Raw genomic sequence first — 61,906 nt, 5'->3', positions numbered from 1 at the left:
GAATCTGTCACGCCCATGCAAAGCTCGAGAGATCATTTACTTGTGAACGAGTGAAAGCTGGCAGTTTCTCAGTGTTTGGATGTACAAATGAAAACAGAAGTCTTTCTTCAGTTCCTTCTGATCTGTGATCATTGATTTCTTATGTGAAGCTAATTATTTATTATTCTTGCACACACGGCGGCTTCTCTCTCTCCCGACAGAACGGTGTTTTCGTGTTTTCTATCTTGTGAGTCAGTGTTTTTGTACGTCCTCGTCGCGTCTATCTGTTCTTAAATGTGCATACAGTCATGAGTTTCTGCTTAACATCGGCAGAGCCACATCTTTAGAGATAAACCTCACACACGCCGAAGCTCGGCCTTCAACATCCCCGACCCCCAGTACTGCATCTGGCCCACAGCGGAGGCACCATACGCGGCGCGAGATTAAGCAGACGGGGGTAAGCGTGAGGGTATCTGGCTAGGCTAGCCAGCTTTCCCCGCAATAAACCGGATTACATTCGATTACTGCTGTTGTGTCTTTGTTTGCGCTGTGTAAGTTACTCAATGCGCGTCACTGACGCTTTTCATATAATTGGAACATATCTAGAAATACTGCTTTAATCAACACTTACTAACTCGTTTATCTCGACAGCTGTAATGGTACATTGCATGTGTGACAAAGTTGGTAGAATAAGGATGAAGACGGACTCGGCGTGACTGGGACTCGTGTTTATTCAGAACTCTCAGATACAAACACAATAAACTTGCGCTGACAGACAGCGCTCTCACAACTCAGTAGTTACTATAAATAACTTTGTTAGCAATCGCTCCGTCTCCGTGATGTCCGGTTCGCGAACGAATCATTCTTTTGAATCGGTTCTTTTTAGTGAACCGAACCAGTTCACCAAATCGGACTGAATCGTTCTAAAAGGTTCGCGTCTCGAGTCAGCGCTGATCCATAATTTACTAAAGTTACTAACTTTCTGACATGAGTGACAGCCCCTCCGACTAGAAATAGACGAATAACCTGAAGTATATGCTGTAACTATAACAGTTCACTGAACTGAGACTGACAGAACTGATGTGAAGTGAACTCAGGTCCATCCGTCTCTCTGGCAGCAGCTTGTGCGTCGTAGACCTAATTAAACCACGCCCCCTCCGCTCATTTAAAATGCAAAGATGTAAGCCAATCACAACAGTGGGCGTTTTTACTGAAGTCTCACAGCAGACACGCCTCTTGAAGCAGGGCATTCAGCCACAGGGCAAACAGCAGTATAGAAAAAATGCCTTTTATTTCTAAATTATGACATTTTATGATGTAAAAATCATACTAACAATATAAGTACACCTCAGGAAACACTATAAAATAATAGAAAAATGCCATGCCATGGGACCTTTAAAATAGTCCATATAACTACAGTGGCTCAACCAAAGTGGTTCAGTGAAGTGACAAGAAAAAATTTGTGTGCAAAAAAAAACGACTTTAATTCAACAATGTCTTCTCTTCCCTGTCACTCTCTTACGTTCACATTGTTGGGCTATCCACAGTGCAGAAGATCGGCTCACTATTGTGTGACACTTTTTGTTTGTTTTTTTTGCACACAAAAAGTATTTTCGTCGCTTCATAACATTAAAGTTAAACCACTGTAGTCAAATGGATTATTTTAACAATATCTTTTATACCTTTCTGGGCCTTGAAATGGGTCCGCTGAAGAAAAGTGAAGCCTCCGGAGGTCCGAATATGGGCGCTGAGTCTGAATTTAATTGTGTTTGGTCTGCGTATGATGAGGAATTAAATCACAATTACAATAGTGAAAACATCATGGTGACAAGAACATTTATACCAACCTCCATTTGCAGTGCCTCATTTCCATAATAGTCTAGTAGCCAGCCCATAGAATTAGCATCCGGCAGTTTCTGTATGCTGGGGACCCAGAGGCGAGATATCAAAAGCCCGCCTACACTCTCGCAGATGCAGAACAATTCATTGTGTTGGTGTGAAATAAACAGTTATGGAATTGTAGAAATTAAAGCTAAAGCTCCACTCTCCTCCCGAAAATCCCGAAAAAAGTCAGTTGGTGCCTCAGTGACAGCTTCACTCAGAGAAGCCGTCAATTCGGCTGTCAATCATGACGTCACACCCCCGTTTTTATAGCATCAAATAACTAACAAAAACTAAACTTATTTAAAAAAATGAACACATGAAAAACTGCATAAAATGACAGAAACCAACTTTGGAAAAACATTATATGAAGTGTAATTTGATTGTTTAGTTTGTGTCGCGTCCATTAGAATACATGGAGGGGAGGGAGTTTTGAGCTATACTGGGACCAGCCACATGGGGGCGATCGAGGCTTGTCTTCAGTTTTTAACACGAGTGCTGCAGGCTTGCTTGTTACTGACCAAGCCAGCTGCGCACTGCAATGCAACAGAACTTCACTCGCAATCACAATCAAAGAAGCTTGCATCACTTACCTTCTGCGTCACTGCCCCCACCGTTGTTTTGAACAACGTGCAGCGTAAGCCGAACGAGAGTTGCACCACAGATCAGCAGCAAGAGTCAGATTTCATTAATCGAGAGTGAGGAGCTGAATGACAAGAGGAGGATTTGGTTTCAGCACGAAATGTTAAAGTGCCTATTTTTCATTGTACTGTTTTGTTATTGTGTTCTTCATTAAGAATAACAACAAACCCACCATTCAAGCAATTGCCGCCCCGAATTGGTGCTAATTCTAAAGTGAAAGTAAAATGAGCACTGCCATTCATAATGGCCGTATTAATATGTTATTGCAATACTCAGCGTATCGCAATATTGAAAAAATCGCAATAATATTGTATGGTGGTATCAAATCATTGGGCCTCTGGCAATTCCCACCCTTAGTAAACGCAGAAAAAGCTCTATTTCTGCTGTTACTTTAGCGCCACCTACTGACAGAGTGTATTTACGTTTTCATTAAGCCTTTCTGCGGTTTTTGTTTGTGAAACTCAGACCACATTTTTATGTGCTGTTATAAATTTGAACCCATTATTGGAAAATAAGCGAATGTGCATTCTAAAATCTAAGCAATTTGGATAAGGTATCTAATTATTCATTGAGCTGATAAAATACCTATTATCATTTTGATTTATTAAAGGCTGGAATATTAGCTATATGGGTTTATAATACTTTATTTGAACATGTTATAACATTATGTTGTAAGTCAAATCCGGCCATAGTTTTTAATGCGTTTGTAATATTTCTGTTGTTCGGGGGATCTAATTCAAACAAATGCTGTTCTTTTGACCTTTTTGTTTCCAGAAAAATATTAAGCAGTACAAACTGTTTTCAATATTGATATTATTTGTAAGAAATAGGACATTACAATGATTTCTGAAGGATCATGTGACTGGAGTAGCCTGATGGCTGCTGAAAATTCAGCTTTACCATCAAAGGAATAAATTACATGTTAATATATATATACTTCACTTAACTTAACTTAACATAACTTTAAATTGTAATACTATTCCACATTATTATTATTATTTTTTTTTACTGTATTTTGATCAAATTAATGCAGCCTTCATTTAAACATTTAAAAATCGTATCGACCCCGAACTTTTGAACTATAGTGTATGTAGAGCTAGATTTTAAGCCAGTGAGATTCACAGTGGGCGGGGCTACCCAGCGTAAATAGATATGAAATGGACACCGCTTGATATGACAAAAACTGTAATGAGTTTTTACATGGAAGAGAGAGCTTTTATCACTACATTATATCACGTTGAGCCTGGTTAGGACATTGTGTTATTCTCATGCATATTTCAGTTTGTTTTTAAAAACTGTTGAATTTTTTTCCTGTGGTATCAACAGCATACCATAGATGCTGTTGATAGAGCTTAGAAGAAGAAAAAAATCTGATGCTGTGCTCAAACTCATTCTTACTGTGAACAGTTTTATCATGACTGCATTTATCTTACAGGAAATGACCATAGACAGACGGATGAATGGAGGAAAACCATATATATATGAACCAGGGGGAGGATTCTGTGACCAGCATTACTTAAGTAAATGAATTCCAGGCAGGACACGTTCAGACGGTTGAGTCATGGATCAGAGACAGGTGAAAAGATGTGGCCTAGATTCACACACTCTTACCTTCTGCTACAGTGGATGCTTGTACTTCACTGAGGAGACTGTAAGAATGCCTGATGAGGCAAAAAGATGGAGATTGCAAGTAAAGAGCAGGAGAGGGAATGATGAGGTCAGGTTAATGCAAACTAATGATAAGAGAAGTAAGACACGGATGTAAGGAGAGAGAGAGGAGGAGAACGTCACAGAAATGCATTATTCACCCCACAGAAACACAGCTCGCTTACAGGCCTGTCCACTCATCTTACATACAGTACTACACAGTACACACACACACACCAAAATACAGAGAGAAACATTCAGCTAAAGGTTACTCATTCAAGCTTTAATAGCACACAAACATTAAACTGCTTTGTCTTGCTGATAACAATACATCTTGCAAGAGGGCCAGATTCGTTTTATTTGTTATTTTGTGCCCAAAAATGAGTCTACATTACTCAGCAAAGCTGCCACCTAAATCCAGAAAGTTAAGGGATAGTTCACCCAAAATGAGAATTCTGTCACCATTTGCTCACCTTCATGTTATTCCAAACTTGTATGACTTTCTTTTTTCTGTGGAACATAAAAGGATATATTTTGAGAAATGTCTGTTTTTTGCTGTCAACAAAATGTTACCAACATTCTCCAAAATACCTTTTTTTGTGTTCCACAGAAGAAGAAGAAAAGCCATACAGGTTTGGAACGACATGAGGGTGAGTAAATTATATCAGAAGTTTAATTTTTGGGTGAACTATCCGTTTAAATTTCTGGATTTAGGTGACTGCTTCGCTGAGTATCCCTATGAGTAACTATCCCTGTAATTCCAACAGTTCTATGAAAAATAACTAAAAAAATAATACCTGAAAAATAATAATTATATACATTTTAATACTTTTTTAGCTAAATTAAAGCTACACTGTGTAACTTTTTTAGTTTATTCTTAGCTTAAAACACTTAGTTCTTTCAAAAATATATGTGCTCATTAATGTATATTTACTTCTTTCAAGTAATAAAGTATTCTTGTAAGTTTATAATATGCCATTGAAAATACATACGGGTAAGGGGTTCGAATGCGGGTCGCCATGTTGCCCCTCCATCTTGAAAGTACATTAGCCAAAGAGGGACATACCCGTAAATTCAAGCTTCGCCTTTCGCGTTTTAACACTCGATGGCACCGTGTCGAATGTGGACGAGGTCGAACTGGAAGCCATGTTAATCTTGGACTAAATCGGCCACCGTAGGAGTTAAAACGAAATCGGAATTGAGAGGAACAGAAACTAAAATTCACTGGATGGTCATATACCTTTTCACCGCTAGATGGGGGAAAATATCACACAGTGTAGCTTTAATCATATTTAAATCTAATTTATCAGTTTGAATATTACTTTTGGGAAATATTTTTTTTGAAAAAGTGAAGCAGCTAATAAAGTGAAACAGCAGAGGGTCTTACACGTATCCTTTAGAAACTATGTGAATTACCATCACCAATTCAGTTCTTGTGATAAACTATTATCAACACCTGACAACCAAAGACTGAAAGTCCAGAAGTCTCACATTAGTTTTCTCATGGCCTGGAAGGCCCTGTGACATTTTTGTTTACAATGGGGAAACAACTCAGCCCTCCTAAAAAAGGAATTTTTATGTTCTTGTAATGTGCATTCTTTAGCTGTTTGGTCCAAGACTCTTTAAATGTCACTCTATTGTATTGTTTGGGACCATTTTCAATTTCATGAAATAGCTATTGGTGGTGAGGCATGATTATGCAGTACCCTGTCTCTGGAATTGTTACGGTTTATACAGTAGTAAAATATTGTACTGAATATTTGATCATGTGTTGAATCTATGTCATCTCAGTTCTTCCAGTCTTTGAGTGGAGATGAGATTGCCTCACACCGGTAAAGAGCAGTGTTCGAAGGTGTCTTTCTCTCCTTCACTCTCTGTCCTCACTTGACCTACTTATCTTCTACTTCTGGCAATATGAGATTCCACGGAGAACACACAGCTCAAAGAGTTAAATGCATGGTTCCTTTAAAGCAACACTACGAGCAAATTAACTTTTATCCACCAGGAGCACATTTATAGGACTATTTTTGCATCTTGTTGAGTTTGGTAAAATGCCTGTACTTTCCCTTTAATGCAAATGCAGATGGTGAGATAGTTTCCACCCACCCCCCTTTTTTTTACATCAGGCTTTTTCTTTTATTTTCCCACATTTTTACTTTGTGGAAAAATTGAGCTGGTGACATTCAGAAGCAGTTACTCACCATTTAAAGAGCCACACACAAACACACACACACACACACACACACACTCAGTAACTCACACATGTACATGCAAAAATACAACCCTTGTGAAAAAGAAGTGCTCTTAATTGATAGATAATGTAATATTAATGATATAAAAGTCCATTTAAGTACTTAAAGAGAGTACACTTTCATATATTTCTTAACATGCCGGATTCGTTCACTTCAAAATGAAAATGTCCTGATATTTTACTCACCCCCACCTCATCCAAGATGTTCATGTCTTTCTTTCCTCAGTTGAAAATAAATTTTCAACTGAGGAAAACATTCCAGGATTTTTCTCACACCAATGACTTCCATGACAACCAAAACGTTGAAGGTCCAAATCAATGCATTTTCAAAGTAAGGGCTTCAGAGGCTCTGCACGATCCCAGACGAGGAATGGGGTCTTATCTAGCCCAGTGTTTCCCAACCTTTTTTCGTTCATGGCACCCTTTGAAAATGTTCTCCATTTTGTGGCACCCCCTCGCATACGTTACGCTAGGGCTGTAACGGTACAGATTGCTCACAGTTCGGTTTGTATCACGGTTTTAGGTTCACGGTTTTGGTACGGTTCAGTTTTTGCTATGTTCAGGGAAAAAAGGGACTAATGTCAAATAAAAATAAAGAAATTAATAAGAACAAATAATTTAAATACAAGCAGCAGCACAAATAAATACTATTGAGCAAAGATACTAATAAAATAAACTATGCTTTTCAGGTTTTTCCGATACGTCTAACATTCGTTTTTTTAGGTACAGAAATTGATCAAATGTAAAATTACATTGCATATTTGAGTGTATAAATTAAAGATTAATCCTATTAAACTTACAAAAGATATTCAATCAAGAGCAGTGAGTGATGTCCTTGTCTTTTGTTGTTTGACATTAAACCGACAGCAGTAAAGGCTACTGCCCCTTTAAGACCTAATGCTACTGCCCCTTTAAGACCTAATGCTCGAATATGCGTCGTCTTTCTCGACTATATTAAGTTTACTTAAGGCATATACAGACTATGTCTGCTAGAATACTCATCAAGATGGACATGTTGACATACTTTTTGTGTGAGTTTGTCCGTTCAAGAACAAGCCTTGAAAGTGAACTCAATATTTGCGCGCTGTGAGACGTGTGCGCGCTTTCGGATGAGGGCACAGAGACAAATTTTCTCACAGAGCGCTGGACTTCTCATTCGCGTCTTCTGGCACTACACCCAGGTGATGACGGCGAAAATTACTTGTCAAATTCGAACATACGGCAGCACTCGCATGCATTGAACAAAGTTTACAAAGAGAGAATTATTTGAAAATTAAAAAAAAAAATGTTTTATATATTTGAAGGACTTTCACACGGCACCCCTGCTGCGGCACCCCGGTTGGGAAACACTGATCTAGCCAAACAATCGGTTATTTTCAACAAAAAAAATTAAAATTAATATACTTTCTAACCTAAATTGCTCATCTTGTGCTGCTCTGCGACGTGCCAAGGATTGCGCAATCACGTCGAAAAGGTCACACTAGACGTAGGCAGAAGTACCACCCCCGTGTTTACAAAGCGCTCGTGCGAAGACTAATACAAATGCCCTTTAGCAAAAAATGAACATCTTGGATGAGATGGGGGTGAGTAAAATATCAAGACATTTTAATTTTGAAGTGAACTAATCCTTTAAGTACACTTTTTAAAAGTGCACTTTGTAAAATTTTAGACCACTGTTTTAATAATCTTTTGCTGTGCCTTAAAGAACTAAGCTTTTTTTAATATGGCGTCCAACATACTAGCACATGTAAAGTACTTGATTATAATTTGAACTAGTGTGTACTTAAAACTATTTAAATATACAATATTACAACTTAAACTTTAAAAAATGTGTAATTACATATTTAAATATATGACAGAATTTTCAATAGAAATGACATGAAAGTATAACCTTTTGTAGTTTACTATAAAAAAAACTATAGAATTATGAAATTCAATTAAAAACATTCTACTTAAGTGGGTCATAAAAGCAGTTAATAAAACATTTGAATACATCTTCATTTAACTTTAAATAACATGCCTTAAATAACATGAACAGATTTAATTTAGGCTTTTATTCACATATAAACATTGATCAGCAAACATAAACAGAAGCTCAACCGAACCTGCTTGACGTGTGAGAACAAGCCTCATTGGTTCTTGCAGAAGCTTAAACGTGTAACATGAGAATGAACCTCATTGGTCATCATAGAAAGTGATCGTGTCTCTTCAAATGTGTTCTAAACCGCTCAATTTATATGGATTGGTTTTCTATCTCTATTAACTTTTTGAAGCTTCAAAGTGGTAGTTGCGTAGCCTAGAAATTAGAGTCTAATTTGCAGCCAGGGTAGTCTAGCAACTCTCCGTTGGCTTGCGAGCTGGAAAAACCAAACTCTGGCCAGGCCAATCACAACGTGTATAGAGTCGGTGGGCGGGGTTAACATAATGACGGCAGAGTTGTGGCGGTTCCGCGCGCGAACAGCGATCTTTCGAATCGGCTTTGGCCGCGACTCTGGAAGACTTGGAGTTAAGCTTTTCTTTGAGAAAAGAACAAAGAACGGCACTGAAGTCATTCTTAAGAAAGGAAGATGTGTTCGGAGTTTTGCCGACCGGATATGGCGAAAGTTTAATCTATCAACTAGCTCCGCTTCACCTTCTTTGTTGATCTGGTTGGTTGTAGGGCTATCCTATTGCGTGCCGAGGGAATTTGAAAGACAACCCTTTATCCCGCCCCTCGGATTGAGCCCTGCCAATGGTGAGTTCCCAGACCCAACATCTTGATGTGAGTCTGGCTTGTCAGGCTAGTAGTTGCGTCACGTGGCTGTCAATGGAGGGACAGAAATCTCTGAGATTTCATCAAAAAGATCTTCAATTGTGTTCCGAAGATGAACGAAAGTCTTACGGGTTTGGAACGACATGAGGGTGAGTAATTAATGACAGAATATTCATTTTTGGGTGAACTATCTCTTTATGAGAGACTTCTAAATACAGCGATTTTGCTGTCCATTTCATGTCCACTATAACATGAACATTATATTACACAGAGATGCAAGCTCTAATAAAGACATTTGAAGTTGTTATGCTCATAAAGATTTCAAGATGTGGGCTATAACTTTAATTATATTTATTTGTTAATGGTGCTTGACATGTGTGTGCTCAACCGACCACATTCACACAAATACTTTGGTGTCCCAAAAATCCCAATCCTGAGATTTTGATGCAAAAATATCTTATACTAGATATTCAATAATATCTACCATACAATTACATACCAAGAAAATAAATTAGATTTAAACGCAACCCCTGACAATATTGTGATGGAGTTTTCAACCTCTTGCGCAATTAAAAATCTAAATCTAAGTAAAAAATAATATCTTAAATGACAAATTACCTAAAATTTACTTTTTTATTAGTTGCTTTATCACATTATCAAAACATGATATAAAAGGTGCAGCCTATGGCCCCTTTAAGACAGAAATAATAGCAAAACTCTCCCTGTTCATGTGGTGCAACGTGTGAAGGGCAAACGTCCATCATAGATCATACAACACATGTGGATCCATCATTCAACCACAAGAGGGCGCCTTGGACTATTTAGAATGAGACTATTGAAATCTGGCTTTGGTACGAGTCACTCACCAACCCCACCCTCTTTGAGCTTGAATTGGTGGGGATATTAATCTGTGCGTCTCTGTTACCCTTCATTATTATACATTTTTCAAATTCAATTTATTTGGACAAAAATGATGGAGACAAACGAACACACTTTCAGATCATTAAGAGTTGTTATGCGTAAACAAGCACACTCATCTCCTGCACCGGACCACTTACTCTCAAAAGAATCCCACAGGGACAGTGTGACATCAAGAAACGCAAGCCTGTCTGTCTCTTTGATGGAACAGAAAGCATGAATGAGTGAGCGTGGGAGAGAGAGGATGAGAGGCACAGAGAATGAGGGGTGTTGGTTGGGGAAAGCCTGCTGAAAGCCCCAGAGCACTATGGGTAGGCGCTGTGTGATCTATCACTGAAGGGTGTACCGTGATGTCAGGTTGCCAGGCAACAGGAAGAAAGGCACTCCAGCAGGGTCACTCCTGATTACAGAGTGTTTCTCCATCTACACACACACATTCAGTCTTGGGTGTGTTGAAACGGGAGTCTAGCGGTACTAGAAGGATGACTGCAGCCGTTAATCTCACCGAACAGACTAAATTTAGACCCTCTCCTGTTTGTGCATATCTTACCTCTCTTCTACACCCCCTTCCATTTCTCTTGTCCTTTTTTCAGCAGTGATTTGTGATGTCCAGTGGTGAAGTGGGGTACATTCTTAAAGGGATAGTTCACCCAAAAGTGAAAATTATCCCATGATTTACTCACCCTCAAGTCATCCTAGGTGTATTTGACATTCTTCTTTCAGACGAATACAATCGAAGCTATATAAAAAAATGTCCTGGCTCTTCCAAGCTTTATAATGGCAGTGAATGGCTGTTTTGTTTTGAAGTCCATAAAAGTGCATCTATCCATCATAAAACTGCTCCATACGGCTAATAAAGGCCTTCTGAAGCGAAGCGATGCGTTTGTGTAAGAAAAATATCGATATTTAAAACTTTACAAACTGTAATCTCTAACTTCCGCTAACTGTCATACTGGCGTTCCAGCGTATGAAGTAGGACGCTCCGGTGAGAATATGCTAGTTCTCGCAAGAACAAAGTTATGTTTTGCTCTGTCCTCTGCACTTCCGCGTTTGTCACCGGAACTTACGCTACGCCTGCGTCCCATGTCATACGCTGGAACGTCAGTGTCTCGTGAACACGCGTACGACAGTTAGCAGAAGTTAGGGATTACAGTTTGTAAAGTTTTAAATATGGATATTTTTCTTACACAAACGCTTCGCTTCAGAAGGCCTTTATTAACCCCCCGGAGCCATGTGGAGCACTTTTATGATGGATAGATGCACTTTTATGGTTTTATTTTCAAAACAGAAACAGCCATTCACAGCCATTATAAAGCCTGCCGGGACATTTTTTGTATGTAACTCTGATTGTATTCGTCTGAAAGAAGAATGTCATGTACACCTAGGATGACTTGAGAGTGAATAAATCATGGGCTAATTTTCATTTTTGGGTGAACTTTAAGGTGATTTCACCAAGTACAACCCCAGACATCTGGAACATGTGGATTCTATGCTTCTGTGGATATGTTGCTGTCTGGTTATAGATCAACGTCTTTGTTGATCCTGGAACAATGTTCAAATCATCCAATCTGATTTGAGGGACAAGTTTAGGTGTACAGCCTCTGGTTTTAGGGATAAGTTATGGGTAGGTTTAGGTTTAGGGGCAGGGATAAGGTTAGGACAAAATGTTCGGTTCCAGGCTCAACAAAATTTGAATTTTCTCACTTGGCAAAATTGGCACATTCTTAAATGTCCACAAAAAAATGGTTATATCGACCGATAGCTATTTGTTATATTTGGATTTTTAATTTTTGAATGGCACAAATATACCAATACAGCCGAAAGACCGGAGGCAAATGCTGCATATTTGACAAAAACATTTTTAAAATAACTTAGGCTTTTCAGTTACTGGTTTCCCAAAATGTGCTTTATTTTGGAAAACGACAGTGGATGTCTGCAAACTGCTCCGCTTCAGAGGAAATCAATTCATATTGCACATTCAAAACAAAAGTTACACACTTGCAAATCATAAACATTTTCAAGTAACCCAACAAAAAGTATGTAGTTCTCTCTCTTGAAATTATATTTGCAAATGTACGTTCAGAGTGTGTAATAACGAATATAATAAGTTTAACTTTGGTACAAAAAATATGATCTTTATTCTTTTGGCTTTTAAAATAACGTCACCATGTAATTGGTTAATATAGTGCATGCAGTTTACTACCACACTACGAATGAAATATGACGACCACTGATTGCTTCATAAATTTTTATGTACATTTAAAACCAGGACCTGGCCTTCACATGTAGCACTGTGCAAAAAAATGTAAACGAAACAAGTCAATTAAAAAAACAAACATAACATGAGCTTTAAACTACTATTTACATTATAAACAATAAAGAAAATGAGAATAAAGCACATCGATGGTGGCCCCAGTACATACAGTCAAAACACATAGATCTCTCATATTCTTTTTCTCTTTCACACTCGCACGTACACCTCTCGCACACCGATCACATGCATCCAAATGACAGTTTAAGTGGCGTGTAAAAGTGCTCCTCTACAGAGTTGAGTACAGAGGTGAGATACAGCGTGCCAGTATATACATACAAAATCACCACCACTAGTTCAACAGAAGAGCTCATGTATCGTATTATTCAGCAGAACTCAGGGTGTTGCCTTTTTTGGCGACAGACATTGAACTTCAAAACGAGGAAAATTGTTTTTCAGTAGTGATCCACTGACAGGTTGACCTGCACCTATGCACGGAATGGTTTTAGATTTGGAAGATATGTGCTGTCAAATCGATTAATCGTGATTAATCGCACCTAACATTAAAGTTTGTGTTTATATAATATAGGTGTGTATATATATTATATTTATTTATATATACAGTATATATTATATACATTTGTGTGTGTGTGTGTGTGTGTGTGTGAATATCTTTGTTAGATGCGATTAATCACGATTAATCGATTTGACAGCACTTATATATTCATGTTTTTTTGTTTTTTGTTTTTTTTTTGTTCAAAATAAATCGAGGAGGTGAGACATGTGGCTGTCTGGTAGAGACATTCAGTAGGGTTACATCGCCGTTTCCTATCACGTTCACCAGTGAGTGTACATTCAGGCTATCCGAAGTCTGTTAACATTACAGTCGTTTCACGGAGGGGTGGTATTCATGTCTCGTATTTGCCATTTGTGGTGTACAAATTAAAAGAATGTTTAGGCTTCAATAAACAGCATTTGTTGCATAATATTGATTACCACCGTGAATAATGTCAAGTCCCTGAAATAAGCAAAAAACAGGGTGAGAGCAAGACAATAGAAGTAAACTATGCCAGCATCTGGACGGTTTGGATGCCAAGATGTACAACTCATGTTACATTAAATCTTGGCCCCCTTAAGATAGAAATAATACAAAAATCCTGACTGGGAATTGGTCTGTTTAAATCTGGAAATCACCTCCCTTCTTGGTGTCTTTGTGCAGATATTGTGCAAATTTGTATCGAGTTTACAGACTTTACGAACAGATTTAAAATATAACAGACAAGATTACTCGATTATATCACACTAGTCTCATGTTAATGCATGTGTAATCTATAATATATCATATAATATTTTATAATATAATAGCTTTGTGGCCCTACTATACATGTGGCTCTGCTTGGCCATTTTTACTCTCATTGTAAGTGCTTTATGTGACACAAATGCTGTCAATTGAGCTTAACATGTATTGAACCCAGAACTTTGATCAACGGGTTTGAATCAGATACATTTTGACAAATTCGCTGAGTTTGGCTCATTCTGCTATCAACAGTGGAAGATTATGTTCAATCAATCCATTTTCGTGTTCAGTAAGGCAGTGCAGACAGGTCTACATCTCAATCCATAAATAAAAAAAAAACATTCTATGTGTTAAAGTCCTGATTAGTACAGTAGCATTCTGCTCTCAGCTTACTGAGTGATTGATTTTGTAGCACTTGGAACCTACTGGTATATGTGTGTGTGTTTGTGTGTGTGTGGTTTGTTCGGCATACGCTAAAGTAAATGAGGTCCCGTTATAGGAGCGTTCAGATAATTAACTACCGGATATGATCGACATTCCCCAACCCTTCCACAGACGTGCCCTTAAATGAAGTAGTTCAGACAATCAAACCTATGAGTAGAAAAGTTCAACATGATTAAAAAAATGAGCTAACAAAAATGTGCAGGTATATAATACGCCATTCAATAAGAAAGACACCAGCGGTAGTGTTAGCACTAGCTACTGATGACTATAACAGTTTCTTTTAGTCCTCAGGATTGTGTGACAACACTCAAAACTAAAAGACAAACTCACACACCACTCTATACTTGCCATTTTGTTTCACACCAATGTCCTTAGGGATTCAACAGTCATACTCAAGCGTGTGTGTGTGCGTGTGTTCGTCGTGTCGACACTGGCACTGTCCTTGAATGAACGCTTTCCGTCAACACCATAAATGCACCCTAAGGCTAGCTTGGTGGGCACGCACACAATAGTCAAGACACACGCACATACACACACTCCGCCCCACACACACTCAGTTTGGCATTAGTTCCAAAACCGCTTGAGGTGAATTGCCCCCTGGTGCTCGTGTTCCGCTCTGTAAACAGTGTCTCAGTTGAAAAGAATAGTCTCTGTTTCAATCCCTCATTCATTTTTTTCGTTCCCTTGCATCTTTTGCTTTGTCCTCCTTCTCTCTCCTTTCTTTTTCATATTTGTCTTTCTCTGACTTGGCCACACTGTTATAAGATGGTGGAGAGGCAGAAGAGGGAGTCATATCCGTTTTATCCGATGCAGAGTTCTCTTGAAACTTCCCGATGACAAGCACCTCTTTCTCCGGGATACGCAACCCATCCTGCAGCTGTTGCCGATACGCTTTAGAGGCTTTCTTTAGTGTTTGCCTCATGCGGTACCGTCGGAAGGCCCTTTGAATGATGGAGGCCGACATCTCCTCCTGTTTCCTCCGGAGGGTTGTCGTGATGGGCTCGTAGGAGACTTTGGAGGGATTGGAGGCCATGAAACGATCCTCCATTTGTCCCCTCAGGGCATCCATCTCGCCCTCCTCTCCCAGAACCCTCAGGGTAAAGGCAAACAGGATGTCCAGGCAGTGGATGCGATCACCACTGACCATGGGCAGGTCCATGGCAATGAGCTGGATCTTGTTTGGCTTGGCGATGCGCAACGGAGGATCCAGAGCATCCGCAAAGTCAGAAAGCTTGTTGTACTCCACGAACTGCGTAGCATTGGGGTCGAATCGCTCCCAGACTTCGTAGAACATTTCAAAGTCATCCTCGCTGAGTGGTTCGGCACTCTCCTCTGTGGCTACACTGAAGTTCTCCAAGATCACAGCGATGTACATGTTCACCACAATCAGGAAGCAGATGATGATGTAGCTCACAAAGAAGAAGATGCCGACCGAGGGGTTTCCGCAGTTGCCGCGGTACGAGCTGCCCGGGTGCTCAATTTCGCTGTCGCAATCCGGATATTGCTTGTTCAGGATGGGCGCCAGGAGGCCGTCCCATCCTGCAGAAGTGGTGATCTGGAACAGGCAAAGCATCGAGTTCCCGAATGTCTCAAAGTTAAACATGTCATCAATCCCCGCCTCTTTCTTCACATAGGCAAAGTTGGACATTCCGAAGATGGCATAGATAAACATGACCAGGAAGAGAAGGAGGCCAATATTGAACAAGGCAGGAAGTGACATCATCAAGGCAAACAGGAGGGTACGAATGCCTTTGGCCCCTTTGATGAGACGAAGAATACGACCGATTCTGGCAAGTCGGATGACTCGAAATAAGGTTGGCGATACAAAATATTTCTCAATCATCTCAGAGAGGAACATGCCTGACAAAAAAAAAAACACAAGTCCAATAAGTGATCTCAGGAATCCATCATTTTTATACAACACGCTATTTGAGGTAGGGTCAAAGCATTCTCTCTATACACAAATACAGTACTAGCATTGTTGCATTATCAGAATTGCTGCAAAGATTATATATATACAGTAGCCTCTTTTGTCAGTTTTCTCTTTCAGATCAATTAGAGTGCAACATTTAATGAGCCAAAAAGTTCCATTGTCAAGTGTAGCAATGTAAGAAGCACAACAGCTTTTTGTTGGTCAACAACAATCTGGTGAATCTGTGTGACGGACCGGAATCAGACATTCCTAATCGAATGGATTATTATTGAAATTATTGATTTTATCTGCAATAATTCGCTGAACAACAGTTTATGTGACTGCATTTTACTGTAATGAAGGAACAACATGTACATAATATTTACATAAAGTATGTTGCTGGCCTAAATCTTTGAAATGTTACGATAAAAGTCTGTAGAACCTCCAAGAATCTCTTACCAACAATTGACAGAATCACCACTACAAAGTCAAACACATTCCAGCCAATGGTGAAGTAGTAGTGTCGCAGGGAGATCATCTTGAGCACACATTCTCCAGTGAAGAGAACAATGAAAACCAGGTTTATCCAGTACAAAATATCATCCATGTCCTCTGTCTGGTCGTCGGTTTCCACCATCATGGTCACCATGTTCAAGCAGATCAGGATCATTATGACAATGTCAAAGGCTTGTTTGGTGATGAAGTCAAAGACGAGGCCTTGGAACTTGTTCTAGAGGGAAGTACAGAGAAATCATCATGTAGTATATATGTCATATAAAGAAAATTATGCTATGTTTATTTTTGTTATAAAAAACAATGCAAAGTTACAATGAAATAAGCTGTGTGTGTGTCATACCGTAGGCCTGGGAATTGGCTTCTGAGGCTTCTTAGATCCCAGTTTCTTCATGGCATTGTAATATTTCTTCTGTTCTTCTGTCATGAAGATATCCTGACCTCCAAGGTAAAGAGCAAATACAGAAGACTGGTTACAACCATGGTTTCATTATGTGTCACAACACAAACAGTGCAACCAGGCCTCTGGTAGTTTTTCACCTGTGAACCTCAGAAAATGTCAAAGGCAGTTCAGCCCATACCTATTTATCTCTAAATGTACAACCATTGTGTACTTTACAAACAAAACCAGTTCAAAAAGGTATTGTGCTCACTAAACAAAACTACAGACTGTGTACATATCACATTACGTCTCTTTGAATGCAAACTGAAAAGCGCAGAGATTGATTGGAGGCTTCATATTGTAATATGCTTAATATTCCTCATCACTTGTACTAAACACAAACAACGATAACTAAGGTCTTAACAGAATTGCATATTACATTATATTAAAGTGTTTAAATTCACCTCCCTCAGTTTAAATACTTATCTTTTTCTTCTGCTGATTGAAGTTATCGATGATGACACCAATGAAGAGGTTAAGGGTAAAGAAGGAGCCGAAGATAATGAAGATGACGAAGTACAGGTACATGTAAAGGTTCGATTCATAGTCAGGCTGCTGCTCCAACTGCAAGAACAACATTTATTTTTATTTTTATTACACATTCACATTACTGATGTGCATTTACAAATAACTTAATCTAGATTAGTAAACTGACCACAATTAATAGACTCTAACATAACCATAGGATATGTGAGATTTTGCATGCAAAAATATTCTTCATCCCATTAATTAATTAAGTCACAAATACTACAGTTTTTAATTAGTTTGTGTTTACTTCAAAACAAGAATGCTAGTGACCAGTAACTATGGATAAGGTGGTTTGAAAGAAACATTGCAACTTGAATTGTTGAAAATGGCTTTTAAAGATCTGTCCACTGCAGTGAAGAGAAACACTTACATTACGAGAATCCACAGCTGCGTACATGATGTCCATCCATCCTTTAAATGTGGCCTTGTGGAACAGAACAAAATCAATATCAATAATCAATAAATAGCGTGAATATACTACAGCAGAAAACCTCATACTTAGCATAACATTAATCATAGTCGGGCCACGAGTTCAGCTCACTCACCACTTGCAGTAGCGCCAGGTATCCGGCTCCCACGTTATCAAAATTAATTTTTACGTTTTTCCAGCGTGCCGTATCATTGTTGTCAATCAGGGCAAGGCATTCGGACTTGTTATTGACCACACTGATGGGAATCATTTCTTCGTTGGTGGTATTAATGCAATGGTAGTATTTCCCAGCGAAAAGGTTCACCCCCATGATGCTGAAGATCAGCCAGAAGATCAAACACACCAGCAGCACATTCATGATGGAAGGTATGGCTCCCAGCAGGGCATTCACTACAACCTAGAAAAAAAGAAATACATCATGTCACACACAAATACCTTAACATATATTCACATCATGCTCAGAAACTCTTGAGCTGCGGAAACTACAATGAACTTCCTAAACTTCTATAGTGGATGGCTTATGTGCTAATAAAAACTAGATCCTTTCTATAGATTCGATTATAACTCTGGGAAATGATAAGCTGAGTTTTAGAAGGTTAACAGGGTTTAGCAAAGATTAGCTAATAAAAAGGAGTATTCAAAGAATGGCTAATGTGTCAGTTTGTCAGCAATTTAATTTCTGACTCAATATCATATCTAAAGCTTGGTACATACTCCACAAGAACAAAGAAATTTGTTAGTTTTCTCGTGGTGGCAAGAACAAAGTTCGTTCTGGCCAGGACATTCCATACTTCGCGAAAAAAGCAGGTGCCGAATTTCCATTTCTCTGCCTTAACCCCGCCCACTTTAAATTTCTGACCAATCACACAATAGTTCTTGGACACCCACAAGAAAAAAGTTCTACTCGGATGATGTGTTGAGCTGCGAGAACTCACAAACCAGGGCTGCGAGAACAAAATGACGTAATTTTGCTCTCGCAGCCCTGGCAGCGAGAAATTTTTCCTGTTCTTGCGGAGTGTGTAATGGCCTTAATACCTATTTAGGTATTACATATTATTATTAGATATTATTCATATCTAATACCTCATTATTTTTCATTATTAACCAACTGCAATTTTGTTCATAGAGCATAACTTAACATATAAACATCTTACAGAGGGTGTATCACATCTCTTTGAGCTACCAAAATGTGGAAAAAACAAAAAATGAAAACAGAAAAAAACCTTGTGGAGACACGATGACGTCACAACATTTGTTTACTGCAAATGAAAAGAGACACATAACAGAGAAAGAAATGTAAGGTCAAGTCACAAACAACACAACAACCACCACAGAATCATCAGAATAGAATAGCTCTCACCACAGCACATGCAGAGAGGCATGCACACTAAAGAGAACGGACTAAAAATACTAGTCAACATACAATATTCACTTATTCCTGTAAATAGGATGTCCTTATTAATATTTTCCAACACCATGCAAGAGGGCCACATCTTCCCAACAACACTTAAAAAGTTAACAATATTTTTGTATGAGAGCATGCCGCTTAAAGGGATAGTTCACCCAAAAATGAAAATTCTGTCATCATTTACTCACCCTCAAGTTGTTCCAAACCTGTATGAGTTTCTTTCTTCTGCTGAACACAAAAGATGATATTTGGAAGAATGTTTGTAACAAAGCAGATAGAGCAACCATTGACTACCATAGTATTTTTTTCCCTACTATGGTAGTCAATGGTTGCTCTATCTGCTTGGTTACAAACATTCTTCCAAATATCTTGCTGTGTGTTAAGAAGAACAAAGAAATATATTCAGGTTTGGAACAACTTGAGGGTGAGTAAATGACAGAATTTTCATTTTTGGGTGAACTATCCCTTTAACATGCTTTTCTAAAGTAGGACATGTTCCAGATCAACACAGGATCAACATTTTCTTTGGTCCTGGGGCAACACTGCAATGAACCAATCAGATTTTAGGGTTAGGGCTGAGGTTAAGGGCTAGGGCAACATTCTTACTGATTTGTACCAAAATGGTATCACTTGTTGATGTAGATTAGAGCTGCACGATTAATCGTTAAAAGATTGTGATCTCTATTCAAACACCCACGTGATCTCATTCCTAAATGACAACGATTCGGCTATTAAACATTTGACAAAATCACACTGGAGCATTCAATGTGGTACTGTCGCTGATGTCTACGGAAGAGAACAACACAAATCTTAGTGTGTATCAGTTACATCGTTACGCCACTGGGTAGCGACAAGTGACTTAAAAATGTATGTCATTGAATCATTCCCTCAAGAGGTTAGTTCAAAAATGCTGATTCATCCAGTAGGCCTAATTAAACAAGTGAACTTTATGAGTGAGTCATTGAATCAATTTAAATAATTCATACAAATTAAACATTTTAAATAGACTGAATCAATGAGCATTTTGTTAGAACCTCTAGAAAATGACGTTATTTTGTTTAGAGAACAAACTCTTGTCTGTTCAGAGAATCGTGATCTAAATGTTTTGGCTTCGCTTTTCAGGACATGTGCAGCACATATGGGCTGTGTCTAAAATCACATACTTCCCTACTATATAGTAGGCGAATACTTATAAAATAGTAGGCAAAAAGTACCCGGATGTCCACCTGCTTCCAGCGAGATTTTGAAGTGTGCATACAATGGACACTTTACTATCCCATGAGGCCATGGGAGAGTATTTGTAAATGGCAGTGAAGCAACATAACTGACGCTGGTAGATCATGCGATAATGACAACATGATGAATATAGTACGTCCGGATTACATTCATACTACACACATTTATACTATAGTGCATACTTTTTTTAGTGCTTGCAAATAAGTACTTATTCATAATAAGTACATATTCAAGAGAGTGTGCAATTTCGGACGCAGCCATGCCATGATCTGAACAAAAACTGTAGATGAACTCTCTACTTCTCTGACAATAAATGGCGGCTATGGAACAGCAGAAATATGAAATGTATGCACAGAAGAACTGACCTATCGGTAAGCCCCACCCCCCCTTAGTTACTGTTTCTAACTCGGACAAACAAATGAGTTGCTAACTGTCTTACAATGACAGCTGTCAGTGTGAAACCCTTATCCCAAGATATTTTTAGACACAGAATGTGGCGTACTCCCTCCGATTGATGACCAAACTTTACTGATGGTTTATGAAGTTTATTACATCGTTTTTCACAACATAAGAAGTGCGCATTAACGTCTCATTCACAAACTCTCTCTCCGTTGCATTATCATTAACATACACAGCAAATTTGACAAAAACACTAACAATACAACTAACCGTAAACAAACATATACCGACCGTATGCCTTTTATTTGCAAAACAACTCCAATAAACTGCTAACATTAGCTCTTCCTTTCACTACCCATAGACTACAATACCCATCAAAATAGGAGTCCCTCCTTAGTAAGACAGATAATACAGACCTTAAACATATCTAAACTAACAGAAATATACAAATATATATACAAAAACAAATTAGACGATGAATCACAATAAAATCTGTGACATGTAGACCTACACTGTTAACGTTACATGATGTGAGAACAGTTAGTTATTTTGGTTTGTATGTTAGCAGGGACTCACTAACTTTAATCGTAACTTAATGAGAGTATAACAGCCATAAAATCCTGATTTTATGGAATCAGACACCTGGAATCAGTGTTACAGTACCCCAGGCACATCGTTTTACCATTTTTTTAGCATAAACTACAAGTACAAGAGCTTTGGATTTTCCAATGTTTCTCTATGGCGCTGAAACCTAAAGATGTCCGAGTTCCGGTCACCGTGCAACTGATACTCAACTGCCATTGGCTCATCTGCGTTCAAGGGGAGGGGCTTACCGATAGGTCAATTGTTCACAGCAAGATCTATAACATGCATTTAGAAAATAGACAGGGTGAATTTCCATTTCATGCCAACTCTGCAATTACAAGCATGTTAACCTGGTAAAAGAAGTTAAATGTAACTATAAACCGATGTAACAATGATTTGAATCTTAATTTAATTTCTGATCATTTTAGCCTCAAATTTCCTAATCGGTGCACTTCTAATAGCAAAGTACCAAGTACAGAACATACGGAATTTCAACCATAAGTGTAACTGTAACATCACCAATTCTTACCACACAATCATTACTCTTTGTAATAAGGCATCCAGGAACATGTTAGACTGGGTAAACCCAGCCTGATCTGCCGGCGATTTGATTTCGCCCTGCAACTCAGTCTAGAAACCTGTACATTCCTTTCTACTGCTTCTGTTACACTTTTGCAGGAACCAATCACAGACTGGCTTATCCACCTGGCGCGCTATTGGCGGGTTTAACACGATGACGGATAGAGAAGCGATGGGTCGTTGCCCGTTGATCACGCCTCTTGTGGTCTGATTGGTTGAAGGACTATCCAATTGCGTACAGAGTCATTTAATTTATGCTCGTTTATCACGCCTTTTGTGCAGTAGAAAATACAAAGCAGACTCCCCAGACAAATGTTCAATCTTAAATTGAGCTTGGTCTGGTGATAGCCAGACAAGGAACATGTCCTACTTGGTTAAATCAAGGCATACATGATGCGCAAGTGTGTTTGTGTGAGTGTCTTACCCTCATTCCCTCGAAGCGTGACAATGCTCTTAAAGGTCTAAGAGCACGCAGTGTTCTCAGGGACTTAATGGCACTTAGTTCAGAGTAACCAAGAGCATTTGCTACCAAACTCACCAACGACACCTGTAAAACAAACACAATCATGTATTGAACACATGTAGGCAGATCCAGAGAACACACACATACTGTACAGCTGCAAAGCAGTAGGTCCATACATACATCAACAATCAGGAAGTCAAGCCAGCACCAGGCGTTGGTGAAGTACTTGACGAAGCCATAAGCAACCCACTTCAGAAGCATCTCCAAAATAAAGACGTATGTAAAGACTTTATCCGCATATTCCAGAACCGTCTTTATCGTCTTGCGCTGCTCGATGTAAATGTCCTCAAAAGCCTGAACACACATACACAGCAACACATTTACTTGTTAAATGTTTGTAATAAAAAAGATTGGGACGGTTGTGAGTGGGTGAGTATATAGTGCGTGTGGGTGCTCACCAATGCTCCACTGCTGAGTAAAATCATGAAGATGATAAAGGACTCAAACCAGTTGTGCTCTACAATGATGAAGCAGGTTTTCCTGAGATTCCACCAAGTCTTCCAATTTCCCTTCTCCACATCGACCTGACAGCACTGAAACCTCATCACACAGCCTGAGCAAAGGATACAGAGAAAAGCCACTTAATGTGAGAGGACTGCATAACATTTGAGCTATAAAAAGTCCACTCTCCCAAAACTCTCAAAGCTTTGGTACTATATATGACATAAATGGGCCAAATTGTACTTTAAGCAAATGCAATGTTAGTCAAAGATCCATGGCTTCATCCTTCTCTCTAGCACTTAAACAGGCTGTTTTTTTCTTCACGGTATTGAATACTGTGAATGTGATATGTGAAACTGGTGGTCAAACACTATTGTTCAAAAGTTTGGGGTCGGCTGATCAAGGCTGCATTTATTTGATCAACAATTTATTCCTGTGATGGAAAAGCTGAATTTTCAGCATCATTACTCCAGTCTTCAGTGTCACATGATTCCTTCAGAAATCATTTTAATATGCTGGTTTTGGTGTTCAAGAAACATTTCTTAACATTTTTATTGTTGAACACACTGCTGCTTCATATTTTTGTGGAGGAATTTTTTTCTTTGATAAATAGAAAATTCAAAAGAACCGACATTTGAATCAAAATTTTTTTGTAGCGATGTAAAAGTCTTTACAGTCACTTTGGATTCATTTAATGCATCTATGCGGAATAAAAGTATTCTTTAAAAAAAAAAATCTTGCTGACTGCGAACATTTGAACAGTAGTATATGTTAATGTTCTCATAATTTTTCTAAATGAGCCAATTTTCATTATTGCTACAATGAATGGACTAGAGAAGGAGCCTGAGTGTTTAGGTATATTATTACTTACATACTGTAGTGCCTTTACATTTTTAAAAATCAAATAAATCTGTTTTTCCAAGCTATGCTCCCCTCAAAGTTCGATGCAGTATTCACAACTCATTTTGTAACAATGTATTTCAGAGTAAAACAGGATATTCAAAGTGAAAAAAGCTGGGACTTAATTAGAAATTGATCCTGAAATGGAGTCAGGTGGTAATTATGAATGTGTTCAGTTGATTGAGGAGTGTTACTGCCCCCTTGACTGGTATGTATAGGCTGAGGCTCAATTAACCCACAAGACCATGGCAACATATGCCAATAGTAATCCTGTGTTCTCTAATTAACATGAACTGGCATTAAATTAGTGTGTTAACTATGGGCAATAATTTAGAAAGGCTGTGTTACCAACAACAACGGCCTAAAATAATGCTTTTAGGCTAATGATTAACATTAACCAATAGCTGGCACAGCCCATCATGAGCCATCGCGGAGCAAGGTACCATGTTTGAAATAACATACACTAGTGAATCATCCCGAATAAAATATTGAACATGTATTAATAAGGTATCTAGATCCATTTCGAATTAATCTTGAGTTTAAAGAGAGAAGATCTTACTGTACAGCCAAACAAGTTGTTTTCTATACTGTGCAAACTATATATTCTATCCCCAAACCCTAAACCTACCCCTAAACACAAGCCTCACAGAAAACTTTCAGCATTTTTACATTTTCAAAAACAAACATAATTTAGTATGATTTAGCCATTTTACTATCCTTGTGGGAAAATTTTGTCCCCATGGTGTAGGAAATAACTGAACTACACAAACACACACATTCTTGAATTTGTGGTTTACGGGGACTTTCCATAGTAATGGTTTTTATACTATACAAACTGTATATTCTTTTCCCCTACACTAGCCCTACCCCTAAACCTACCAATCACAGAAAACTTTATGCATGTTTTTTTAAGCCTTATTATTTGGTTCATAAACCATAAACCATGTTTACATTGTACCCATGTCACTATACACATTTGTGTCCTCATAAACCACATATACCTGTACACACAAACACACACCTTCTGTAAAGCAGGCCTCTGGGTCCATGGACTCTTCCGGCTCCAACTCGACTGACTCCGCCCCATCTCCAGGGGGTCGGATATCCACTGTGCTCCCCTCCGAGGAACTGAGAACCGTATCAACAGGCAGCTTCTACACGGGCATCCATGTAGCCATACAGTTAGACAAAAGAAAGCAAACAGACACACACACAAACACGCAAAAGATTAGGCTTGGCTGAAGCACACCATCTCGTCCAGATTACTTTTGCAGTTATTCTCAGTCTCATGCAGTTTCATATCATTCAAAAGTACCTACGAGCCCGTGGATTTAGAGATTGATTTGATTCGGTGAATTGATTTTCTAATTAGCAGCCAGGCATGAAGACAAACGTCTCTGGCTTCACCGTATATAATCTCACAGTCAGCTGTGGGTACATTTGACGTGCCTTCATTCCTTCCTCATGCATGTTTTTTTGTTTCTCAAGGTGCATTTTTTTTTTCTCATCCAAGCTTGTGATCTTGTCATCAAATGTTGAGTGCTTTGAGTATTTTCATGTCCAGTGCAATGTCAACCCCTTACCTTTCCCCACCCCTTCCAAAAATAAATGGTTTCTATTGGAAAATCCCAATACATTTGGTTTGGCATGATTCAGATTATCACATGACCCCACCCCATTGAGTGCAATCCCTTGATTGACATGAAAACACAGGCTGGAAGTCCATTCCGTTAAGCAGTGGTCAAGCTTCTGTCCGCCAGTCAGTTTGAAGAGGAGGGGAGCCGCATTAGCGTTAACTAACACCAGAGCCACACGCTAAGTCTGAGACAGCATTTCATTGGCTTTGATTGGGGAAAACGACTTTAACTGGAGCCTAACAGGGGAATAACGAGTAATATGTTCTTAGGAAAACATTATGACTTATCAATTTTTACTGGAGGACATCATTATCTAACGATATTCACCCTTAAGATACTCAAAGGGGTTCATAGGTTAAAAAAAGGGGTTAAAAACATAACACACAACAGCTTTTCCCATAAATAAATTTGATGATTTAAGATTATATTGTCTGATGTTATTGTACACCTAAAGTGGTGGGTACAAACTCATTATTTGACACCTTCTTCCTGACCACAGTGTACTTCTTAACCGAATTGTGGGTCATAAAGATATTGACACTTCTGACGATTTTGCAGCCGCTGGATTGATAAAACGGTTGGTCAGAGAAAAAGAGAGGGGCTAAAAAACACATAGAGGAGGATGCTGTCTAAAACTGAGCTGGAGCGCTGGTTGCCGTGGCACCCAGCTAATGCGGCGCGGGGGAATGATGTAAGCATGCTGTGTGCAATTTCAGAATCTTCCAGAATGTCTCTAACATTTTAACCACAGTAGGAATATAAGAGGCTGAGCAAACCTGAACAAGCTGTCCTGACCCAGACTGAATGGATTCGCTGTAGAATCTCTAAGCTTTAAATAAGCCTCTCATTAATCTGAAATATATTTTGATTTTGGATCTAAAGTAAGTCTAATTGATGGATTAAAGTCTAAGGGGTGAAACGTTCTGATTGGGTTCCTAATCCCCTGTTACTCTCTGGTACTCCCTAACTTCCAGTTCATGTCTTCAAATCCGATTAGGAATAGATCTATCTCATTGGCAGACAAATATAAGGAGGCACGAGGCACAGAAGTCGTAAAGTCAAGAAGTTATCATCAAATATCTTTCTAAATTAACCATTGGCTTGATTCCAACAGAGGAGAACCTCCTTATTGCATATGCAACAACAAATGACATAAATGCAGTTAGCAATTACACACCTCAGCAGATTGAGAAATGCCTTGAAGTGCTATGAACACTATTGCAGTAGTTTGCAGGGCAATATACAACAATAATATTTGCAAATAACAATATGATAATCTTCCATCTAATATGAATATAATATTCAAATGTAATATATGGAAGTTAAGATAAACCACAATAAGTGCACTTTTAAAAGCAGTTGTTTATCATAAATCTCTATTTATACTAAGCTTGAAGCTGGATCAACTAGCTTTCTTCATTCTAATATGGATCATTTAGAGATTGACTAATTCTACTTATAATAATTCAAGTTTCCTTTTTTTCAAAGCTCACCTCTCCTCACACACACACACACTCACGTGCACACTCAACCGCTTCCTGTTTTCAAGTAATTTAGCTCTGATTGCTCACTGATAGCTTGTACAAAAAAACAAAACAAAAAATGAAACGAAACATACAAGCTAATGTAACAGAAAGATGTTCGATGGGCTATTGATGTACAATGATGATCTTGCTCATTCCATATGACTGTGGGTACTGCAAAAGAAGCCCAGTGCTAACACAAAGTCATGTAGAAAACAACAAACCAAAACAAAAAGGCTGACAGCTGTCTCTCTTCGGTGCAAAACAGGGTTGTTTAAGAGGAAGGGAAGGGCACAGGCATTGAGAAACGAAAAACAAAAGGGCAATCCGATCCAAAAAGAGAGATAAAATGAGAGAGAGACGAGAGTTTGGTCTGATTTAGATGAAAAAGGCAGTCTCCATGGTTAGTGTGGGTGAGGAGGAAGGTGAGTCTCTTACAGGGCTCTCTCAGAGAAAACCTGGGGTTCGTCTGTCATAACGCTGCAATAACAGGTCACACACAGAGAGGAGATACACACTTCACATAACATGGATAATAACGTCTGCAACTTCAACACTGAACCACTTAAATTAGATATAGAAATAAATCAAATTAGAAGAAGGGAGAGAGAGAAAAGTTTAAGCACAGTGACAGTACTGCAGGAAAAGCATAGAAATGTGCTGGAATACAAACACACACATACAGCCGGACAATAACAGACACACACAAACATACAGACAGTTAAGCGTACTCAATTTCACCCTGGGCAAGGATGCTGAATTTAACAATTTCCTCAACAGCCTCATTCATAGTCTGGGATGCATGATGTCGTGCCTGCTCAGTTGGTCGTAAATAATACACATTAGAGTGTGTGTAAGGTTGTGTGTGTGCCAGACAGTGCGTGTTTATGAGAACGTGTACTGATATAATGAGTGTACTCAGTAAGTCTACCTGCTACAGTGCCCAGAGGTTTGTCTTAACTAGCTGCAGATGAACAGGGTCAAACTGTCCTGAAGCCCATGGCACGGTAAACACACACGTACACGTAAACATACACACACACACACACACACACACACACACACACACGTAATGGTCTGTAGCTCTGAGCAGAGAATGATGCAATGGCAATATGACTCAACACAACTGTTTGTTCCCTACAGGGAAAGAGACATTGACTCCTGATGAATTACAAACAAACCTAAATCAATAAAAATAATCCATTAAAATGACATTATGTATTTTTTACATTATGTTACATAGCAACTCTCTCCGACACTGAAACAAAAACTCAGAATTGTGTTTCATGCATATTAAAAGGGACATTTCTGTTTAGTCGTAGAAATCTGGCTTACCTCTTTACTGCCCTCAACGTCAGACGAGTCGCTACTGAAATCTTCAGTGTTCAGATTTTCAAAGTCCGACTCTCCCACCGCAATCGGTACTGTAACAGTGAGGCTGGGATTGTGTATGAATGACATGTAGTCGCCTTCTTCAATGCCATACTTTACGTGACCTTCCACCCCGTTACCAGGAGAAACGCAACCCTCCTTCAGATAGTCTTTAGTGAGGTCGACGGTCACCGGAGCGTGATTAGACAAGCAGTTCTCCTTGCCGTCGCTGTGGAGGTCGTCGAGGGGTTTCTCTTCATCTAGTGCACGTGGTTTGGAGCCGGCCAGGCAGAGGCTTTGGAGGAACTGCCGCAAAGTTGACTTGACCATTGCGATACCTTTATGTATTCTGCCCACAGCGATCTGCAGGTTGTTCATTTCGTTGTCGTCATCTGTGGCGGCGAGATTATCGGCGCTGAAAGAGCTCAGCAGCAAGGCCAGGAACAGGTTCAACACCTGGCACACAAAAGCAAACACACTCTCAGAATCAGCAAGGTCAAGCACTGATAATATGAATGGATTCTACTCAGACATGATCATGACATGTGTGGGTGCATCTCTTGAAACCTGTTCAGAAAATGTCTGGGTAAAAGGTTTGGGAGGTTTTGTTTGGTTTTGAAATTGCTTCTTGTATTCAGCAAGAATGCATTAAATTGATCAAAAGTGACCGTAAATACTTTCAGCATTGGTAATAATAAGAAATGATACTTGAGCACCAAATTAGCATTTTAGAATGAATTCTGAAGGATCATGTGACACTGGAGTAATGATGCTGAATTCAGCTTTCCAATCACAGGAATAAATTACATTTTAAAATATATTAAAATTGAAAACAGTTATTTTAAATTATACAAATATTTTACAATATCACTGTATTTATCATATTTGATCAAATAAATGCAGCCTTGTTGAGCATAAAAGACTTCTTTTGAAAAAAAAAACATTACAAAAATATTACTGGCCCCAAACTTTTACCTCAAAAAAGAAAATAAATGTAATGAAAATAAAACAGTTTTAGGACTCATTCTCATAACGGTGATAAGATGAAAATAATGTTTTAATTTAAAATGAGTAATATATGCTTTTATCCAAAAAAATATGTATTACAGTCATACAAATATAGAATCACTAACAACAAAAAACAACAACAAAAATATAAACAAATCACGTGATTTGTGACAATGAGAATGAGGAAGGAAAATATGCTTAAATGTTGCTTAATTTTTTTATACAAATTAGAATTTCTAATTGTTTTCTTTGTTGGAGTAAAAATGTGAAATCTGAATGAGATCCAGATATAACAGGATCATAGTCAGTTCTGTTTTTATTCAACTGAACGGTTAAAAAGATGCTTTGCTGAATTTAATTCATGCTTCAAAAATGGTCTTGTGCTTGCAGACACCTATCAGCATGCATGCGGAATCATGCAAAAGAAAATATTTTTGCTTACCAATGCCAATGTAGAACACCATATTTATGTGTACTAATGACCAATGATTGATTTATTCTGTACGTGTCTGATAACCAATAATATAATATATACAGTGCATCAGTAAAGTATTCACAGCGCTTTACTTTTTCCACATTTTGTTATGTTACAGCCTTATTCCAAAATGGATTAAATCCGTTATTTTCCTCAAAATTCTACAAACAATACCCCATAATGACAACGTGAAAGAAGTTTGTTTGAATATAAGTTGTACATAGGTATTCACAGCCTTTGCCATGACTCTCAAAATTGACCTCAGGTGCATCCTGTTTCCACGGAACATCCTTGAGATGTTTCTACAACTTGATCGGAGTCCACCTGTGGTAAATTCAGTTGATTGAACATGTTTTGGAAAGGCACACACCTGTCTATATAAGGTCCCACAGTTAACAGTGCATGTCAGAGCACAAACCAAGCCATGAAGTCCAAGTAATTGTCTGTAGACCTCCGAGACAGGATTGTATCGAGGCACAAATCCGGGGAAGGGTACAGAAAAATGTCTGCAGCATTGAAGGTCTCAATGAGCACAGTGGCCTCCATCATCTGTAAGTTGAAGAAGCTTAGAACCACCAGGACTCTTCCTAGAGCTGGCTGCCTGGCCAAACTGAGCAATAGGGGGAGAAGGACCTTCCTCAGGGAGGTGACCAAGAGAACCCGATGGTCACTCTGACAGAGCTCCAGCGTTTCTCTCTGGAGAGAAGAGAACCTTCAAGAAGAACAACCATCTCTGCAGCACTCCACCAATCAGGCCTGTATGGTAGAGTGGCCAGACGGAAGCCACTCCTCAGTAAAAGGCATATGACAGCCCACCTGGAGTTTGCCAAAAGGCACCTGAAGGACTCTCAGACTCTTCAGAGAGAAACAAAATTCTCTGGTCTGATGAAACAAAGATTGAACTATTTGGCCCGAATGGCAAGCGTCACCGCTCATCATTTGGCCAATGCCATCCCTACAGTGAAGAATGGTGGTGGCAGCATCATGCTGTGGGGATGTTTTTCAGCGGCAGGAACTGGGAGACTAGTCAGGATCGAGGGAAAGATGAATGCAGCAATGTACAGAGACATCCTTGATGAAAACCTGCTCCAGAGCGCTCTGGACCTCAGACTGAGGTGAAAGTTCATCTTCCAACAGGACAATGACCCTAAGCACACAGCCAAGATAACAAAAGAGTGGCTACGGGACAACTCTGTGAATGTCCTTCAGTCACCCAGCCAGAGCCCAGACTTGAACCCAATTCTGAACATCTCTGGAGAGATCAGAAAATGGCTGTGCTGTGACGCTCCCCATTCAACCTGATGGAGCTTGAGAGGTCCTGCAAAGAAGAATGGGAGAAACTGCCCAAAAATAGGTGTGCCAAGCTTGTAGCATCATACTAAAAATACTTGAGGCTGTAATTGGTGCCAAAGGTGCTTCAACAAAGTATTGAGCAAAGGCTGTGAATACTTATGTACATATGATTTTTGTTTTTGTTTTTAATAAATTTGCACAGATTTCAAACAAACTTCTTTTACGTTGTCATTATGGGGTATTGTTTGTAGAATTTTGAGGAAAATAATACATTTAAGTTAAGTTCAATTTAAATTTAATTTAAATTTAAGGCTGTGAAAAGTGAAGCTGTGAATACTTTACGGATGCACTGTATTGTATTTTCTATGCATTTCTTGAAAATCAAAATAGAAATAAAATAATAGATTAAGACAAATTTGAATTCAGCTGCACTGCATTTTAATTTGTGAATTTTCTATAGGGAATCTAAAACAAGTACCTCAAATGACCGAAGCTGCAAAGTAGCAGTGTTCCTGGATCAACATCCTGTAGAATATAAATAGTCCTAACCCTAAACCTTAACCATTACATACATACTTAAATCAGATAGACAGGACATTTGCTGAACTCAAAGCCTTAAGTCTTGCCCATACTCTAAACTTAAAATCTGATTAGTTCATATGAATGTAACAAAGATATTGATCCAGGAGCATGTCCTACATGCCAAAATCATAGCCACCAATGCGGGATACGTAAAACTGCAAAGTAAATTTACATGTGATGAATAAAAAGGAAAACACAGTAGAAGAAGGAAGTTATAGAGAAAGCCCATATTCCAGGTGTCTCTTTGTAGCGTAATTGGTCTTACCACAAGATTCCCAATGACCATGACCATCATGAAGACGATGAGACACATTGACTGTCCCGCCACTTCCATGCAGTCCCACATGGTTTCGATCCATTCGCCACAAAGCACACGGAATACAATGAGGAAGGAGTGGAAGAAATCGTCCATGTGCCACCGTGGCAACTCGCAGCCCTCTGAGATCTTGCAGACGCACTCACGATAACTCTTTCCAAAGAGCTGCATTCCCACCACAGCAAATATGAAGACAATGATGGCCAGGACGAGGGTTAGATTTCCCAAAGCACCAACTGAGTTACCAATAATCTTTATCAGCATGTTCAGGGTGGGCCAAGACTTTGCCAGCTTAAAGACTCTTAACTAAGGGCAAGAAGGAGAATGAGAAAGGGAATGTTAGAAAAGAGATGTTTTGTGATCAAGCCATAACCCTGAGTTCATGGAGTATTAAATGTATGAGAAAGCCGAAATTTGGGTTTCTCAAATGGTATCAGACATACTGAACAGCGGAGCCCACAAGCTTGTGGCGTTCCTGCAGCTCAAATGCTACTGTCGTGAATTTCGGTCAAATGTATATGTTTATGTATGTGTACATTATTTGTAATGAAAATAAAAGTATTAGAACCATTTTCACTAGTGGTCTTAAACTTTAACCCGGACCCCACTGTATACAAACAAAAATCAGAGACCTCTGTAGGAAGGCGAGAAGAGAGATTTGCTCACCAATCTAAAGGAGCGTAACACTGAAAGTCCTTCCACATTGGCCAGGCCCAGTTCCATGAGACTCAGGCTCACAATGATGCCGTCGAAGATATTCCAGCCTGCTTGGAAGTAGTAATATGGGTCCAGAGCAATTAGCTTCAAACACATCTCTGCTGTGAAGATTCCTGTGAATACCTGCACAGAGCCCAACAGGAACAAATCAGCAGAACTGAGATAACTAAGCAATCCCATCAAGTAAAGCCACTGTTCCACCAGCGAGCCAAACCGTCCGCGTTATAGAGGATGATCAGATATTTCTTTTAATTTTATAATTCACTTGTGTTTACTTCGCTAAAATAACGCGCTTGGAGAACAGAGAAACTGGAAGCCAGGCAACAGACAAGTGACCAATCCTGAGTTGCGACGTCACTATACACATTCTACCAACCGTGCTGAGAAGTCCAGGCCAAGAATGGTATCTAATAATATGGAAATACAACTGGAACCATTCCTTACCATTCTTAGAACCGTTCGGCCCAATGTTGGAAAAGCGGCTTAATATTTTAGTGCAGCACAAGAGTTTGCTTCAACTTTATAGTAAAATTACTAACAATAGTGTATTTGTGTGCTGCTTTTAAATAAAATTAAAGATAATTACAAATACTCTATTGCAGTAATGAGAATCTGGCATTCAGATCTTACCAGGTTCCCAACTGACAGCACATGGTTGAATCCATCTGTCATGGGGTAGTGCTCCATAGCCATGAAGAGGGTGTTGAGAACAATGCAGATGGTTATGGCCAGGTCAACAAACGGATCCATCACTACCATGTTCATAAACTCCTTCACTTTCAGCCAGGCTGGATGGCAGTCCCAGATCAGGAAGCTATTGGCAAATTTGTACCAGCAAGGAGGGCATTTCTGCCGCGATTCCTCAAGTTCTGTGAACACAAATTATTTTCAACATTTTCAAATATAATGTTGAATTGCAAAAAAAGTTGAATTGCTATAATTACTAGCCTAAGAAATAAAAAAATAATACAAGTATAAGTAAAAGTAGTATTGGTATTGATACCAGCAATACTGGCCTTGATAGTACTTGTTAAAAAAAATAAATTAAACAAATATTATTTAAAACATGCACCCTTTATGCTGATTCTATATACTGTCAGTAAAAATATGTTCAATTTGCACTTTAGGGCTTCAACAGCGTCACAGTTGCAGTACCTATTTACGTCTAAAAGGTCCATTGTAGCACCTTAAGGGTACATATTAGCACATTATCAGATAAGTGCACATTTGAGGACACTGCCATAGTGACAAACTAAAATTAGATTTTTTTTCTGACAGTGCATTGGGGATTACCAGTTTTAATATTAGGTGGGATTAATCACGATTAATTGCATAACAAGCTCAATTGCAATTGATCACAGAAAACAGTTAAATTAATTTGTTAATTTTCAGAAAAAAATGTACTTCAGATTTTATTATATGTTGCTGTAAGAAAAAAAGTACAATATTGTTTTTGAATGGGTCGCATTAATGAAAGTGGGATGCACAGAACAATGAATGGCTACCATAATTGATATTGGAATAAAAACCTCAATGTGTTTGATCTACACAAACATGGGACATTTGAAAGAGAAATTGATATACAGGAAAGCCTAGTGTACATATACAGTATATGTACATTTAAAGAGCTTTACATGCAAAGTTTTTGTAAAGTACTGAATTTTGCAGAACTAAATAGGGAAGGTGGTTTTTAAAAATTTTAAATGACACTGTTGAAGAAGAGTGTGAGGTTTAGTGTGTGTATGTGATGACTGAATATTAGATGAATATGTTGAGAGGGCATTTGCTCACAGGCATTCAGAAATAATTGCACTGGCATGTCAGCAGCTACATGACTTAAAGTCAGTGTTTAAAGGTCAGTACATGAGTCTGTGTGTGTCAGGGGTTTGGGGTGGGTTTGGTGGGGTGAAGGGGGGGGGGGGGTCGGGGGATTGTGTAGTCTCAGCCTCAGACGTCATGCCCACAGACCATTGGCTGAACATCTGATGCATATGGCACACTTATCTGGAGACACTTCAGGAGTTTTAAAGTCGTTATCTGATTGGTTGAATTCTACAGTATTTCCGCAAGACGAGTGTGTTGCGTTCTTTAACGGTCCGCCAAGAAACAAATGCTGTGACGCCAAACTGCCTCATAGAAAAAGAACGCCGTCGTGTTTACAACTGTGACAAGGAGCACTTACCAGGCTAAACTAAAGGCTGGATTTTCAAAAGAATGTGAAGTTTGCAGCTCCATTGTTGCAGTAAACTTGCACAAGTTTCTTGAATCAATAATTTATAGATGCATGCCGGTCTGTTATGGCAGGGACATCGACTTTACATTTTCATGGCCCTAAACATGACGCAGAATAAAACAAACTGAGATTGTTTGCGTTGCATGTCAGTCTAATGTCCTCTTGGGTGGTCCTCGACTAATGAAAGCTGTGATAGAGTCCAGACCTTCTGCCATCAGTCTGAAGGTCTGGCTAAGCGAGACTAGGGATTGTGTAAAATGTGACAAAATGTGGATATTTTTGGTCCCAGTGAGGAAAATAGCTTATAAGTCATACTAAATTATGTTTTTTGAAAATATAAACATACAGAACGTTTTCTGTGAAGGTTGTGTTTAGGGGTAGGGTTAGGGGATAGAATATACAGTTTGTACAGTATACAAATCATTATGTCTATGGAAAGTCTCCATAAAACACAAACCCAACATGTGTGTGTATGTGTAAGTGTGCATATATGAGTGTGAGGGTGATCTTAATTTTTATAGCTAGTACGTAAAGTGTACTTTTTGTATGATTAGATATACAATGAAACATATCATATTAACATACTGACAACAAACATGTTTTACAGCTATATAAATGTACAAATTTTTACAAATCCTTTGATGAACATTTGATGGGGTTTACACTGCAGGTGAATGAGTTCAAGAAATGTATTTTTCTGTGAAATACCTCGTTTTTGTTTATTAAACTATATATCTGTGTGGAAATGTCACAGTGAATTGGGGATACTTCTGTTGTATTATGTAACAGTGAATGCTTATTATTGTTTATATATATTTAGTTTATTCATTAACTTTATTGTACTTCTTATTTTTCAGACTATGACATCTTTGAATATACGTCTGTGGCCCATCCCTCTGCCTCCAATACACAGTGTTAAGCTGATTGCCTGTCTCCTCATTACTTGTGCTCTGACCGGCACCCAGGGGGATTTACCCGTCCATTACCTAATCAGAACAGTTCAAAGCCTCTCCAACAATACTGTATGTCAAATTTACATTTTTGATGTTGTCAATATGTTGATATTGTATGTCAACTTCTATCCAAACATACAAAAATATACGCACGTTAGAAGCACACTTTACATAACTACATATAAGTGAGTGTGTGCTTATGTGTGTGTGTGTGTGTGTGTGTGTGAGAGAGAGAGAGAGAGAGAGAGAGAGTATGTTTTCTGTGCATATGTGAGTTTAGTGTGTGTGTCAGACCTTCCATAGTATTTGTCAGAATGCTGGCCACACTCAGAGCTCTTTTTCTGGCGACTGTTTCATCCAGATAATCAGATGGCTGGTGTGATCCTGAACGTTTCTTACGTGCCTCAGACTCAGTGGTTGTGCCCTAGAAAGAAGAAAAAAACCACCATGAGGATTGAGCATGATATTGTTCACATATAAGGTGTAGTTTTCTTATGGGTCACACGTTTATGTATTTCGATTCTTCTACCTCTGGTAACAAACGTCCGATTGGTGATGTTGGCACAGATGTCCCGCCCACCAGTGAGACCACTCCATTGCAATCAACTGTGCAGTGCATTTTCCCATTGGCTGGGAGCATAATCCTGGGGGCAAGGCTGCAGTGACTGACAGTGGAACTTCGTCTCTCAACACAACGTGGTACAAAGAGCGATCCACGGCGGCTGTCGCTATCCTCAAACGTGCTGTGCTCATCGTCCGCAAAATCGTTCTCTGAGCCAAAGTCTCGCGCTCTACCACGAAAACTGAATAGACTTGCACGACTGTTCCTCCTCGGGGAGAAGAGAGATCCACGAATGCTGAGAAGAGACTGAAAAAAAGATCAAAACAAAAAGATATTAGCAATAAACTGATACAGTAAAACATTTTTTTTACAAGCGATACTAATTATTAATGTGTCAGACCTTAAATTCACCACTTGATGGAAATACATGTTGTGATGTTATATCTATCAAGAGGTGTATGCATTTTTGGTTAAAATCCCAAAGACTTTCAATTTAAGGTCTGGACTCAGGGGTGCCAATTCATGTGTGAAAATAATTCTTCATGCTCCCTCACAACCATTATTTCACAATTTGAGTCTGATGAATCTTGACATTGTCATCCTAGAATATGGCCATGATGTGTCATCCTACATGGTTGTTTAAGAAATGAAAAGCAACAAACTCTATCAGTTAGGGTTAGAAGAACTATGTTGCCAAATATATAAGATGCTAGAAACATAATAATCACTGCAATATTATAGTATATCATGTGCTCATAATATACATTTCATTGTATTCATTGTATTCATTGTATTTCATTGACATACAACTGCATGTCAGATATGTTTTATTGTAGACTTACATTGTGAAAAATGTTGTTGCAGATTAATTTGCATGTATATGCAGCCATTCACCCTTTGTGATGGTAGCATGTATGTTTGCTAGGGGTGTGACGAGATCTTGCGAGATTAAAATGTGATGAGATGTAAATTTACATTACATCCTCCACTGTCGTTTTTTACTAATAAAAACCATTTGATTCAGTTGGACAATGGTCATTGCTGCGAGCTGCAGTTGCTCACAGTGCAGCAGGAATCACTGATCATGTGACGAGAGTGAGGTGAGATGACTGACAAGAAAGACCATTCCGGAGGATTTGCTGCGCAACAGAGCCTAGCGATCATGAATCGAAAGTGAAAGTAAACGCAAGCTCCCTTATTCGTGCAAATTAGGCGACATACAATAACCTGTCTCCCAATATCAAAGCTATCTAAGGCTGAGCTGTGTAGTTGTAACCATCTCTTAGAGATGGTCTCTGTTTTGGTCTCTGTTTGCACTTTAAATATTGAGAGAGTACTTTGATTATGGTTGCACTTATTGTTTGCACTAAATAAGAAAAAAAATATTTTATTTTTGTTATTTATACTGTTTTTATTTCTATGTTCAATTTGTGGAAAGGAGTTCAATTAGGAGGCGGAATAGGCAAATGCTAGGGGCGCCACTCATCCATAGGGGGTGACCCCCCCCCCTGTTTTATTTCTGACACTGTTTATTTAATTGATATTAATTCGAAATATTACCAAATAAAGCACAAAAAAAAAACTTAACTAAGTCCCCTGCCTCTTCCCGTTCCGCCGCATCAATCTCCCCCACCCAGCGAATAGGCTACTTGAAGTGCGCCAGAAATAGAACACGTGATCACGCCTCTCGCCGCATCCAACGTAGACAGGATTGCTTTCATTTTTTAGGGTGCTTGGCCGCCCGCGCCAGGTGAAGACAGTGAAAGTTGCCTGATTATTTATGACAGCTGGCCATCAAAAACTGTAAAAAAAAGAAAGAAGCCCTCTGATGCAGGGAAGATAAGGGATAAAGACAGAGGTAAAGTTGTGTAGGCTAATGAATGAACAGTTTATTTAATTGCATAGTAGTAAAATACTAATGTTCGCTAATTAATTCCAGTTATTTTTACCTTTACCTGTTCTGGGTTCTCCAGAGGCCACAGCCAGTGTGATTTTGGAAAAAAATAAAAATCATATGTATGTGATATCACTTTTTTAATAGCATAATGTTTTTACTCTACAGTTGTGCAGTTTTAAGGGGACATATAGCAATTTTAAAATGTATTTGCGCAAATTAATAATGATATTTATAAACAGGTTTATTTAAAATAGCAACATTTTGTGTAAAATTCACATTAAATATCTACATTTCTCAGTTCAATTCATGGTGAAAACTAGCCTAGAAATCTAGACACACACTAGCGGCAGCAAATCTAATTTGCAACCAGGGTAGTCTAGCAACTCTCCGTTGACTTGTGAGCTGGAAAAACCAAACTCTGGTCAGGCCAATCACATCGTGTATAGAGTAGGTGGGCGGGCTTAACATAATGACGGCAGTTGCTGTGGTTCCGCATGCTACTTGTAAACAAAGAAGCTGGTGAACAGCGGTCTTTCCAATTGGCTTTGGCCGCGACTCTGGAAGACTTAGAGGTTTTTTTTACATTTTCTTTAAGAAAAGAACAAAGAACGGCACTGTAGTCATTCTTAAAAAAGGAAGACGTGTTCTGAGTTTTGCCGACCGGATACAGCAAAAGTTTAATCTATCAACTAGCTCTGCTTCACCTTCTTCGTTTCTCTGGTTGGTTGTAGCGCTATCCTATTGCGTGCAGAGGGAATTTGAAAGACAACCCTTAATCCCGCCCCTCGGATTGAGCCCTGCCAACGGTGAGTTCCCATGAATGCTAGATGCAATTACTCTTGTTATTTGTGTTTAGGCTGTAATGTGGCGTAGGTGCTATTATTGTATAGTTGAACTATCATCAGCCTTTAAAAAAATAATAATAATAATATCATGAACATAATGACTGGGTAGAATGGACTGGACATCATATAAAACAACAACAATAAAAAAAATTAAAAACATCAATGCATTACAAAAATAAAACAGTACCAGTGTTCCCACAACTTGGCCAGAGGAGAACTGGCACCCCGACTGAGCCTGGTTTCTCCAAGGTTTATTTTTCTCCATTAGATCACCTGATGGGGTTTTGGTTTCCTTGCCACTGTTGCCTCTGGCTTGGCTTGCTCAGTTGGGGACACTACATTTTTCTATATTTTTCAACTAAATATCCAAATAAATCTAATTATTAAACTAAATTGACCATATAAACTAAATTACTGATCTAATTACTGATCTAAAGCCGACATTGTCACTGTATGATAATTGAAATGAACTGATGACATTTTTTCATTGTTTTCTCCAGAATGGCAATACGGCTGAATAAAATTCTGTTGCATTGTTTTCCTGTTTAACACTGTGAAGCTGCTTTGAAACAATCTGCATTGTTAAAAGTGCTATATAAATAAAGTTGACTTGACTTGACTTGACTTGACAACTTAGACTGATAACATGTAGTGCTAAACCTTGATACAAGGAGCACCATGTAAAATCTTGCCAAGAGCAGCAAATTGGTCAAGGCCGCCCCTGATTAGGAGGTCACACACAGCCTCAGTCAGAAGTTCTGGAAGCTTATAATTCATGTAGTACAGTAATGTCTGAAGAGACTCATGTGAAAGCAAACAGGAGAGAAGCCAGTCAGTTGAGTTTGTGGCAAAACCTTTTACATTGCTTGTATATATTGTTGTCTTTCAATGCATTTGATCATTCATACTCAGAAAGTAGAACTGAAATGACATTCATTACAAGATGATTAGTTAAAACACTCAAAATGCACCTGCAGACTACTTTTCTAGGCATACATTTTGTCATTGTGCAAAGATCTTATCTCGTCTCATCTCGTTCTGGTGAACCCAATCTCATATCTCGTCTCGTCTCATAAACTAAGTGTCTCGTCACACCCCTAATGTTTTCACTTATATAATAGATTCTGATGGATTGCATTTGTTCAGACTTGTTAGAATTAATTGAAATCACAACTTTAATTCATATCTAATTCATTTTTGAAGCATCTGTGTAATGCATCTGTGCCACCTTTAGGTCACATCTGAGCCCTGTAACCAATCCTCTGTGTACAAGTGCATTGCTGAACATTTTGATGAGCTAATATAAAATATCTAACAATTTCTGTCTCAGACTGTCACACTTCTTGCCTCAGTGCTGTAGTCGATTAGCACTCCACCCACCTAAACTCAGTCACTCGAGAAGCTGAGAATTATCCAAAGAACACAGTAGCGTTTATAAAACCATATTTTCCACATTGCCACAAAAAGGAGGAAGTCACCTGATTTGGAGTGGAACATTTCTTCTCATATGAGAGTCTGTTGGCATCTATGGATAATCGAAATCCAGACCGTCTGATACTGTCCTCTGAGGCGGACTTATGGAACTTCTCCTGATCGGCTTTCTCTTCTTCTTCCCTTTGTTTTCTTTTCTTTCTCCTGTTCCTTCGCTCTTTAGCACTCTTGGAGCTGAGTCTGGACCCCCCAGAGGAGCTTTCCTCTGACAAGCCCCCCCTCCCGCTGTACTCCCCACTCTCTGTTGCTGCTGCCGCGGCAACCTGCCAGCCAATTACAGCACAAGCACCGTTGTTAGGGGCAACCAGGGGTAGACTTAGTTCAAGCTTACATACCGAAAGCAGAGACAAGAGATGGATAAACAGTGAACATTGAAGAAGGAGGGAAGATAGCTTTATGTTATCAGACTAAATTACAGGTATTAGTCGCATTGTCGACCTTGATGCTTTATTCCATTCTCAGTAATCCTTACCACTGCATTATGTTTTTAACTTTCTTTTTAACTTGCTTATTATGTCTTTGTGTCTAACCTTAGGAATCACAGACAATAACCCTAATTATTCAAATCAAACCTATCATGATAAAAGCAGTTCTCTATCTATTTATCTATCTATCTATCTATCTATCTATCTATCTATCTATCTATCTATCTATCTATCTATCTATCTATCTATCTATCTATCTATCTATCTATCTATCTATCTATCTATCTATCTATCTATCTATCTATCTATCTATCTATCTATCTATCTATCTATCTATCTATCTATCTATCTATCTATCTATCTATCTATCTATCTATCTATGTCCATCCGCCACCATAGAGAACACATAGTCGCCATTTTGGAGTTAATCTTGCTCTTTTTTGTCTCTATTTTTCTCTTTCTGTCTTCCTCTTGTTTCTCTCTTTTTCATGTTTACTAGGAGAAAGCGCACTCCCTCAATCTCTCTCATTATCTTTCGGTTTCCATGGTGACAGGGCAGTGTTAGCCGCAGCAAGTGTGTGTGCTGAGAAACTTAAGAGATGACGAAGGCATAGGAAGAGATCAAAGATAAGGAAACTAGTATAAAATAATGATCAAAACAAAAATAATGAGAACAAAAATAATATCTGTAAATCAGCTGTCTGCCTGTTCCAGTGATTCTAGCACGAGTTTGCGTGTTTGTTTGCTACCTGTGCTTCTTCTTGTTGTCTCTTTAGCTGTTCCAGCATGGCTTGAAACTCTTCTTCTTTCTGTTGGGCCTCTTCAATGGTGGCCTGGTTCTGCTCATCATATGCCATGGCCACCACAGCCAGGATGAGATTCACCAGATAAAAGGAGCCCAGAAAGATCACAAGAACAAAGAAGATCATATAGGGCTTTCCAGCTGCCCGCAGGGTCTGTGAGAGACAGAACACACGTACACAAACAAAATGTTACAAAAATGCTTCTTTTGTAAAAAGAGAATGAGAAAGCAAATTAAATGGTACTAATTAGTTAATGGAGAGATGTTGATATGGTCCAATGCCTCAGGTGAGTGGCCAAATGGTTGGGGTGAAGTCTAATTCTTTTTGCTAATGCTAATAAAATATTACGCAATACACAAAAAACTTGCCCCACATCCGAGTGAAGTGACGCAACTGATGCCGTGGGTCACATGACAAAGCCAACATGGTGGATGTAGTCTGTATGGATTTCATTTGTACAACCCCAAATCAGAAAAAGTTGGGACAGTATGGAAAACGCAAATAAAAAAAAAGAGAAGTGATTTCTAAATTTACTTTGACTTGAATTTCATTGCAGACAATATGAACACAAAATATTTCATGTTTTGTCTGGTCAACTTCATGTCATTTGTAAACATGCATCCTTTCCTGTCATTCAGACCTGCAACACATTTCAAAAAAAGTTGGGACAGTAAAGCATTTACCACTTTGTAATGTTGCCATTCCTTTTCACAACACTTAAAAGATGTTTATGGACTGAAGACACCAAGTGATGAAGTGTTTCAGGTGTCATTTTATCCCATTCTTCCTGCAAACAAGTCTTAAGGTGGGCAACAGTACGGGGTCTTTGTTGTCGCATTTTGCGCCACACATTCTCTATTGGAGACAGGTCGGGACTGCAGGCAGGCCAGTCAAGTACCCGTACCCTCTTCCTCCGCAGCCAGGACTTTGTAATGTGTGCAGAATGTGGTTTTGCATTGTCTTGTTGAAATATGCATGGACGTCCCTGGAAAAGATGTCTTCTTGAAGGCAGCATATTATGCTCCAAAATCTCTATGTACTTTTCAGCATTAATGGTGCCTTCACAGAAGTGCAAGTTACCTTTGCCAAGGGCACTGACAAAACCCCATACCATGACAGACCCTGGCTTTTGGACTTGTTGCTGGTAACAGTCTGGATGATCCTTTTCTTCTTTGGTCCGGAGCACACGGCGTCCTTTCCTCCCAAAAAATACCTGAAATACTGATTCATCTGACCACAGTACACGTTTCCACTGTGTGATGATCCATCCCAGATACCTCCGAGCCCAGAGAAGTCGACGGCGCTTCTGGACACTGTTAACATAGGGCTTCCTTTTGGCACAGTACAGTTTTAACTGGCATTTGTGGATATAACTACGTATTGTGGTACTTGACAAAGGTTTGCCAAAGTAGTCCTGAGCCCATGTGGTGATATTGCTTATACATAGATGAATGACGATTCTTGATGCAGTGCCGCCTGAGGGATCGGAGATCACGGTTGTTCAGCTTAGGCTTGCGCCCTTGTCCTTTACACACTGAAATTCCTCCAGATTCCTTGAATCTTTTAATTATGTTATGCACTGTTGAATGTGAAATATCCACATCTCTTCCTATCTTTCTTTGAGGAACATTGTTTTTAAACATTTCAATAATTTTCTCACGTATTTGTTGGCAAACTGGCGATCCTCGGCCCATCTTTGCTCCTAAAGGATTAGACCTTTCTTGGATGCTGCTTTTGTACCAAATCATAATTACAATCACCTGTTGACATCACCTGTTTCAAATCACATCATTATTTAACCATTTTACCCCATTACTAGCCCTAAATTGCTCCTGTCCCAACTTTTTTTGAAATGTGTTGCAGGTCTGAATGACAGGAAAGGATGCATATTTACAAATGACATGAAGTTGACCAGACAAAACATGAAATATTTTGTGTTCATATTGTCTGAAATGAAATACAAGTCAAAGTAAATTTAGAAATCACTTATTTTTTTATTTATTTGCGTTTTCCATACTGTCCCAACTTTTTCTGATTTGAGGTTGTACTACAACACATTCCTACTCTATAGAACATACTTTTTTAACTGTTGCAAAGTTCTTCATCAAACATTGTAGCTACACTGACAGTATGCGATTTCGGACGCAGCTTAGGTTAGTTCACTCAGTAATGATGCTGATTAAAGCATCAGGAAAATGTTGTGAACAAAACTTTTTATTGGCCGACGCTGTTCACATGAGCAGAACGACGCATACGTGTGATGTTGCCGCAGGTGATGCTGATCATTGGCCAATATTGAGCAGCGTTCTGGCATAGAACCCGGTGCTGCACTGTGTTTACTACATGAACAGAGTAGAAGACTGACATGGAAGAGAAGAAATCGTTGAATAAATTGTTGTTTTTTTGCCCTCAAAAACCATTCTCGTCGCTTCATAACATTAAGATTGAACCACTGGAGTAACATGGACTATTTTAACGATGTCTTTACTACCTTTCTGGGCCTTGAAAGTGATAATAACGTTGCAGCTCTCGGATTTCATCAAAAATATCTTAATTTGTGTTCTGAAGATGAACGAAGGTCTTACGCGTTTGGAACGACATGAGGGTGACGAATTAATGACATAATTTTCATTTTTGGGTGAACTAACCCTTCAAGTAATGAGAATTTTTTGACTATCCTCATCACACTGTGTGTTTGATTTATTTGTGCAGCCTGCATGGATTTATCTTGACTTTTTCTCTCATCACATTCAATTAGCTCACAACTCAGATAAAACTGAATGTCTTTTGCTGTACTTCTGGAGATTCAAGAAACAATGGTGTGGTATAATGCTTATAGGAAATAAAAAGCCAAGGCCAAGACTATAGAATGATGCTGGGGGTCTTTTCATGCCTACAGGAGGATACTGAGACAAAGTGGGCAGTGATGGGATGTCAAAACTGTACCTGCTGGTAGAGGTTTTCCCAGAAGTCTTGTGTCATGAGTCGGAAGAGTGAGAGGAAGGCCCAGCTGAATGTGTCAAAGCTTGTGTAGCCGTAGTCAGGATTACGCCCTGCTTTTATACACAAGAAGCCCTCTGGGCACTGCCTGTAATCCCCACCAATTAGAAAAGGTTTTTCAGTATATTCAGTGAATAAGAGTAAGCAATTTAGCCCAACAGAGGACATCATATCAGTGGTTCAGTGGCCTCAGAAAACTTCAAGTAGTCGTAAATTTAAAATGCTAAAAAACAACACTAAAAATAAAGATGTCCACATTAACCAGACATCATATTTTGGAGTTTTTAATACAACAGAGGTGCATGATAGCTTAGATAGGAGAATCTTCGGAAATTGTCTATATATGCAGGTAGATATGTTAGATTGTTAAGAAAACCAGCAAAACATCTTTGTTACAAAAATCATATCTATATTTTCGAATAACTATAAGGACATGTTTTGTTTTAGCATGTGAACTAGCATGTAAAATCTGAAAGAACATATATTTACCCTGCATCGCTTGAATTTCCACATAGCAAAGCATCTCTGCGGCCTGGGAGGTGATAATAATTGTCTAAAAGGGAAAAAATATAAATGTCAAGATATATAGTAAAAAGATAAGAAGCAGAACATAAACACATAAATATGCACACTATATGTTTCTAGCCCTGAATCCTGTAGCTTGAAGGAAGTGTCTAAATGAAAACCTTTAAACCACACTCACTGCTGGCAACACACATCCACACACACACACACACACACACACACACACACACACACACACACACACACACACACACACACACACACACACAAACCATAAGAGTGCTTTAAGCACTCGATGACTCATTTTGCTTGGGCCAGTGGAGCCCTCCTTACATCCTCAAGAATGTGTAGTGTCAACGAGCTTCTCAATAACACACATACAAACATAGAAGAGAAAAAGCACACACACACTCTTCACTTACTCTCATCATTAATGTACGTTGTCCAGTTAAAGGTGGAGTTGGGCAGCTCTAAGCCGGTACTATAGTTCAGCGTGTCAGTGAGGTTTTCAGTGACATTGACCTCCGGTATCTTGACACACTTCTGCCGCAGGTTTCCCATGAAGAGCTGCAGTCCGATCAGAGCAAACACACTCAGACAGAACACCGTCAGGATCATCACGTCTGACAGCTTCTTCACGGACTGGATCAGAGCTCCAACGATGGTCTTCAGCCCTGAGGAACACGCAACGGTGGTCACAAACACTGCTGATGCGCACAACAACTCAAACACAGTGTGAGTATGCCAATGTTACAACTACATAGATATGAAAAAAGATCGTATGGTAACACTTTTTATAATAAGGTCTAATCCGTTAACATTACATAACATAATAGCAACATTAAATAACTTTTACAAAATGTATTAAACTAAGATAATATTAATTCTTACTATTACTTTTATATTTACACTATTTTTAAGATTATTTATCACAAACATGAATAACAATGAACAATAGTGTATTTATACTGTGAATTACCATGAATCTAAATACTGTAACATATTGTTTATTGTTAGTTCATAATGCCTTATGCATTAAATAATGTAAACAAATCGTACCTTATTGTTAAAGTGTTACTGTTTCTGTCATCCTGATATAAATATATATATTTTTTACAGGAATGGTTCACCCAGAAACACATTAATTATTCACCCTCGTGTTATTCCAAACCTGTGTGCTGTTATTTTTCCTTGAAAGCACAAAAGGGACATTTAAAAGGTTCTTCACACAGCTCTATTCAAGTAACAGTTCATAGCAACCACAGCTGTCAATATCTAAAAAAAGATCGAAAAACACCATAAAAGTGTCTTATATTTTTGGCCCACTACATTTTAAACGTTGTGTAGTCATCTAATAGCTTTGTGTGACGAAAAAAGAACATTTAGGGCCAGATTTACTAACAGCTTGCACCAGCGTCAGGATTTACTGCAGACACCCAGTGATAAATAAGCGCTGAAAAGGCATGGACACAGTTATTTTTGCGGCTGACCTTATTGCATATGTATTTGTAGGAGTTTCCCTTTTAGGCGCAAAATTTATGGGAGGAGAGTATTTAAATGAATTGGTTTGCACCATTATTTACCGCCCCAAAAAAAGCACGTCTAGACGGTAACTAGTAGATTGTGTTGGTCATTATGGAAATGATCCAGCTGCGTCTGTGCTCATTAATTCGTCAGTAGATCACGCAGATCAGCAGAACTGTCCACTCCCATCGGTGCATTTATGGAATTGCGCTCTCACGCTAATTTGCCCTGTTTAGTAAATCTGGCCCTTTATCGTTATTCACAGAAAATCTCTGGTTTGATGTCATCTACAAAATTTTCTGTAGCGTACCTTTAAATTAAGACTGAAATAATGATATGTTCTTCACACACACTATCGTAAAAAATAGCATACAGGTTTGGTTTGGAATAAGGTTTGGAGGATGAATAAGGAGGAAAATGGTAGAATTGGCAGAAGTGTTCCTTTAAAATCTGGCAGTATACAACATTAAATATAACTTTGACATTATAGTTACTTTAATCTTTTCTTTGGACTAGAATAGCAATACAAATCTAGTAAAACATTCTGCTTTGGATATTATAAATGATTAAAAAAGAAAGCAATCAGAAGCTATTGGTGATTAAAACATGGTATTAAATATTATTGAGCGTGTTAGTTGAATAAATGTTTGTGATATTGCGTATTAACAACATTAAAGCATGCAGTGTAGGACAGTGAGTGAAAGTGTAGCATGTGCGTGCATGTCTGAGCTTTAAACACACACACACACACACACACACACGCAGCACGGGATATAACGGACACGGCCGACGATGCACATGCACATAGAACTCAAACAGCAGACAGAGGAGAAGAGAAGAGTAGAGGGTCTCAAGTTCTCTATCTCAGACTATAGGCTTCAGCAATGTCTCATGCAAAAGAAAAACAACACAACTCAAAAATGCCCAGTTGTCTATTTCCCAAGGCATGATGGGAGACCTTTCCCAAGGCGTGATGGTCTTTGGGAAATAACAGAGCAGAGCCCAGCAAAAGGGATATAAGGAAAACTACAGAATGTGTTTTTAAAAGCCTGGAATCCCATTTCTTTACACCCGAGCGGATTCCTGCTTTCTCTGACCGCTTGGAGCGACAGAATGAGAGAGAGAGGCCAGCGGAGGAGGGGATGGAGTGAGCGAGAGCTCAGATGGAGAGAGAGGCAGCCTGTGAGCTAGCCCTCACCTGGAATCACTGATATAGTTTTGAGTGCTCGTAAAACCCTGAAGGTTCTCAGTGCTGAGACATTGCCCAGATCCACAAATTCTGTTACATATCTGTAGGGAGGGGGGGAGGGGGAGGGGTCACACGCACACACACGCGCACGCACAAACACACACGCGCACATGTTAGGACAAGACAGGGCTGCAGAGGGAAACGTCACACAGAGACACACACCTGACTGACACTCGTGTTTACGCGCACACGCATGCGCACGTCTATACACACACACACACGCACGCACACATACATCCCTTACCTGGGATGACTGAGATAGTTTTCAATGCTCTGAGCACTCTGAAAGTGCGGAGAGCTGACACATTGCCTAGGTTTACAAACTCAGTTACATACCTGTAGAATCAAATAGAGAGTTACACACGCATGCCAACACACTCGCTCAAACTCACACAACTGCAACTGCAACATGGATTCACCAGCGTTCCTTCATCAATGTGTCCAAAACTATCTGAGCAAACTCTCAATAACAGTTCAGGGAAAACAGCGTAAATTCTCATTTCTCTTATGTTTTTAATACAGAATAGAGCTGCAGGATAAATCATTGAAAAATCTCATTCTCGATTCAAACACCCACGCCATCTTATTCCTAAATTCGGCTATGTCTATTATGCACGATCACAGCGGAACATTCAATTGTGCGTTGGCGCTGCCACGGACCCGGAGAGACCAGCGTATAGCAGGGGAGGCAAGGGAGGCAGTGTCTCCTTAAAAAATTATATTTGTTACAAAAATAAAACAACACAAATATTTCAAAATGTGACATTAAAAGTTCACCTCGTTTTTATTAAGTAACACTGTCCAACAGCGACACCCGCAGGTAAAGTTACAGCGCAAGGCTTGCCTCCCCTGAGCCCATTGACATTCAACAGACCCCCCAAAGCGTGCGGGTGAGTTTCATGGGGGGTAATTGAGAATGAAGGAAAGTCAAGTAATCATGCTATGATTGTACATGATCGGTTATGATTGGATATGATTGGTTCGTGCGATATATCCCGCCTCTTGTTTTCATGCGCATTCTCGAATTGGCCTGAATGAAGACATGATGGTGTTAATGGGAAGACTCATTAAAAAATAAGTAAACAACTCAGGCATTTAGATATCACTGCTTTATATCACGTCAAAATCAAAATCTGAAAACATTATGACTGTGGGGGTTTTAGTGAGCAATCAGCTTTGGGAAAAATCTGTGTCTGTGACCAGTGTGTACAAGCTTGATAACTACTGAAAATAAGTTGACTGTGAAAAAGAAAAGCTGAATATTGGTTCAAAAATATTATGTATTGTTTACATTTTAACTGCCTTATTATTTTGGAATAAATGTAAAATGCATAAAAACACTAGCTTCATGAAATTTATAGGTTTTTTTTTACTTGGTTTTAATAAATAGTCAATAAAACAAATATAAAATAGAATTGTATTTGGTCTCTCTTTTTTATGTAATGTTGATTTAACCAGGAAAATTAAGTGTAACAGGGGCAAACATTTACATTTGATACGCCTGTGCCTCCTCATTTTAAAACACCACTGCACACACTGAGGTATAGGTATGAAACAGCTTCACAAACAGTCTTTTCAACCACATAGTATTTTTTAATTCTGTGTTACAAAAATTCAAATTATCACAGAATTACTGGGATAAAAAGTTTATAGTTCGGATATAAACAGATTTCTACAGTATCAATGAAAATAGAGAAAATAACTTTTGAAAGTAATTTGATGCTTCAAATAAAGATTATATAAATTACATTTTTACAAAATAACATGTAATTTACTAGAGGTTCTGACAAAATGTTAATCGCTGCAACCAGTAGGTGGCGAAAAATGTTAAAAAATGTATTTGTCATTGAATCATTTATTCATAGCCTGGATGCCAGCCGAACTTAGCCCCGCCCACAACATTTGAGGTCGGGAAGTTCGGTCTGGACTTGATCCGTTGTGGAGCAACTATGCTCGAACCAAAAAAAAAAAAAACTATGCTCGAACCAGAGCTGTTCGGACCAATCAAATCATCAGGGCGGCTTTATACGATGATGGACAGATGATCAACAGTAACGTAATCATCCACATCACCAAAGAGCGCTTGGGTTGAATTCGTTGTTCGTATATGCATTCACCTTTAACTATTTCTCTCGAAAATGATGATCGAAGTACTCCATGTCTCCTTAAATTCTTTTTAAAACACCGGCAAAGATCGTTTACACTCATCTTCTTCTTCTACTTCTTCCAGCGTGCGTGCAGTTGAGTTCTGTTGACAACTATGCGTCGCTCAACATACGTCACTTACTCCATTGCTCTGATTGGTTGTAGGTCTATCCAATTGAGTGCAGAGGCATTTTCTTTCCTGGTTCGGTTGAAACACGCCCCCATAATCACAGCCCAATGGAGAAGTATCATACTCATATTCTGACTAGAATCTGAGTATGACGACGTCAGGCTAATTTATTCAAGATATTTGTTCAAAAATGCTGATTCATCCAGTAATGAAACAAGTGAAGTCTTTGTGAGTGAGTCATTGAATCATTCATTCAAAAAGAATTTTTAAAACAATAATTCATTCAAAAATTAGATTATTTATTAGATATTTTTTAATAGACTGCAGCGATTAACATTTTGTCAGAACCTCTAGTTTTTTTGTTTAGTTGTCTATTCAAATCGTGGGAGAATCGTGATCTCTATTTCAAACCAAAAAAATGTAATTCTAAATTTATTCTGAATCGTGCAGCTCTAATACAAAATAATACGAATTAGAGGCAGCTGTCCTCAGAAATACTCACGCCATCAGAATGACACTGAAATCCAGCCAGTTCCAGGGGTCTCGCAGGAAAGTGAACTTCCCCACGCAGAAGCCCCGCGCCAGGATCTTAATCAGGGACTCGAAGGTATAGATCCCTGTGAACGTGTACCTGAATTCACACAAACAAAACTTCACCAACATGGCTCAAAAATGAAGAACAAAGAAATATGTAGTTAAGACAATCAAGTGTTAAAGACCCCATGTAATGATTTGTCAAATGCTATTTTATTTCCTGTGTTGACAAATTTTCTATTAAAACAGGGCATTGGGCCATGGAATACTGATAGACTTTAAGGGTTAGTTCACCCAAAAATGAAAATTCTGTCATTAATTACTTACCCTCATGTCGTTCGACACCCGTAAGACCTCCGTTCGTCTTCGGAACACAAATGAAGATATTTTAGTTGAAATCTGATGGCTCTGAATGTCCTCCATTGGCACAATGCACGGTTCACTATCAAGACCCTTAAAAGGTACTAAAGACGTCGTTACAAAGTCCATCTCACTACAGTGGTTCTAAAATAACTTTATGGAGTGACGAGAATAGTTTTTGTGCGCAAAAAAACCCTAAATAAGGACTTATATAGTGATGACGATTTCAAAACAAGGCATCATGAAGCTTCAAAGCGTTATGAATCAGTGAGTCGAATGAGCAGTTTGGATCGCCAAATTTCAGCAGTTTGACACGCGATCCGAATCATGATTCAACGCTTCGAAGCTTCATGAGGCCGTGTTTTGAAATCGTCATCCTTATGTAAGTCGTTATTTAGGGTTTTTTTGCGCACAAAAACTATTCTCGCCGATTCATAAAGTTATTGTAGAACCACTGTAGTGAGATGGACTTTGTAACGACGTCTTTAGTACCTTTTAAGGGTCTTGAGAGTGAACCGTGCATTGTGCCAATGGAGGCCTTTAAGAGCCATCAGATTTCAACTAAAATATCTTCATTTGTGTTCCGAAGACGAACGGAGGTCTTACGGGTGTCGAACGACATGAGGGTAAGTAATTAATGACAGAATTTTCATTTTTGGGTGAACTAACCCTTTAAGTAAAAAAGATTTACTTACTCTTAAAACTTTTACCATGAAACAAAAAAGAGAAATGTCTAAAGACCAATTCACACTGCACCCACAGACGCCAACTAGATTACAGGACGTCATTTCTCAGACATTTCAAGACCCAACAAATGAGATTCAACATGTTCAATCTGCAAAAACAAGTGCTGACCTACGCCGAAAGACACAACATACTGATCTGACAAAACCCGACAAAGTGTCTGTTGCCGTCTGTCGGTTCAGTGTAAATTGGCCTTAAGAAGAGAAACAAGAACATTAAAAACATAAGGGGCCACAAAACATATTTTTGCGGTTAAAAGCGAGAAACACAGGTCAGTGGGAGAAAAAAACGCAAGGTCTAGAGACTAGAGTCTAGTTTTTAAAAAAGTTGAACTTTTAATTTTAAATTGATCTGCGTGTTTAGAATGGCGTGTCATGCACGATACCTGGCAAAAGATGCTAGACGTGAGAGCAACAGTCAAATATGTCTGTCTGGGTGCCCAAACCGTTCACAACGAAGGGCCAAAAATCGAACTTGACTGAGGTCCGTGGGCCGAAAGTAAAATTTGCATTATATCAAACTGTTATATTACATTTAAAATGGTTATCCTCTTATTTTCAGAGTTTTATAGTACAATGAAATTGTATTTGTACTTTTTTAATGATTTGATTTTAGTTCCTTTTTAAACACCAACTGACATAAAAAAAAGAAAAATGTAATAAAAAAGACAAGAATCTTGAACATTTAAGAAACTAAATGAACATTTAAATGAATAAACCCAAATAAATTATGATAATATTCAAAGTAGATTTGTATTTCACGTGACATTTAATGTTAAGTATATTATTAATAAGGGAACAATAACCATCTTTATATTAAGCATGATAATTAAATGAACAACTAAATGGCATTTATTAATGCTGTCAAACGATTAATCACGATTAATCTCATCCAAAATAAAAGTTTGAGTTTACATCATATGTGTATATGTATTATATTTAAATTTATATATAAATATACAGTATATATGTGCAAATATTTCTTAAATATATACATGTATGTGTGTGTTTTCAAATATAATAGTTATACCGTACACAGCACACACACACATATTATGAAAACACAAACTTTAATTTTGAATGTGATTAATTGCGATTGATCATTTGACAGCCCTAGCATTTATTACATGGTTCTCTATAATATGTGATTGGTCATTCACAGCATTTAGTAGTCAGACATATTCACTGTTGTCCATGGCAACACTGTCTCTTGTTTCATACAAATGCAACTGGTGCCATCTCACGTTTCATTTATTGATTGCATTGAAAAAAGATTTCAGAGAACTTCAGTTCAGTATTAATATCACTGTAATTTTATTGCACCCTATCAGGGTTTATTTGGTTGCTGATTTGCACATTATCGCTTACATAACACATAATAAACAAAAGGCAAGTTACAGCACATTCTCCAAATATTCCCACATAGGCATAATATATTGCAACCGCATGAAGACGAAAACAAAAATGAACTTTGTTAAAAATCGATGCACACATTAATGGACAATAATGCAGAACTCCAAACTTGGCAGCTAGATTTTTCTTAATTTAACGTGCATTTGTTTCCTCAATCTTGCATGCTTCACGATTGTTGTAGCAGTGCACAAGTACGCAGAGATGGCCTCTATGATAATAATAATAATAATAATAAACATAAACGATTATTAAATTCTGTAATGAACTTTCATTATCAGAAGGGTGTTTGAGTCACTGAGTATAACTCAAAATAAGTGAAAAATTGGACCAAGAGATTCGTTCGAAAAGTTCAACTCACTGACTCAATGATCTTGTCACAGCAGTTCTTGAGTCAACAACTCACTAGAGGAGAAGATTACCAGTGAATAATGACTTGATCATTTTCTATTTTTATTTCCTCACACAAAGTTATTGTATGTCTTTAGAAAACATACTGTATTTAAATGAGGGGGATATGACATCTTACAGAGCATTTTACTGGACAAATATTTGACCATACAAGTGCATAGAAGATCCTCAATATGTTAAGTTCATTGCTCCAGAATACTAATAATGTTTTTTTTTACATTTAGGAGTAGTACAGTAGGACAGAGATGGTCCAAATGCTAACAGAAATTGACTAAAAGCCACAAATCTACCATTTTGATCTATTGGGGTTTTTAACAACTGCTAATCATGTTAGACTGTAAACTTTCTCAAATCTATGCACAAGATTTGTGACTTACTCCACGTTCTTGGCCCAGTCCGGGGGATTGCTGAGGGTCATGAAGGCGCAGTTGGTCAAGATTGTGCACATGATCACAAAACTGAACAGCGTAAGCAGAAGTCAAGGAATATACACAAAGAAAACACACACAAATACATATACACAACCACACCAAATCACAGCCTCAAATGACATAGCCACAAGGTTCCTATAGGAACAAACTAATCACTGGATATGATATTTGAAAATATATCACAAGTTATGTTTGAGACACTTAGGAGTAATCAAATTAGATTTACAGAAGCAGAACTCTATATTCTGCTGTATGTACAATACCACTCAAAAGGTTGGAGTCAGTAAGATTTTTTTAAAGGAAATTTATACTTCAGCAAGGATGCATATTAAAATAGTAAACTGTTATTTTAAATTGTAATAACATTTTACGATATTACTGTTTTTACAGTTTGTTTGTTTGTTTGTTTTTTAATCAAATAAATGCAGTCTTGGTGAACATAAGAGACTTCTTTCAAAAACTACACAACATTTCACTGAGCCCAAACTTTTGAACTGTATATGTAAAAACAAAACCAATTTTGTTCCCTTTACAAGTTGGTCAGATTGTCAGATGTTGGTTCCTGTCTAAGCAAGTCGAAATAAGACTAATGTGGACCAGAATTAATGTCGCAATAAAAAGTCTGCGTCACGTGTAGCCCGTTTTGGTTTCGTTTTCTGTCACATTCTGTGGCTGTAATGAACGCACGAAGACAAAGGAATACAAAATAAACTGTTTTTTAATAAATTCAACAGGAAAACTTGGGAGAACCCAGGGGCTAGAATCGACAACCATGTTACACACTGACGAGACCGGACAATGGAACACAGAAAAACTGAGGGCTTAAATACACAAGAGATGATTTATTGAAACCGAACATGTGTTAACTAAGAACCATGGAAACTAACTCGCAAATCAGGCAGGCAAAATGGGAAAAGAACACCAAAACAGGCTACACATGACAGTCTGGCTATATAAAACTAAAGGTCTGTGCGCACACCAGAAACGATAATTATAAAGATAACTAAAAATCGTTCTAAATATAAAAGAATAGGAGAGTCCACACCACAACTATAACGATAAAGGCATAGAAAAACAATATCATTGGAATCACTTTCAGAGCATTTTTCTTCTGATAAACGATAAAAACAATGACAGCCAATGAGAATTCACCATACACCAGAGCTCGAGCATTTAAAGCATCAGACAACATAACTGCAATGTGCGCTTAAATAAACAGAACGATTTCGTCCGCTGATGTAGATGCTAATGTAATGTAGTATAGTTATCTTGGTAACACTTTAGTTTAGAATAAAGGTCTGTCATTAATAGGTAACTATGCAGGAAGTAATGCAGGACAAGAACTACAATATCATTTCAGCAACTACAACTAAGTAAGAAACATCAAATTTAGGACTAAGATAGTTAGGTAATCAATAATTATTGAATGAGATTGACTTCACTAAGAACTAATAGCTATGACAAATTATAAAGAATTACTAATGAATTACTAATCATAACATTTAACATGTCTGATGTGAGCAATTGTCTTTTTTTACGCTCAACGTGGTCATAACATGCATCATTAATTGAATTACTCAAGTGTTACCTAGTTAGTAGTCAGTCTTCAAGAACTACTAGTGACCTGGACCATTATTTTAAAGTGAAAAGATGTTTTTGGTTTTTCCTGCAGAGTGACTAAGTAACACTTGAGTAATTATGATGCATTTTATGAGCATGTTCCAAGTAAAAAAAGACAATCTTCAAGATCTACTGGCCATTATTTTAAAGTGATAAATAGGTTTTTCGTTTTAAAATAATAATTCAGGTCACTTGTAGTTCCTGCAAAGTGACTAGGTAACACTTTGTGAAGTTTTAGTAACTAATTTCGGGAGGAGCACGTCCAGATAATTAAACCTAATTAAACACATGTGGAGCACATCAAGCCAATCGATTTAATCAACAATAGGAGGTGTATATATACAGCATATTTACCTTCTTTCGTTGACCGTCTTTATTTTTAGCATCCCTCCACCACCCCATCTCCTCACTTTGATTTAATAAACTCTCATTAGACGTCAACACAATCCATAATAAAATACAGTCTAGTTCTAGACTATCTTATCATGGGGGGGGATACTCTGGGTTCGGGCCAAAATTCCGAGCCCGGAGCCCTCCCCCGGACAGCACGCCAAATACGCATAATCTTTACTCCATTTAATTTGATGTAAGTGTGAACTCGTGAAAGTAATATCTGATGCATTTTATGACTGTCAGAGTAAAAACGATGATTGATTACATCTCAGACACACGATACTGTTGTGATCATATTAATTGGTAATTCTTTATAATTTGTCGTAGTTGATAGTTATTAATGAGGCTGATCTCATTCAGTAATTGTGATCCGTGCTGGCAAAATGAGTCGCAGTGAGCAAACAAGTTACTGTTGTTTTCACATTCTCTATTAAATAACCTTCAAAATGATGTATGAAAAAATGACTTAGGTACACCTGTTTGAGGTCGATAGAGTCAGCAAAGTCAGTTTAGAGAAGTTTTCTGAAGGTTCCACAACAAAATCACCTAGCAACCATACCTTAACTGGTAATAACAACAAATTTGACAAAATATCTATAGGAAAAATATATATTCATTTAATTCATATGTTTTTTTTCCCCATGATACCATAATTGTTTGATTAACATTAATGAAACAGACAGTCTATATATACACTCACCTAAAGGATTAGGAACACCATACTAATACTGTGTTTGACCCCCTTTCGCCTTCAGAACTGCCTTAATTCTATGTGGCATTGATTCAACAAGGTACTGAAAGAATTCTTTAGAAATGTTGGCCCATATTGATGGGATAGCATCTTGCAGTTGATGGAGATTTGTGGGATGCACATCCAGGGCACGAAGCTCCCGTTCCACCACATCCCAAAGATGCTCTATTGGGCTGAGATCTGTCGACTGTGGGGGCCATTTTAGTACAGTGAACTCATTGTCATGTTCAAGAAACCAATTTGAAATGATTCAAGCTTTGTGACATGGTGCATTATCCTGCTGGAAGTAGCCATCAGAGGATGGGTACATGGTGGTCATAAAGGGATAGACATGGTCAGAAACAATGCTCAGGTAGGCCGTGGCATTTAAACGATGCCCAATTGGCACTAAGGGGCCTAAAGTGTCCACAGGACTGCCGCATACTGAATGTTTTTCCCTTTTCACACCATTCTTTGTAAACCCTAGAAATAGTTGTGCGTGAAAATCCCAGTAACTGAGCAGATTGTGAAATACTCAGACCGGCCCGTCTGGCACCAACAACCATGTCACGCTCAAAATTGCTTAAATCACCTTTCTTTCCCATTCTGACATTCAGTTTTAGGGTTGGGAACCGAGAACCGGTTCTTATGCAGAACCGAAAATGATTTTTGAAAAATACCAGAACCGCGCGAAATTCCTAAGTTTCGGTTCCGAAAACGGTTCTGGTGCAATGTGTGTGCGAAGCGCTGGAAGCGTATCCTTTCATAGCGAGTGACAGCCAGTGTTGCCAACTCCGTGATTTTCCCGCTTTCCCGTTTTCCACTGTTGCCGCGGGCTGTGTTTCATGTCCGCGGGTTGAAACGATTGCGCAATTGTGCGGGTTTTGTTGTGAAAACCTGGCAACCCTGGCTCACCTCATCATGAATATTAATTACGTTGCCTGCCGCTTCCAGGAGTGCAACGCAGTTCAGCACTGAAAGCCCTCGCGCTACACATTTACGGTTTTGCGTCAGATATTTTCTCGTTGACCACCAGCATAGCGAAGAGAAAGTCACAAGTATGGATTCATTTCCAAAGAATGAATGATAATGAAGCAAAATGTAACACGTGAAAAGTTAATAACATGCAAAGGAGGCTGCACTAGCAATTTGACAAAACATTTGCTACAGCACAGAGTGCCACAGGGCTTATATATATATATATATATATATATATATATATATATATATATATATATATGTATATATATATATATATATATATATATATATATATATATATATATATATATATATATATATATATATATATATATATATATATGTATAATATATATATTTGTCAACCGTTGAGTCACCATGGTTTAGGTAAGCGTTTAGGCACAATTACCTTTGTAATGCTGAATTGCAATTTATTATTTACAAGTTCACTGAATAACTGAATTACTATTAAATTAATATATAACTAATTAATAAATATAACTAATAAATATAATTTATAACTTGGTTTTATTCAGAGACAGAGAGATAAAATGTAATAAGACAATTTCAGAGGTGTTCATTTGAAAAAAAATGTGTTGCAAGAATGGCTTAATTAATACTGTAATATATGTACAGTACAGGACTTTTTTGACATTGCCAACCTGTAAATAAATTTTAGAGCAAGTAATAAACACAAAATGGATTGTTTGAGTTGCGTATTGTGCCTTTTTCCTTTACCACTATTTGTTTGATAATTTTAATGGAACCGGAATCGGAACCGGAATCGTTAGGCGGAACCGGAACCGGAACCGGAACCGGAAAATTTCTCACGATTCCCAACCCTATTCAGTTTGGAGTTCAGGAGATTTTCTTGACCAGGACCACAACCCTAAATGCATTGAAGCAACTGCCATGTGATTGATTGATTGATTGATTAGATAATTGCATTAATGAGAAATTGAACAGGTGTTCCTAATAATCCTTTAGGTGAGTGTATATTAAGACCTACTGTACCACACGGAACATATTTAATGTTAATACATCAGGTGCTTTTCCACAACTGTTAACCAAACGTTCACTTAAGATATAACAGATAATGTTTGCGTGAAGACTCGCCAAGACAGATATTTTGAAATACTGTATTTCTGTGTGTATATCGGGATTGCATGCTGTCTGAGGCGTCTTTGTGCGCACACTTTGGATCTGTCAGTCAGCGTGAGTAAGATTTTGTTTTGTTTACATCAGCATGAGTTTGAAAATCACATTTCATTGGTTCAGACTCATGCCATAGAGATAATTTGCAATGAATATTCATAAAGTTGGAATGATGCGCTTTAAAACGATACCAAACTTGGTGGTCGAGAAGCGAGCAGAAAACAGCATTTTTCATGGACAAAGGAAGTTTCCTCTCAGAAAACTTACAAATAAAGATACTTTTAGATGTTTAATTGCTATTTGGAGCACTGTGATCACCAGACGAGGGCTTAAAGGGGTACTTCAGCGCTGGGAAGACGAATGTGTATTTAAACTGGGTCATTTATGTAGTAGAAATGTAAAATAATTTTTTTATTTGGTGCCTTCTAGACTGAGAAAAGACAGAAATGTATTTTTGTCTCATGTGGATGAAAGACAACAACTCCCAGAATGCACTTGCTTCGCTGCCCAACGAAGTCACTCCCAAAGCAACGGCCACTGGTTATCACTTGCCCACCATGAAACCGCCCCCACCATCTTTTTGATTTTCATAGTAATAAAATAATTTCGTTCAGTTAGAGATAGACACTACAATTAAAAACTGAACGTGTCTTCCTGAAGTAAGTACAATTCATCACGAGAGCGAAGAGCTGAGCAGTCATTCACGGCGTGTGTCCAGTCTGCCGTGTTTTCAGATCATGCCTATGGAAGCTTAACTTTCATAAGAATTCATTGAAAAGTTGAAACACTCACTTTGCTCCGCACTGCTCCGTTATGAATGAACGGAACTAGCTCCTGCTACTGTCTGTAGTCTCTAGCCTCTGGCCAAAAAATCCTCAGATGACGCAAAATGACGATATTTGCGTCATCAGAGTTTTTTTTCCAGAAATAAAATGCATAATTCTCTCGTCTCAGGGGGACATGAGGGGGGAAAGTACGATAATTTGAATATACTATCGGGTTTCAACTGATACAAAGCTTAATGCTAATCGTCGCTGAAGTAACCCTTTAATCCACTCATTTTTGTGAAAGCCTCAAATTCAAACAAAATGTACATTTTGCCTGTAGCTCGAAATGATCCTGTGCGCATTCCGACTCATTTTGCCAGCAAAGATTACCCAATAAGAAACTATCTTCGTCCTAAATTCGATATTACTTACTGGTTAGTTAAGCTTGTTTCCATATTAGTTAATACTAGTAGCTGAAGTGTTAATGTAGTATTACTCATTTGTCCTGCATTACTTCCTGCATAGTTACCTCTTAATGACGGACCATTATTCTAAAGTGTTACCGTTATATTTATAGTTATCATTCTTGGTGTCAACGGGCCTTAATTTGTAACCTATTTAGATTCTTACATACATCCATTCAGCCGATAAAGGATATGAATGCACCAGGACCTTGATGGAGATTCTCCTCAATGGATTGAAAGGGCTCAAAATATACAAGGCCGGCGTAGCATTAAAGCGGAATATAGTCTTCCCACGATTCAATACTATAAAGGTCTGAAGCAGAGAAAAAACGGATTGTTGTTACAGTGCAACTCTTTTCAGATCACAAGGTTTCACAGGGTGTTATATAACTACAGACAATGATACACGTTCTGACACCAGACTAAAGTCCTGTTGACAGTCTAAATGCAAATAACAAGCAACACAAAGCTAAATGTTTCCATTTTTTTTTTTAAATCTTCATTCACATACTTTTTGGTTGCTGTAGTAGCTGTCCAGGTCCTCCAGCGGGACGGACGACATGTTGGGTGGAATTTCTCCATAGATAAAGGGCAAGGATTTTCCCGCCTCCAAATCGCTGTTGGGTTTGGGCCCGTTTTCGTCATCATCATCAGGCCGTCTCTCGCCTTTGGGCCGTTGGGCCGCCTCCTCTGTGATGCGGCGCTCGATAGCAGCGAGAGACTCAGGCACGAAGGGCCGGAAGCTGTCAGGTCCGGGTGGAACGAGCAGCTGAGCAGCCATATTGACATCCTGCTCTGGTAGCTGCACCAGCTAATCTCCGGTCACTCTGGGAGCTGAAGGAAGGAAATCACATGTTCAAAACACAGTCTTGCGAGAGAAGATTGATCATTCCAGTCTTTAATTTGTATGTATTGAGGCAATCTGTGGCAGTTTAAAATATGAAATTAACCAATGTCAATTTATTTACATAATCAGCATCACACTGGAGAATCGGGAGAAGATTACATACCAGTAAAGAGGCTGTTAATATTCATGCAGTGACATTAGATGCAGCTTGTGTGTGTGTGTGTGTGTGTGTGTGTGTGTGTGTGTGTGTGTGTGTGTGTGTGTGTGTGTGTGTGTGTGTGTGTGTGTGTGTGTGTGTGTGTGTGGGCATGTTTTCGTGAAATATCAGGACACAAATGTGTATAATGACATGGGTATGACATAGGTATTACAAAAAGAGGGTGAAATATGAGGACGTT

The 61,906-nt window shown here is 38.5% G+C and overlaps 1 protein-coding gene across 7 annotated transcripts; it reads right to left on the bottom strand.

The window, feature by feature from the left end:
• Nucleotides 1-14,729: 14,729 nt before the first annotated feature.
• On the bottom strand, nucleotides 14,730-61,495 carry scn1lab (sodium channel, voltage-gated, type I like, alpha b; the record flags this gene model as incomplete). Of its 7 annotated transcripts, none has more annotated exons than XM_079841411.1 (26): nucleotides 61,173-61,495; nucleotides 60,832-60,974; nucleotides 54,498-54,578; nucleotides 51,165-51,293; nucleotides 48,632-48,723; nucleotides 46,037-46,288; nucleotides 45,579-45,642; nucleotides 45,036-45,177; nucleotides 42,036-42,242; nucleotides 40,849-41,124; nucleotides 36,572-36,934; nucleotides 36,361-36,490; nucleotides 33,511-33,749; nucleotides 32,830-33,003; nucleotides 32,113-32,469; nucleotides 28,454-28,945; nucleotides 24,980-25,112; nucleotides 23,016-23,170; nucleotides 22,738-22,911; nucleotides 22,519-22,641; nucleotides 18,003-18,284; nucleotides 17,828-17,881; nucleotides 17,352-17,493; nucleotides 16,831-16,928; nucleotides 16,434-16,704; nucleotides 14,730-15,922 (listed from the first exon to the last, which is right to left on the bottom strand). In XM_079841411.1, exons 1-26 carry the CDS (start codon nucleotides 61,440-61,442, stop codon nucleotides 14,730-14,732), a joined length of 6,036 nt encoding a protein of 2,011 aa, XP_079697537.1. In that variant the 5' UTR covers nucleotides 61,443-61,495. The 7 variants fall into 7 exon arrangements, with proteins under 7 accessions (XP_079697537.1, XP_079697538.1, XP_079697539.1 ...); XM_079841412.1 differs by having other exon boundaries at nucleotides 36,581-36,934; XM_079841413.1 differs by having other exon boundaries at nucleotides 36,596-36,934.
• Between the last annotated feature and the right edge of the window lie 411 nt (nucleotides 61,496-61,906).

Source organism: Gobio gobio (assembly GCF_949357685.1).
Source record: "Gobio gobio genome assembly, chromosome: 17".
Taxonomy (NCBI): domain Eukaryota; kingdom Metazoa; phylum Chordata; class Actinopteri; order Cypriniformes; family Gobionidae; genus Gobio; species Gobio gobio.
This window is presented reverse-complemented; position numbering and strand designations above follow the sequence as displayed.